The 72,089-nt window shown below is 45.6% G+C and overlaps 1 protein-coding gene across 1 annotated transcript; it reads left to right on the plus strand.

Moving 5' to 3' along the window:
- Nucleotides 1-2,831: 2,831 nt before the first annotated feature.
- On the plus strand, nt 2,832-53,000 carry LOC147460841 (purine-uracil permease NCS1-like). Its single transcript, XM_086508530.1, has 2 exons — nt 2,832-3,908; nt 52,132-53,000. The coding sequence occupies exons 1-2, from the start codon at nt 2,939-2,941 to the stop codon at nt 52,872-52,874; spliced, it is 1,713 nt and encodes a 570-aa protein (XP_086364656.1). The 5' UTR covers nt 2,832-2,938; the 3' UTR covers nt 52,875-53,000.
- Nucleotides 53,001-72,089: the final 19,089 nt, after the last annotated feature.

Raw genomic sequence — 72,089 nt, forward strand, 5'->3', positions numbered from 1 at the left:
ATTAGTGTATACTCTATGGCTTGAAGAGGCACAACTTAGAACATAGAAAAAGAGAGAGAGAGAGAGAGAGAGAGAGAGAGAGAGAGAGAGAGAGAGAGAGAGAGAGAGAGAGAGAGAGAGAGTTTAGTAGTGTTGTTGAGCACAAAGTGGATGGAGTCGAATGTAAACAAAATAATTAGCTCAATGCAAGTGGATGGGAATGAGAGGGAGAACCATGAAATCTCGCATATGAAAAAGTATGCTTGCATTGAGTGTGATTTATGGCACATCCGCTCTACATTCAGTTCTAGCAGAATGAAGATTCGAACAAATTGCGGCATATATTATTATTAAGGTTTTTAAAGCAACTTAAATCTATGTTTTAAGAATGCCAAAATTTGAAATAGAAATAAAAAAAATGGAAGCTACAGTTGTAGTAACCTGCCATCCATTGGTTGGACAACATTCTCTCTCTAGCCCTAAAAATGGAAGCTACCGTTGTAGTAACCTGCCATCCATTGGTTGGACGACATTCTCTCTCTAGCACTAAAAAGATCAAATTTGAGTCCAAACTTTTCTTAATTTTTCTCCCTTTTTTTTAGCATAATTCTCTTAAAATCCTCCTTTTGTCTCCTTTGGAAAAATTAAGCACAATCACTTTCTTGTTTCATAAATCTTCAATTGTGATCAACAAGCTCTTAACTTAAACAAATATTTTATGAAGCAAACTTGCTTTTTGAAGAGCACAGTTTGCTTTTTCGAAGGCAGTTTTGGAAACGCCTTACTAGCTTGCAAGGTTTTTTCACAAATTTTAAAAAATAAATGGTTACTTAGTTAGCGAGATGATCAACAATAGAATGGTAGTAAAGGAGGGACGGTAGACACTTTCAAAGCTTTGGTAGAGTGATTGTGTGTAGCATTCATTGTTGCAAGTGCAAGAAGAGGCAGAATAAGGGTGAAACATGCAAGATGGATTGGGAGAATGAGTTCTTGACATAAATGTGGTTGCCTTTTTGTGGAACATAGACATTTTGTTTCTCTATCAACAAAAGGCTAATGATATAGAAAGGGTAAATGAAAAATGGATCATTGCTCCACGAAGGAAGTATTCTTGTTTGATTTTTCACCAATCGTGGCACATATCTCAAGTTGACTATGGAATGTAAAACTACAAAAAATGAAACATCTACTACGACATAGTGAAGTGCTTTTTGAGGTTGTATTTCAAACATGTATAGGATCAATGTTCCACCAAGGGGTTCATGGAAAGCCATGAACTGTTTTTGCTAGCTATGACTATTGCAAGTGATGGTTGGTATTGTACAAGGGGATGAAGAGTTAGCAGGGTATGGGGTGGTTGTGAATGTAAACATGACTTAAAAGTGGGCATTCAAAATTGCAATGACTTCCCAACTTATCTATATATAGACCTCCTTAATTATATGTGCACCAACTAGTGGATGATTAGATTCCAATGAATATGGGATATTGATAACAAAGAAAATCTCTGAAAAAGATGTGCTAAAAGGTTTAACTCTTCAAGGGCATTCTTGGGCACTGTGATGGGATGTGGCACGCCTCATCATGGTGGTGGTTCCTAAGTTGTCATGTTTGGTGATCATCATGCACTCACTTACGTGTTTTGATGGATGGTGGTGGTCATTACAGTTGGCGGGAGGTGTTCCCTTCGTTTGGTATCATGCTCTCGGGTATGTTTTTTTTTTTTTGGGTTGGTTTGTTCATGGCAGATTCTATGTGCTTGATGGCTCCTTGAATGAATCTTCATTTATGTATGTTTTATGGCCTTATGACTAGAAGCTCTGTAATTGTAAGGGTGGGCTCCTTGTAAAAGCGTGATTGTGGTCCTGGTTGTAGCTCCTCTTGGCGCACGTATAATGTTTATGCTTAAAGTGAAATTGCATTTAAAAAAAAAAGTTAACTCTTGTAACTCTCTCTATTGTCATTGCATATTTTATTCAATCTTATCGAAGATTCCAATTTCCTCCCATCCCAACCTTGCCACTCAATTCTCTTACAAAAGGAGGAACATGGATTCAAACTCACACACCATACTTAAATAAACTTTAGGATAAATCCCGTAACCACTCGAGCAAGCATGTGGAGCTGTTACCACCACGAAGTCGTGCAGATAAAAAAAAAAGGCTTATCTCCTCGCACCCCCCCCACCGGCCCTCGTGCATGTCTCGTGCTGTAATTCTCAGTGGCCATCGCGACCCACCACTACTTCTGCTGCCTGCCATTGTGGTTGCTGCCCACGAGCATGAACGTGCCGCCTTTACCTTTTATTTTCTTTCCACCAAGGGTATCTCCCATTTATTCCTTGATTTTTCCTTTTTCTCCTAGCTGGTACTCCTACCTCCTTCTAATTGATTTTTTTTATAAAAGCCATTCAACTAGTTTTACAAGATTGCGGCCACTCACCCACACTCACATGTATCAAGGGTTGAACCAAAGTGGGTGCGCTTAAAGTCCTCACCTTTACCACTAAGCCAACTTCCTTTTGCAGTGAACATGTAAAATAGTCTTGGTTTTCAGCTTGTGTACATTGTTAGATAAAACCCGAGGTATAGTGTATTTTAACAAGTTAGAATCATAAAATCCCGGTTAGATTTTGAGCTTGCCTTGAAGAAAACCGACAAATTTATAGTGTAAATGCCGGCAAATGCTTCAAATTTCGACCTAAAAACCGTTAGTATTTCAAGTTTGCCCTTATTTTCTTCTCTTAGGAAAAATGTATTTTTCTAGCCCTGCAAGTTGTGTAAACACTTTCTATACTTTCTAAAGTGGACCTACATGATGCTGTGGTTGAGACTCCAACGTGTGACGGAATCTTGAATCTGGATCTAGCCTACCTTTCACTTCTTTAATTGCTGCAAAGATTCCATTGTTACCACCCTGTTTGTAGAATGTAGATGGTGGCTAATCACCACTAGGCCAAATGAGCAAAGCACATAATCTGTGGAATGCAAGCTGCTCCTCTCTGCTACTCTTCAAGGAGCGCAGTCCCTGCGAGTTGCAGCTCCCATGGCCTTCCTCGCTCTGCTATCGGAAGCAGCCTTTATTCCGAGTGCGAGGTCTATCACAAGAGTCCAGCTTTCAAATCACCCCGAGCGATGGACCTGCATCATCCTTCTCTTTGCTAACCGAAGTTGCCTCAGAACCCTCGCTGACAAGCCCTCCTGACCCCTCCCTAGCAAACAAAGACCTTCTCCCTACCAGTCTCTCTGAAAGGACATTCTCTGCATGGGACATCGTTAGCTTGTGGGTGGGCTTGGTTGTCGGCGTGCCCTCTTACTACCTCGCTGGCAGCCTCGTCGAGCTTGGCATGTCATGGTGGCAGGGCATCTTCACTGTGATGGCAGGCAACTTCTTGCTCTTTTTCCCTCTCATCTGGACGGGGCATGCAGGCATTAAGTATGGCATCCCATTTCCAGTCATGGCAAGGGCATCCTTTGGAATCCATGGTGCGCACATTGCGACGATCCTTAGAGCCCTTGTGGCATGTGGGTGGTTTGGCATTGAGACATGGATAGGTGGGCAAGGCATTTATGTCCTCTTGAATGCCCTTCTGGAAGGAAAATTAGCAGGCTCTTCCATCATGTTTATGGGGTCTGCGCTCTCAGAATGGGTGTGTTTCTTCTCATTTTGGCTGCTTCAAGTAGCCATTCTCTGGAATGGTGTAGATAGTATTCGACAGCTTGAGAAATATTGTGCTCCTGTGCTGATTATTATGTCGATTGCACTCTTGATGTGGGCATACTTGAAAGCTGGTGGGTTTGGGGCCATGTTGGCTGCCCCCTCTCAATTTGTTGTAGGAGGTGCCAGGCAAGGGCAGTTCTGGCAAGTTTTTTTTCCAGCTCTCACTGCCAATATTGGTTTTTGGGCCACCATAAGTTTGAACATGCCAGGTAAAGGCCTAGATCCATCACAATTACTTGAGTTTTTGTTTGTTTCTTGCCTTGATTTGCGTTTGTCACCTAATAGCTAGGAGGGCAGTGTGTCAGGTTGGATCTGTATTTCTGGCTGACTGGTAGGATCAAGCTCCTTACACTATCAGAGCATCTTTCCATTGTAGCCTGCCATATCATTAATGCAGTTTGTGGAAACTACTCATCACTGGGAGATCGCTTGTGCCTGGACCTATGTCTAGTGTGACGCCTAACGTGCATACAATGCACTACTTACCCTATAATTGCCAGTATTTCTCTCATTTCACCAAAGGAATTTTCATTTCATTACCATCCATCAATCTTTATTTGATGCCTACCTTTTTTTTTTGGATTTAAAATTATCATCATCAATGATTGAAGAAGGGAAATGTTGTAGCATCATGAAGGGTTCTCCTAAGATCCCTATACTTAATGATTCAGCTAGGGAAAAGGTGTCGTAGCATCACTATAGGAGACCTTTTCAGGCAACTAGAACCTTTTGGAGTATATGGGTTAGTTACGGCCACATTATGAATCCTTTGAAGGGTTAAGGAAGATCAGAAAGATTACTGTTTGCAGTGTATAGCCAACACGGACTTAGTTCATAACCCAAAATGTGTGTTTAAGTGTTACATTAGGCTCCTTTTATAGGAGAGAAAATGAACTCTAAGGAAGACTCAAAGATGATGTAACTGCCTCTTGCATCAAGCAGGCAGAGATGATTTTGACGCATTCTCTTAGGGATGCCTTTTGGCTCTTGCGATACACAAAGAGATGATATACTGTTCCCTTACACGTGACTCATGAACATAGGACGTGTTTGTCTGTTAGAGAGAGAGAGAGAGAGAGAGAGAGAGAGAGAGAGAGAGAGAGCAAGAGAGAGCACGAAACCTTTCAAAACCCTAAGGTTGCAAGCAACCCTAATTTGTGGAAACGTTCCTCAGGCCATTGCCACCCAGTGCAGCCCGTCGCCAACCCTTCTCATCGCCTTCTACTGCAAGCTTCATCGCCCAGCCTCAGCTTTGTCATTCTCGTCAGCCCTGTTGACGCTTGTGGCCGCAGCTCCACCCCTTCAGGGCTTGTCGCCTCCAAGGATGCCACGTCCCTGCTGGCCTTTGTTATGCCACATTTTTGCCTTGAGCTGCCCTTGCTTCCTCTCTAAACTTGCTCATCATCAGACTCAGCATTTTGAAGATCGTGGAGCTTTACACCCAGGACGCCCTGGTTTACGATGCTGAGGGTGGCTACTACCAATCTCCCTCGTTTACTATTGCTTGCAAGTTGCTCGCTACCTACTGGAGTTACTACCAACTGCAAATTGGTTTACTACCAAATTCCAATCTCCCTCATTTATTGTTGCTTGCTCGCTACCTACTCCAGTTACTGGGTAGCTTGGGTGACTTTTGCCCTGCAATGCATGCTCAGAGCATCAGGTTGTGTCGAAGGCCACTTTCGCGCAGTATAGAGGACACCACTTGGAGGGACTCCTTTCAAGCAAATAGCCTTGCATCGAGTATAGACACTCCTATCTAGAGATGGTATAGAATTGGCTCTTGAAGTCGATGAAGCAGGTCAACGTGGCACACAGACACATGTGCACATGACATCCCCTTTGCTTAAGGTGAGGTACTGGTACCGAACTCCATGCAAGCCATAAGATGATCTCGAATCTCCTTTCAAGCAAATAGCCTTGCATCGAGTACAAACTCTCCTATCTAGAGATGGGTACAAAATTGGCTCTCGAAGTCGATGAAGCAGGTCCACGTTGCACACAGAGCCATGTGCACGTGACATCCCCTTTGCTTAAGGTGAGGTACTGGTATCAAACTCCATGCAAGCCATAAGATGATCTTGCAATAATGGCCCTTCAAATGATGTCCTCCAAGGCCACTTTTGAGATAGAGGTTCTCCCTGTGATGTAAAAATGTCCAAAGGACATGGATGGTGATGATACATCTACTTGCAATCAATGCATTGTCCGTGGATCAACGATTCCCTTGTTGGTTACCGGCCAGCCTTGGCTGCCCCAACTCGGATGGTGTGAACCAACTGCAAATTAGATAGATGCTTGTAGAGCGAATGGCTGAATATGCAAACGTTGATGTCCACGAAGATTACCGGCGAGCTGATGCTATCCCTATGCGGGAAGATTAGCGAGAGCAATGCCGAATGGGAGATGAAGATGGATATGGACTTTGGAATGACCACGAACCATGGCAAGTCCTTTGTATGATGTCTCATGAAACCGCCGAATAACTCCCTAAAGATAGAGGCTCCTCTTGGGGCTTCAACTAGATTGCCGTATGATGGAAGCTCTAGATGAATCCTCGTATGTGCAACGGATGTGGCTGTGAAGGTAGGCTTACGATACCTGCGAACTCCCGCGGTGGTTGCCTCGGATTGGAACCCTTTGGCTTCATATTGATGGCCAAAGCTTGACTTTTGATCATACATCGCGCCATTTTCGTAAGCGACCTGTTTTCCTTTCAACAACGCCATTTTGCTGAGGTGTATACGGCACTGTAAATTGGTGTTTAATCCCACGACTAGCCAAAAATGCATTAAACTCATGAGACATATACTCCCCCCCTCGATTTGAACGGAGGGTGCCCATAGTACATTTAGAGACATTTTCAGCCATAACCAAAAATTGCTTGGAGAAATTGCTTAGCTTTAATTGAATACGCCCATGCAAGCCTGGAGTAATCATCAATGAAAGTTGGGAAATAAACATAACTGCCCAAGAACGGAGTTTTTATAGTCCCACAAACATTTTTAGAACCAAGGTGTACATCAATACCCTGCACAACATTCCAAACGCCCTTTGACACAAGACATGATGCATCATGTAAGCCCACATTAGGTCATTGTCCCCATCCAATTTATCCTCAGCAGCAAGCATCTTGAACACATCTATGTTGTCAACCATGGCAAATACCTGCACCTGATGTGAAAACTGCCCAAACAAAGGAGAAATGAAGCGGGACTACTGCGTGCTATATAGCACAACCCAGAGAAGACTTCTTCTGTAATGCAACTGTTATGCAGAAAATGGCGCTGACAAGAATTATACACAAAATGAAGAAATTGCATTTGCAGTGTTGCCTGTAGTGGAAATGGAGGCCGTAATGAGCCCGAATGGAAAATTTGAGCTGACCGAAATTGGAGAAAGTGAGCAGGCATGTGCTGGTGATGCTGGCGACTACGCCCGGGAGGACGCAACCTGCTCTGATACCAATTGTTGGAATTAGGGTTGCAGGGAAACACACACAGCTTGGAGAAGACGAAGAAGCTCAAGGCACACAACAAAGAGTAGTATTACTTAGTGTGCAATGGAAAGATGAGTTAGCCCTAGAGTGATGGGCGTATATACAATGCACGGGAGGGAAAACCTCCTAGTGAGGGAAAAAATGCCCCGGCGGTCCTAAGTGTGTTCACACACATCACTACCACATGTATATGGTAACATCACATGCGGTCCACACCATCCGCATCTTCTTAGCAATCTGTGCCACATTCGTTTTGGCTTGAGGCTATTATGTGTGCCACTTATGTAATTAAGAGGTGTCCTACGAAAGCTTTGCAGTCTATGACTCCTTATGAAGCATGGCATGATAAAAAGCCATCTATTGATCACATGCGCTTTTTTGGCTGTTTGACTTATGCTTTGGTGTCACAAACGCAGCGTAGAAAATTGGATGATAGGTTTTCAAATGCAATTTTTTTGGTTATAGTACTGAAAGTAAAGGTTATAGGTTGTACCATCCGCAAACAAAGCGTATCTTGGTTTCACGGGATGTTGTGTTTGTGGAAGATTCTGTTCGACCCTTGCTATCATGTACTATAGATAGTAATGTAAGCTCACATGACATTTATAACAGTTTGTTGCCTCTTTTCAGTGGTGGAAACTTGATTGTAAATTCAAATGAGGCAAATGTACTGCCTTTGGGGGTTTTTGAAAATGTTATAGATCAGCCTATTACTGATACAGATGTACATGATGTGGAAAGGGTTGAGAATGAGCAGCAGGCTAGAGGCATTCCAAAATGGTTGGTGCATACTTTGCGTGACAGTAAATTGGATGCACCTTTGTCTAGTCGTACTCGTTCAGGTTCTCACCATGCATCTTTTGCATCAGATTGTTATGCTTTGGCTATTTCTAGTCTATGTGATGTAGAGGAACCTATGTCTTTTGATGAAGCAGAGAATTCAGAAAATTGGATGTCCTCGTACTGGTAAGAAAAAGCTGACACTCATTTGGTTAAACGAGGCTTTTGTAACAGTTCAACGGATAGCACTTTGTATGTAAAGCGTGAGGGTGATGTACTTCTCATTGTTGTTCTATATGTGGATGATTTGCTGATCACTGGCCAAATGAGACACATATTAGTAAATTTAAGGCTGATTTGAATGCTACTTTCAAGACGAAAGATTGATTTGGGGCTGTTGCCTCATTACTTGAGCATACAGTTTAAGTAATGTGATGGTGGTATTGCCTTGTGTCAAACAAGTTACATAGAGACATTGCTATGTAAGTCTGGACTTGAGGATTGTAAACCTATTGCCACTCCCATGGAAACAGGTTTAAAATTGAGTCTTCATGATGCTGGTGATCCTGCCGATGTCACTCTTTACCAAACTGTTGTTGGATGCCTTATTTATCTATGCAATATAAGGCCGGATATTCAGTTTGTAGTCTCACAGGTCAACAGGTTTATGCATAGCCCAGGATCTAAGCATTGACAGACTGTCAAGAGGATTTTTTGCTACTTGAGTCACTTTGCATCTTGGGTTGTTTTATCCCAAGGGGGGATCATTACCTCCAGATTTACATGCCTTTTCGGACTTAGATTGGGTTGGTTGTTTTGACACGTGAGTGTCAACAAGTGGTTTTTGTTTCATGCTCAACAGTTCATGCATATCATGGTTGAGCAAGAAGCAACCTACTGTGGGCCACTTCCAGCTGTGAGGCTGAGTACTGGGCAGTCTTCACAACTACGGTTGAGTGTGTATGGCTCAGACGCCTTATGGTTCATTTGGGTGCTCTATAGGATAGTGTCAACATCATCTACACTGGCAGTTAGAGAGCATTGGTAGTTGCAAGGAACCGAGTTTTTCATGCTCGCATAAAGCATATTGAGGTGCATTACCACTATGTCAGGGAGAGACTCTCAGCAGGAGAGATCAGCTTGGCTTATGTGCCAACACAAGACAACCTTGCAGATCTATTCACAAAGGCATTGCCTCGTGAAAAGTTTGAAGCTTTCTGCAAAACTTTGGGCTTACTCCCCTTTGTGACTTGATCATGCACATGGGACACGACACTTCTTTATAAATTATGTGCCAGCTCTTGTTCACCCCATCACTCCTAGGAGGGATTTGTTACCATTATATGTCGTAATGATGTGTGTGAGCGCATTTAGGACCTTCAGGGAATTTTTTTCCTCGCTAGGAGATTTTTCTCCCCGTGCATTGTATCTACGCCCATCACTCTAGGGCTAACTCATCTTTCCATTACACACTAAGTAATACTACTCTTTGTTGTGTGCCTTGAGCTTCTTCGTCTTCTCCAAGCTGTGTGTTTCTCTACAACCCTAATTCCAACATGTGATGCCAAAGATGTGTACAGATCAATGACGATGCAATGCCTCTTTTGGAATGATGGAATTCTCTAAGCAGATGGAGAGATGGTTGTTCAAACAATGCCAAGACTCAAAAGCTAATAGGTTGATCTGGATGGCGCCTTCCTTTGTCATCATAGGCCGCTAACAAATGGTGATACTTGCAATCAACATCTTGTTTCTGTAACTATGTGAGTTTTTGTAGATAATTAATTTATCTGCTAGAAAATAATTATTTAAATAGTTGTGTGCACACCAGAATAGATTCAGTAGTTCTAGGGCCTTTAATGCGCCTAAATGTAGGCCAGAGCACCTCGGGGAGGCCCTAGCAGAAAATATCCTAAAGCCCTAGTGATTGGGAAATTGGGCCTTCAAAAAGTGGTAGATAGTAGCCTCAGAATTTAGGCTCAAAAAATTATGTGCTTTAGTGCGAGCACAGGAATAAGATGGGATTCTTAGAATAGTGATCCTAAGGCTGGGCGAATCTGGGCTTATCCTGAATTAATCCAAGTATATTTTTTAGTCGTATAGCGGACATGCAGACTTCACATTGTGAAGTTTTCATCCGAGTTACGACCAGTTGATATTGTGCTAATTCTTTCTATCTTTTGTGGTGCGTATGCCCGATCAACTACCTCATTTTTGTGCTAATTTTTTCGATTTAATGTTTCTTTAGTGCTAAGCTTCATTATGGCTGAGTCTGCCCTTGATCTCCGGAGTCATGACAGAAACTCAGTATGCTGAACTTTGTGTTGATGTATGCTCATGTGTGTGTGTGTGTGTGTGTGTGTGTGTGTGTGTGTGTGTGTTGTGTTTGGGAGCATATGTTAGTACCTAGTTCTACACCCACTATTGGGCACTGACGACGTTAGTGGGGATGTCGTGGTATTTCGTCAATACTATGCATAATGGAGCCGATGGTTATATTGTCTTGTGTGTGACTACCATGGGTCTATACCTTGCACTTTCCTTTAAGGGCAAATCTGGGCTTATCCTGAATTAATCCAGGTATATTTTTTAGTTGTATAGCGGACATGCAGACTTCACATTGTGAAGTTTTCATCCGAGTTACGACCAATTGATATTGTGCTAATTCTTTCTATCTTTTGTGGTGCGTATGCCCGATCAACTACCTCATTTTTGTGCTAATTTTTTCGATTTAATGCTTCTTTAGTGCTAAGCTTCATTATGGCTGAGTCTGCCCTTGATCTTCGGAGTCATGACAGAAACTCAGTATGCTGAACTTTGTGTTGATGTATGCTCATGTGTGTGTGTGTGTGCGTGTGTGTGTGTGTGTGGTGTGTGTTGTGTTTGGGAGCATATGTTAGTACCTAGCTCTACACCCACTATTGGGCACTGACGATGTTAAGTGGGGATGTCGTGGTATTTCGTCAATACTATGCATAATGGAGCTGATGGTTATATTGTCTTGTGTGTGACTACCATGGGTCTATACCTTGCACTTTCCTTTAAAGGGCGAATTTGGGCTTATCCTGAATTAATCCAGGTATATTTTTTAGTCGTATAGCGGACATGCAAACTTCACATTGTGAAGTTTTCATCCGAGTTACGACCAGTTGATATTGTGCTAATTCTTTCTATCTTTTGTGGTGCGTATGCCTGATCAACTACCTCATTTTTGTGCTAATTTTTTCGATTTAATGCTTCTTTAGTGCTAAGCTTCATTATGGCTGAGTCTGCCCTTGATCTTCAGAGTCATGACAGAAACTCAGTACGCTGAACTTTGTGTTGATGTATGCTCATGTGTGTGTGTGTGTGTGTGGTGTGTGTTGTGTTTAGTACCTAGTTCTACACCCACTATTGGGCACTGATGACGTTAGTGGGGATGTCGTGGTATTTCGTCAATACTATGCATAATGGAGCTGATGGTTATATTGTCTTGTGTGTGACTACCATGGGTCTATACCTTGCACTTTCCTTTAAGGGCGAATCTGGGCTTATCCTGAATTAATCCAGGTATAGTGATCCTAAGGCCGGGAATTATTTTTGATAAGGCCTTAGGTCAACTAATTAAACTAAGGTCAATTATTTGTGCCCAAACCAAATGGTCAGACAAGTGCGAACAGATGGTGCAAGAGCAGTGCCAGTACGACGTTGTGCCGGTGAGTAGCTAACATTTTCATAAGTAGAATTCATGTGTGCAGTTGTGAGTGAATTGCACATTTTATGAATGAATTGGTGAACTTTTAAAGTTAAAATTTGAATGGTTTTTAAGTTATAAGGTTAGTGTGCCAAGTGGCACACTTACCCATGCAAACTCTCTCTCTCTCTCTCTCTCTCTCTCTCTCTCTCTCTCTCATCCTCATCTTCTAGCGCCCCCTCTACCTGGAGTCTACTTAAGAGCAGCCCCTCCCCCTCATGGGAGGTTGGCAGTGCACCTACCCCCGCTATTGTGAGTATCCTCTACGCGATGGAGCTCTCCATTGAAGCTTGAGAGCAGCCCCTTGCGACGTATGTTGTAGCTTTGAGCTCCCATAGTCTAGAACAAGGGCTCTCACAACCATAGCCACTCTCTCTAGTAGTTTTATCGCGAAAAGTTGCAGCATACGCTCTCTTTCTCGAGTGTATTGGCTGTAACTCTGAATAAGCAGTGGAAATGGCCCCGAATATCATAGTACATTGTGCAATGACATATGTAGTGTAGCTCTGTCTCTGGTTCTAGCTGGCATAAGCGGCATATCCTGCTGTTCGTTGGTATCCCTTTGAATCTACGAGTTTCAATCTCTAGTTGATGTGATGATGTCTGTATCTGACCAATGGCACACCGCAAACCATGAGACATGTGTGTCTATGTAGCTGGGTCGAATCACAAACCCATCTCCTGTGACGTGGAGAAGATGCTCTCTATAGAAAGCCATCTTCGTGCCCAACTCCTGTGGTGGCTCTATCCATGTCCTCCTGGTATCCACAGTTGGCTCAGGTCCTGACGAATGAGTCTAGTAATCTCCACCCGTGTAAGAGACATCGAGGGTGTCTAAAGAGAGTACTGGAAAGGGGACAGCATGTCCATGGTGAAGTTGTGCATTTGAAACCATGATGTCATCTGTGCATACCAGCATAAAGTGTCTCCCTAAAAAGCTAACTGTCTGGAAGACTCAAGGGCCAGTCTAGCATATCTGTCTCTAGTAGTATCCCACAAGCTGTGCACAAAGGAGGCTGATCTGGTAAGCGCCTCAATCTCCATAGGAGGAGCAACTAGCTCTGCTCGAATGATAGCGTGGGGTACAGAGGCCTTGGCTCTGATCAATCGAGAGATCATAGATACCAAGGGCCTCTCCATATGTCTCCAACAATCCTGGCCTATATAAGGTCCCCATATATGCACCCCATACAACATAGCTGAGGCTACTAGAGTATCAAAGCGCCATAACTTTGTCCGAGGTTCCTGGAACTGAACCTGGGAACACATCCTCTCCAAACCTCCCAAGCCCGCATAAGCTCTAGTCAGTCTAGCCTTTGCTGCTCTCCCCAAAGAAAACCTTGGCTTAGTGAAGAAAACCCCAAGGTAAGTGTGCATTTGTGAAAGTGCGAAGCAGAAGGTACCGGTAGGTGCGCGTCGCGATGTAGTGCAGGATCGGGGCAAGAAGCAGGAGGCGGAGTGCAGCAGAGAGGATGCGCTAGGGATCGAAGCAAGGAGAGAGAGAGAGAGCTCACGTTTTTGGGGAAAACTCAATAAGTGAGTTTTGGGTTTCCCACTTTTTTTTTTTTTTCCGAGAAAAAGATCCTTCTATTAGTTAATGAAAACTGCCCATAGGGCTACATCCACCTTTGCAAGAGAGGGCTTGTCACAAACGGGAGCGCATAGCAATATAAAATATACTCGGATAAATAAAATTTATCACTTAATATTGAAGCCAGAGGATATAGAAACAAATAGATAGAAAGAGAGAGATAAAGTGAGAAGATCGACACAGTACTGGGGACCAGAAGATGGGATGGTCCCCCCCCCCCCCGTAATAGTATCTCTATTACTGAGGAGAAGTCTATACAAGCACTTGAACCGAACGTATTACCACGTTCGTTCTAGAATAAGACTTGATGGTTCCCGGAAGCCTCAGCTTCCGATTCCTAGGGCAAAACCCTATTCCAAGGAACTTCCGTTCCTTATTCCAATTCCTCGAGAATCAAGGTTCTCGCCTCTGGATCTCACCTTCCAGACTCAGGGCATGGCATCCCTGCAACTCTTTTCCAACTCTCTTTCCAGAGTCCTCTTCCCGCAGAACAACTCTGCTTTCCCGGACACGAAGTCCGTACTTGGGAATCCCAACTTCCGGATCACAACTTGAGAGACTACCTCTCTCCGATCCGTGGATCTACTTCCCAAACTCGGGTACGAAACCCTTGGGCTGATCTGGCTCTAGTTCCTCAGAGCGCTTTTCTCGTGTAGAGGCTAATACCTTCCTCTGCTCCTACTCCCTCGCTAAGAGGAAGTACACCTGCAAACAAATACTCAGAGTTCATAACATGAAAACCGTTACCTTCAAAGTCTCGACGCTCGAAACGCAACTCTGTTCTCGAAAAGCAATTCCCCGGAAGAGATCTCTCCATATAAAATCCTCTCTTCCAATCCTACACACAAAAGAGGTGTGTTCTCGGGTTCCTTCTCGCAAATCAGCCCCGTCTACGACGTTTATGGGCTGAAAACAGAGAAAAACAGCAACTTGTCGCGATGGAAACACGCTTCGTAGGCACTTCTTCGCGAGGGAACTCGCGCACTGGGTCTTGGCGACATCTGGTACACTTGGGGCAGCCATGGGCATCACCGGCAACGTCTTCTTTACGGCTGGAATCTACAGCAACATCTCCTCCTTGCAAAGATTGGTCCTCCCCTCTGAGTGAGGGCATGTGATGCTTTTATAGCTCCTAGCCACGGGCACGAATAGCTGCTCGCATAGAGATCGCGGCCGTGTTTTTTTTTTTTTTTTCTTTTTCATTTTTGTTTTCGCTGTTCTGCTAGAAAAATAGAAAGAGAAAACGCTGGCTGATCTGTTGCCTTATTTATCAGATGGCTGCCCACTTATTAAGTGGGCGACCGGCGTATTTTAAAAATAGTCTGAACTTGCCCAAAACTCAATAAAACCTTTTAAGTTAAAAACAATGCTTTCATAGCACTTCCCAGGCGTCCTTGGATGCAATCCCATGCACAGTTGCAATGCAGACATAGACTTCCTCGCGAGAAAGCATCTGCTTTCCCGAAAGGCAATCCCGCTTTCTCAAAAAGCATCTGTTTTTCCTCAAAGTTTCCTCTGAACCCATCTTCATTCAAGTGCTTGCTTTTTCCTTGTGCATAATTCTAACACAACTCGGAATTTCCTCCCGACTATGGATATTCCCTTTCCGATGCACCCGTCACCCACCTTGTGATGCATCAGGAATACCCATCACCTAGTCACTTCCTACGGAACTTACGGTACAATCTCCTTCGCGATGCTCTATGTCACCCATCGTATGACGCATCAGAGATGTCCGTTCCCGGATGGTCGGATACTTCTTCTCGATGCTCCCTATCACCCATCCGATGTGACGCATCAGAAGTACCCGTTCCTGGTGGCCTTACAAATATTCCCATTCACAATGCTCCCGTCATTACTTTGAACGACGCACTAGGAATACTTTGTACTCGGATGTCTCCAGTGAGAAAAACCCTCACTTAAAATTCCAATAATTCATTTAGAATTATTTTTCCTTGGTGTTCCAAGCGAGAAAACCCTCTCACTTATAAATCCAATAATTCATTTAGAATTATTTTCTTGTCAAATAAAGCCAGTTTAGCAACAGAGCTACAACAAGCATGATGGGGAGACTCTCCCAATGAAAAAACAGCATATATACAATGAGGCTAAATCAAGAGATGGTAGGAGGGAAGAGCCACACAGGTGGACAGTAGTGCCATCTGAGCACCCCCTGGACTATGGTGTAGAAAGGCCCAGGGCGCCAGAGTCGAAGGAAAGGCTCGTGGCGCTCCCGCATGCGGTCAGAGCTACCCTGTAGTCCCTCAAGCTGTCCTCTGAGAGTATGGATCAGCTCTAGCCAAAAGTCACGAACAGTCTCTGCTGGTGGCACAAGGCGAGCCTCAAAGATGCGAAAACAGCGGGCCCGCCAGATGAACCAAAGTGTCAGGCCACTGATGAGCTCCCAAAACTCCTCTCTCACTGCACCACTCCTGTGGAGTAAGCTCTGTAGCAGGCTGGAGTGTAGGTCGCCCCCCCTGCATCACTATCATCTTGCTGGTGGAAGATAGCTCAAATTGAAGTGCCGGGCCCGTGAGGGTGGACCAAGCCGCTGTCCCCCAAGTGTACTGTCGAGTTGTGGAGAGGGCAGGCATCAGCCGAAAAACTCGTAGCCACACCTGCTGGGCCGAGGGACAGTCCCAAAGACAATGACGCTGACTCTCCACCAACTGGTCACAGGCTGCACATGCGGCCGAGAGACCACTATGCACAAGCCAGCTCCCTACTGCTGTGGCTCTGTGTGCAACCAACCACTGAAACAAAGTGACACGCCTCGGCTGTCTGGAGTCCCACAGCCTCTGCCAAAAGGCTGCCAAGAACTCGACTGTGAGGCCCTCCTCCTGCCAATGACGTGCTGCAGCGGGGCGGGCCTCTCTCTGTGCTGCAAGTATATGACGTCCAAGCCGAACAGTGTACTGAAAGAAGGGGACTGGGCGGTCTGCAGAAGAGAAGGGGTCCCTCCATAGCCACTCACCAGGATCCCACTATACTCGTGCCAGTGGACAACACTCCCAAGCCCATAGCCTCCAGTGTCCAGTCTCAAGAGCTGTTGGGTCAGGGTCTATGACGCAAGTCCTCCCACAGATGCCCACAATTCGGATCCTTTGGAAACAGCACTCTGCTACCTGCGGGGCCTCTACTGCAACTCGTTGTAATCGTCCCCCACCCTGAAGCTCGAAGAAGAGGGCTGGGACAGTCTCTGAGCAGGCCCTGATTGAAATGAGAACCTCTAGTCGTGTGAAGGCTCCCATCCATCGGGGTGCTACTGGCTCGAGAGGCGTGAGCCACTCAGCTGGAAATGACTCTAAGATGTCCTGACACATGCTCTGTACCCCTCTCATGCCCTGTAGCTGGAAACCCTGCACCTCCTCTGACAAACCTGTGAACTCTAGCCAGTCACCTAGAGAGTGCGCTGGACCTACTGCCATGGGACCCCAAGAAACATGAGGCCGACTCCCAACCAAGTGGCCTCTCTGAGTGCTAACAATGGGGTTCCAGACGATGGGCTACCGTAGGCGCTCCTCCGTGCACATCGGCTGTCTCTGCTCTAGGCCACGCCGTAAGAGCTCCCAAGATCGAAGCAAGCTCACAGTGAAGCGGTCCTCCAGTCTCCTGCTCAAACCAACTCGGCGCAACTCTATAAAGATCCATCTGGTCAAAGGTTGCCAAGGGCCTCCTGACTGAGGCACCCTGGCACGAAGCCTCTGCAGCAAGAGCTCCTTCTAGGGCTCCTCGCTTGGAAGAAGTCCTCAGACGACGAACTTCCCAAGAAGGGCTCTGCTCTGCTGTGCTGGATCAATGATCCCAAGCCCTCCCTGAGAACGAGGAAGAGTGATGACCGACCAAGCCACCTTGGCTCGGGCAATCTGAGTGTCACGACTTGACCAAAGGAAGTTCCTGATCAGCCTCTCTACCTGGCTGATACAAGAACTCGAGAAGATCCAGCAAGAAGTGATGTACCACATAGTCGCCAACAACGCCTGGTTGGCAACTACTACTCTACTAGCCAACGAAAGTCGTGCTAAGCTCCAATGTAGCAGCTTTCTCCTGATGGACAGGAGAAGAGGAGCAATCTGCTGCTCGGGGGACAAGTCCAAACCAACCTTACAACCCAAGTACCGAACTTCAGTCCCTAGGGGAATCCACCTGAAACCCTCTCCTGGCATCCAATCTGGCACAGGAGCACTGCCAACCGAGAAAGCCACTGTCTTTCTCCAGTTGATCAGTGCGCCCGATGCACAGCAGAAGGTCTCCAAAGCCTGTTCACATCTGTGTAGATTGGCCTCCTGGCCCTCGAAGTACAAGGCTGAGTCGTTGGCAAACTCAGCGTCCAGAAGCTCATCTCCCCGTATAGGGAGTGCTAAGCCCCTCAAACCAAGCTGCTCTGACACCAAAAATCTGCTCATCGCCTCTGCACAGAATAAAAAGAGAAAGGGGGCAAGAGGACAACCCTGTCTGACTGATCGTGTGAGCATGAAGCGCTCACCTCTACCTCCTGCCAAAAGCACCTGACTGTGAGCCTGACTGTACAAAACTGACACCCCTCTGATCCAAGCATCTGAGAAGCCCATCCTACGTAGAGTGCCCTCTAGAAAGTCCGAGTCAACTCTGTCGTATGCCTTCTCAAAATCTAGAAGAAGAATCACAAGGTCCTCCCCACGGAGCCGTGCCAAGGCAGAGAAGCCTCCCAGAAAGTGAAGATGTTGTCAAGGATACTGCGTTCCTTGACAAAACCTGTCTGAGTCCCATGTATAAGGCTCTCCAAAAGTGGCTGAATCCTCAAACTCAGAGCCTTGGCAAGAATTTTGTAGGCTGAGTTGAGGATGGTGATGGGGCGTCACTGTCGAATCTCATCCAAGGAGCCACCCTCCTTTGGAATGAGGTAAGCCCTCACTCATACTATCCGGCATCACTCCTATGTGCAGAATGTACTGAAAGGCACTACAAAGATCTGGGCCAAGCAGGTCCCAGTGCTCCAAGAAGAAGCTGGGAGTCAGCCCATCCTCACCTGGACAGCTACCACGAGGGAGGGCCCTAAGAGCCGTGTGCAGCTCCTCAACCTGAAGAGGCATCTCTAGCCTCTGGCGCATCTCCTCAGTCACAAGACAAGGCATCTGTGCCCAAAACTGCTCCCTACATGCATCTTGCCGCTTTGACTGGGGCTCAGCCGATAGTAACTCATGGTAAAAGTCAGTAGCAACTGCACGCATATCCTCGGGCTCACAAACAACTGACCCATCGGGTCTCCTCAACTGATTGACCTTGGCATGCGAGTGCCGAGGTCCCACTGTCTCAAAAAAAGCACCAGTCACTCTGACACCCACCTGAGTCCACTGAGATGCCTGTCGGTGAAAGGCAAACTCATGACGCCTCTCCTCTGTGCAAGCAAGCTCCTGTCGAGCCTACTGTAACTGCTCCTCTAACCATGGACTGTCTGGATGCTGCTCCTGCATCCTTTGTAGTGAAGCAATGCCTCGTCGCAGACGCTGCTCCTCCTCTCTCGCTGCAGCCCGTCGAGCCAGAGACTCCTGGAGAAAAAAGTGGCTAAGCTGAGCTAGGCCTAAGGCCACTCTGTCTGCAGGTAGAGCCTGGCTGTCCATGCCCTCTGTCCAGAGAGCCTCTACCCTCTCTCTGAGTGCTGAGTCCAACAAGACCCGCTCTGGGATGCGAAGCATCGTGCTCCCACTCCTCTGCCTGTCTGCCACTGTGAGGATCACTGGTGCATGGTCCGAGAAGGATGTCCTTGCCAGGATGCCCATAAGTCACTGCTGTAGAAGCGATCTATCCGCGATAGATTCACTCCTCCCACTCTGCGGTCCGATCTAGAGAAGGCAAGACTCTCTGGAGGCCTCACAAAGCCAGAGTGCTGCCATGTATCGGAGACCCTCAAAGTCATACACAACCTCTTCCAAGCTGCTAACTCGACTCCATGCACAATAGCATGGCTGCCTCCAATCCTGTCAGAAGGGTCCTCCAACATGTTGAAGTCCCCTCCTACACACCAATGGTCAGCCTGTGGCAAAGACTCAACAATCTGTGACCAAAACTCTGCACGAGCACTCACCACATTTGGCGCATAGATGTTTAGGAAGCCCACAAGGCCACCCTAAACCTGCATAGTAATCCACTGAGCCCTGCCTGGCACAATAATCCCTTTGCCCACAATGGCCTGTTGCAATGAGTCCGCAATAGTCATACATACCCCACCCTGGATGCCTCCAGGTCCAAAAGCAGCTGACCAAAAGGTATCATATCGTCCACGCAAAATCTGACCACATCGTCAAATGCGGCTCTCAAACAGATGGTGCTCCTGAAGCATAAGGAGATCAATCTCTCCTCCCACAAGGCAACGCTGAAGCTCCTGACACAATCGGCCCCGCTATCGCTGAAACTGGGGCCCACCTAGTCCCTGCACATTCCACGAGACGATCCTCATGGGGAGCGAGAGAGAATAGATGCTGCCGCAGCAGCAAGACGGGCTATCTTCGAGGCTGGCTTGGATGGGGAGTTATCCGCATCCGAGCGTCCTCTAGATAGGCGAGACTGCAGTGAGTGCCTAGCCCAAGCCCAAGCAGAGAGAGCCGTGCGTAAAGCAACCTCCTCTGTCAAGGAGTCCTCATGAATGTATACATAGCAAGGCAAACACTGCGTATCAGCAAAAAAGTACACCACAATGTACCTACATCTTGTTGAGTCTGGGGGTGTCACCGCAAACTTGGCCAGTGGCCACAAAGTCTGCAGCAAATCTGTAACTCCAAGTTCTCCCATGTGGTGAGAGAACTCGAGAACCTGTGTATGCAACCATCCCACCACTGAGTCGAGGGACCACTCTGTCTCGGTCCTACCACAGAGGGGGAAGGAGAAACCAACTGCTGAGTCCAAGGCCTCTGTCCCCCTAGCGGCGAGGAACAAAGCATGGACCCTGAAGCAGGCTGCCTCGTGGTCTGCTGTAGAATAGCCGAGAAAGCAAGTGAACCCGTAGTCGATGAAATCCCAGAGGTGTCGGAGGTCAATGCTTGTCAGACCACGAGGGATAGCTGCAAGGGAAGATGTCTGAATCTGCAGAGGGGGCCGCAAGAAGGGATGACCCTCTCTCGCTAGGCGACTCGTGGCAAAGGCGCTGCCAAGAGATCTCCTAGCCGCCGGCGAGGGACCAGTCTCCCGAGTCGACTGTGGAACTGGAGCAGAAGGGGGGGGGGGAGGGGGGGGGGGCGGAGGGGAGGAAAAGCGGGGTGGGGCGACAGAGGTAGATGAGCGAGGTGGGGAGTGGACGGGAGTAGAGGGCGGGGGGGAGGATGAGGAGGAGGGGAACTCTGAAGGGAGGACGGCTGGCGAGGGTGAAGCGGAGGTGAGGCTGGCGTAGGGGGCTCCTCCTGCTCATTAGGACCAAAGCGGTTCCCCGTGGGAACCCACTGCTGTTGAGTAGGCACCTGAGGGCCACTCTGCGTGCCAGGCTGTCGCTGTGGTCCCTGGCGTCGACGGCCTCCTCCGTTGGAGCCCCAGGCTCAGAGGGTGGCTCTGAATCTGTGTGTTGTGCCGCTGGCTGTGGCTGCGGCCCAGCCTTGCCAGGCTGGGGCTGAGGCTGAGGTGCAGGTCGTGGCCTCCTCCGGGGACAGGCCTTCGCTAGGTGGCCCATCTATCTGCAAATGAAGCACTGGTTCTGGAGACCCGAGTACTCCACACTCTGTCTAAACCAACCCCCACTCACCCGAGGCAGAAGGATGACCTTCAGGAGCGTGTGGGTATCTTTGACCAAAACTCGAATTGAGGGGATGCCAGCCGCCTTGGCAGCTACTGATGCTGCCGTACGAGGTGACTCTAGGACAGTCCCGATGGCGGAGCCAATCCTGGAGAGAAGTGGTAGGTACTCCCTCCGTAAACTCGGAAAGCAGACTGAGATGGGGATGTCTGCCTCGTCTACTAGCACATCTGAAGTCGGATCAAAACCATGCCGCCACTGTCGAAAGTGGGTGCGTGATGCTCGGATGGCTAGTGGACTCATAGCTATGACCTTGGAAGCCATCTCGAAGGTCTCGAACTCGATCTGGTAGTACCCCCGTCCGAGAATCTGGACATCCAAGATCTTGCCCACCTCTGCGAGAAGGCGGGCCTGGAGAAGGTCTCGCAGCTCTCCTCTGCTAGGACGGGTGCCAAGAATTTTGCAAATGACCGAAGTCGCCTGCAAACGCTCAACCTCAGCGGCTAGGCTCGCTTGCTTTGTCGGTGATAGAGCAAGTCGAATGGTGGGCTCAGCGGGGTTGGGCGAGGGGGCTTCGGATGAGTCCCTCTGTGGCGGAGCTGGAGCCTCCATCTGTGTCTACTGCTGTGGCGAAGAAGCGGACGGTGAAGAGACTCTGCAATCGAGCACGCCGAGCACTGTCCGAAGAAACAGTGTTGCAGAGCCAAGTGCAGGAACCTTCAGGAATGACGAGGATGGGGGGGGAGGGGGGGGGGGGGATGGCGGCGCGAGAAGGGGGCAGCGGACGGGCTGGGGAGCAGCGCGAGGTGAGGGCAGCGGGCTGCTGCGCGCAAGGGCAGGCGGGGCGGGGCGGGCTGGGCTGATGCACGCGGGCGGGCGGGCTGGGCTGGGCAGATGCGCGCAAGGGCAGGCGGGGGACGGGAGGTAGCAAGGGGGGGGGCAGCAATGGCGCAGCCGGGGGGGGGCAGCAGTAGCGAGCGCTTCGTAGTGGTTCAGGTGCGATTATGTGTTCATGTGAAGGTTGTAAATTATGTTCGCTAATTTCACACATTACATCTGTACAACCTAGGCGTTGCCCTAACTACTCTTGCGTTGGCACATGATAGTTTAGGGTACTGTCCCAATATTCCTGCCATCCATCCATATTGCAATGTGGTTTTCCCACTTTTATTATAAGTGACTTTAAAAAAATGTGTCCAGGTTCAATATGAACCTGGACAAAGGATAAAATGTACAATTAAGGTTATTAAGGCCTTTAACCCAACAACCTCCCACTTAAAGGCATAAATGACGTCTTTAAGTTAACCAACTCCCACCAGCTGTATGCAATGCTCATGTTGAGCCTTAGCAAGACTCTTGGTGAGAACATCTATAGGGTTATCTTGTGTATGGATCTTAGTCAAGGTGACTAGACCATCCTCCAATACCTGTCGTATGAAGTGGTACCGCACATCTATGTGTTTGGTACGCGCATGAAACATGGCATTTTTGGCTAAATAGACAACACTCTGGCTATCACAACCCAACACGGGTGTATGAGCAGGCATGCCAAGTTCTTTTGCAAGTTTGCCCAACCAAATGGCCTCTTTTGAAGCCTCCGTGGCTGAAATATATTGTTAGGTGCAGCGGAATGAATGTTGTATTTTCTCAAGATTAGTGATCTTTATTTGCTCAAGGTTCCTTTTAGTTCTTAGGGAAGGAGAGAGCCTTTCGTCTTATGGAGAATGCTATGATCACAAAGAAAGTGAGTGGATATTGTGCGTGCAAGTGAATGAGACTGAGAGAAGGAGAGAAGAGAGATACGACACCCGAGAGGTTGTAAAACCCTCCTCCGAAGGCCCCACTCTCGTCAGCGAGAGTGGTCTACTTATGATTGCACAAAGTGGTACAATGCGAATGCAATGGACTGATGCAACTTGGACCATGCCGATGACGACGACAGTGATGACGACGACGACTTGATGGTTGAAATCTGGGTTCTTCTAATTGCTGAATTTCATGGCTGTTTCGGTGGCTGAAAATGACTGTTTTGGCTGTGTTTCCATGGCTAAAGATGAGTGAACTTCTACAACCAATTTGGGGCGGTTCTGCTGCGATTCGTTTGCTGAAAAACCTGCGTTTTTCAAGGCTGAAATCTGCGTTTTTGTACTGCTGTTGCTGCGTTTTTGTAAGGCTGAAAAACTCTGGTTGATGATGCTGGAAAATCGCTGATCTGCAGCAGTTGCCTAGCGTTAGTAAAAACGCTGATTGGGGGCAGGTGGTTGGTGAGCAAAACGCCAAGGATGGGGCTGATCTGTAGGGGAAACAAACGCCAGAAAGGGGGAACTTGATGGCGATGGCTGATGCTGAGAAAACGCCAAGGGAAGGTGAGAGGTGGCAATCCAAAAGTGCTAGGGTGCTGAGGGGGTACTGCTGAGAAGTTGCTTGTTGAGCGGGAAGCTCCTGCTGCCTCTTCTGTCAGAAAGTGCTAACTTGGGTTTGCTTATATATTAACTTAGCAAAATTGCCCTATCTACTTTTGTTGGAAAGTCACTTAAAAATAATAAGTGAAAATAACCAAAAATAGGAAAATAGGCTAAATGTACTGCAAAATTCCCCTGACTGAATCTGATGGATTCTGAAGGGAATACTGATGATCATGCTATGTGCAACCGGAGGATATGCATCCACACTCAGTGACTGGGCATGCACGGTCTACGAATAGACTCACAAAAGTGCCAGATCACTTCTAAATCTAGACTGACTGGACTGACTGAACCCTGATCATGTTGTAGCTTGTCCACGGACACATAGGGTTGGATGTGTCATGTGACATTCCCTCCTTTTCAAAGTGAGGTACTGGTACTGAACTGTATGGCGTCGAGGGAGATCGCCAAGAACATCCGGAATCCTAGAAGGGACTCTTCGCCGGCCCACTCTGATGTGTGGGTCGTGCGGTACTTGAACTTCATAAAGGTCTGCAATGCTTGCTTCTTTGGGCCGCGCCGAAAGCGACACAAAGTCTTCTGTGGCTCCTTCTTTGCTTCAACTTCGTCTAGAGACCTGCTTCTTTCGTCTTCAAGAATCTCCATGGCTGAAAATTCCTAAAACCACTTCCAACACAAAACCATGAACATACCTATTCCATGTAAAGTGAGTGGAAAAAATATTGTCTTCTCTAAAGACTGTGTATGCAATGTAGATGAACATAGAGATGGAGTGACAACCCATTTATCAAACACATGCAAACAATGAGATTGAATCTTTCTCTTATGATCGAGAGCAATCAACTGTGGCAATTCACAACGGAAATGCATGCTCGGTGCTCATACTTTCATGTGCTCGTTCGGAAACTATGTCATGCCAAGGAAGAGACATGGAATGTGATCTCCTGACATACATACTTTTCAGCTTTTCATGAAAAATCCGCATACATTCGTGCTCATCCATGAAAGAAACGTGCTCAACATACAATATGTCATGCCTAGGAAAAGGGATCACATAATGATGTTGACTAAAATACAGGAAACCGTCACGAATGAAACACTCGAACAATGCGTGCGTATCAATCATGCGAACACATAATACTTCCTGTGAGGGTTCTTTGGACCAAGGCTCGAGAGCCACGATCGCTTCTTCTTGAATGATTGAATCGTCTTGTGGGGGTTCTTTGGACCTCGACTCGAAAGCCAAGATCGGTTCTTCGTGATTGATCGAATCTACAACAAGGTTAGCTCCGCTAGAAAAAGCATCAACTAACACATTATCCTTGTGAACAATCACATCATCATCATGCAACTCATCATGCTTATCATTGTCATTCAAATCATCATGCTTTTCACAATCATGTAAATCCTGTGTATCATGCTTTGGAGAAGAAGAGATTGAGAGAATCTCCTTATCCCGAATCCATTCAACCTTATCCTGCATATTAGCAATGAGAGATGGAGAAGGAGCAATGTCCTCTCCATGAATGACAATAGGAGAATCACTGTCGGCATTGAGAGTTGTAGTGTTAGCCGCAAATTTCATGAGAGCATCATTATCACGAAACCATCGAATGTCCAAAATCATATCACATCCTGAGAGAGGAGAAACAACAAATCTTTGAGTGAAGGCAGTCTGTTGAATTGCAAACAACACATCAAGGCACTCCTCCGTGATGAGAGCGTCCATACCAGGACGAAAGCCAGAGACCTCGATAGGAGATCTCAGACTAACTTCGAGGCGGGCTCTCTCAACAAGAGAGGAACTGATCACATCATGCATACTACCTGGGTCAAACAATATGACAAAACGGTGCCCCGACGTACGACCATAACATTTAATGAGAGAATCATCAATGGGAGGGTCCTGAGAAACTGTGGGCACAATCGTGTTATCATTCATTGCATTGACAGATGTAGTGGGTGTTGTGGGTTCTTTAGATTCATTCGATTCAAGCTCAGGACATGTTCTTTTTATGTGACCTTTAATGTGACAATGAAAACAACGACTTTCCTTAGAATAAGTGCTTTGTTCTTCCGACGTGATGTATGCTCCTACAATTCCTTGTGCTACCTTTTCATATGGAGTAAGCTTAGGTTTAGCAATTGTCTTAGCCTTACCCTTAGATTCATTGGAAGAATTCTTTGATGAGAGATTGTTGGAAGATTGGTTAGAAGAGTTATCATTCTTACCGTTCTGAGGGTTCTGAGAAGTCTGCGAGGTACTTGTTCTCCTTAGGCTTTCCCTTGTTGTGCTTCATCTCCTGTGCGAGAGCAATCACTACTGCCTTGTTGAGATCGATTGGGTCGAGTACCTCTATATCGTACTTGATATACTCATTCAATCCAAAGAGAAAAGCCTCCTTGCGCTCATCATCCGATTTTCGTAATTGAGTACCTAGCTGCAAAACATGATTAGAAAAAGACATGACTGGCATACCATTTTGCTTGAGAGAGCGCCAATCGTCCTTCAATCGTGTGAGGTACTGAGGTGGCATAAACCGCGCCTTGAGCTTGTCTTGGAAATCAGCCCAACTAAAAGAGAGGGGCGTGAAATCGTCGGCTGCCTCTAGGTGCGCGGCTAGCTGTGCCTCTTGCCATGCGTGGTACCAATTGATGGCATCACCGGCAAGGTACATAGCTGCCGTCAAAACTTTGCTATTTCCTGTCTTCTTGGTTGTCGCAAAATAAGCATTAAATTGATGCAACCAAGAATGAATAACCGTAGCATCCATCTTACCGTCATACTTACTGAAAGTCAACTTCTCTGTGACAGGATATTTGGAATCCGCCTCGTGGCTTGCACCACTTGACGAACTCCCACGATCTTTGGGTGGTTCGGTCTTTGAGGCTAGGACTTGTGCAAACAATTCTTGAGTGCGTAGCTCTTGTCGAGCTTCACGCTCGGCCACCAAGGCCGCGGCTCGTGCTGCCGCTTCCTCCTTCCTTAGTTCTTTTCTTGCGTCGCGCTCGCGTTCTAAAGCAAGGCGCTTGTCTTCTTGTTGTGCGGCATGTCTTGCATTTCTGTCGTCGCGCTCGCGGTCCTTGGCTTCTTGGTCTGCGGCCATTCTTGCAATTCTGTCGTCGCGCTCACGGTCCCTAGCTCCTTGTTGTTTTGCTTTGCTGGCAAGTTGTGCCAATGCAACTCGATTCGTTTCTTGTTGTTGTGCCATCATGTCCAACATCGACTTGACCATCATCTCCATAGAAGTGAGTGCAACTCGTGGCGTAGATGGCAAAGGGGGAGGGTCGAAAAAGTCTCCTGGTGGGGAAAAATCTTCGCCGCCTCTCTCATACTCATCACCTGTATGCGAAGTATCCATTCCGCTTCGGGTGATGACCATGAACTATGATCTTTGGTTCTTAAGTTCACGAGGAACTTGGGTTCTTGAGGGTCTTGGTTCTTGGGTTCTTGGGTTCTTGAGGTTCTTGAGGTTTTCTTTCGCTTGCAAATCGCGTTGAGAAGGATCTTCTCTTCACCCGAGTTCTATTCTTTTTTGTGGGCGCACCCCTTGGCGGCCTTGCGCTCACACCAAGGTTGCTTTTTCCCACCTCACGTCGATTGGCCGGCCGCTAAGTGCACGGTCCGCTCTCAATGAGTGAAAAGAGACACAAGGGGAGGCTGGACAAGCCCTTCTTTCTTGGGATTCCTGTCACTCTTCAACAAAACACGATTAGGAATCGACACGCCCAAGCGAGCTTGGGTTCGTGCGACCGCAACAAGCAAAAAAAATTCTTGTGGTTCTTTCCTTGAGTAATGCAGAACACTGCCAAAGCTCTGATACCAATGTTAGGTGCAACGGAACGAATGTTGTATTTTCTCAAGATTAGTGATCTTTATTTGCTCAAGGTTCCTTTTAGTTCTTAGGGAAGGAGAGAGCCTTCCGTCTTATGGAAAATGCTATGATCACGAACAAAGTGAGTGGATATTGTGCGTGCAAGTGAATGAGACTGAGAGAAGGAGAGAAGAGAGATATGACACCCGAGAGGTTGTAAAACCCTTCTCCGAAGGCCCCACTCTCGTCAGCGAGAGTGGTCTACTTATGATTGCACAAAGTGGTACAATGCGAATGCAATGGACTGATGCAACTTGGACTATGCCGATGACGACGACGTTGATGACGACAACAACTTGATGGCTGAAATCTGGGATCTTCTAATTGCTGAATTTCATGGCTGTTTCGGTGGCTGAAAATGACTGTTTTGGCTGCGTTTCCATGGCTAAAGATGGGGGAACTTCTGCAACCAATTTGGGGCGGTTCTGCTGCGATTCGTCTGTTGAAAAACCTGCAATTTTCAAGGCTGAAATCTGCATTTTTGTACTACTGTTTCTGCGTTTTGTAAGGCTTAAAAACGCTGGTTGATGATGCTGGAAAATCGCTGATCTGCAGCAGTTGCCTAGCGTTAGTAAAAACGTTGATTGGGGCCAGGTGGTTGGTGAGCAAAACACCAAGGATGGGGCTGATTTGTAGGGGAAACAAACGCCAGAAAGGGGGAACTTGATGGCGATGGCTGATGCTGAGAAAACGCCAAGGGAAGGTGAGAGGTGGCGATCCAAAAGTGCTAGGGTGTTGAGGGGATACTACTGAGAAGTTGCCTGTTGAGCGGGAAGCTCTGTTGCCTCTTTTGCCAGAAAGTGCTAACTTGGGTTTGCTTGTATATTAACTTAGCAAAATTACCCTACCTACTTTTGTTGGAAAGTCACTTAAAAATAATAAGTGAAAATAACCAAAAATAGGAAAATAGGCTAAATGCACTGGAAAATTCTTCTTACTGAATCTGATGGATTCTGAAGGGAATACTGATGATTATGCTGTGTGTAACCAAAGGATATGCATCTACACTGACTGTGCATGCACGGTCTACGAATAGACTCACAAAAGTGCCAGATCACTTCTAAATCTAGACTGACTGGATTGACTGAACCCTGATCATGTTGTAGCTTGTCCACGGACACATAGGGTTGGATGTGTCACGTGACATATATTCAGTCTCAGTAGTACTCAATGCCACAATTTTCTGTAACCTAGAACATTAAGAGACTGCACCACCAGCCATGGCAGATACATATCCATTGGTAGATTTCCTGGCATCCATGTCACCTGCCATGTCTGCATCACAATATCCCTGCAACTTTAAGTCACTTTTATTGTGTACCTTTCAAATATCTCAGAATGCATTTGAGAGCTTCCCAATGCGCTTTGCCAGGATTCGACATGTATCGACTAACAACTCCCACTGCATAAGCAATGTCGGGACGAGTGGCAACCATAGCATACATAAGAGAACCACAAGCTGATGCATAAGGGATTCCCTTCGTTGCTTTCAATGCCAACTCATCCTTTGGGCAATCTGCTTTGCTAAGCTTAGTGTATGGAGGTAAAGGTACCCCAAGAGACTTAGCATCATCCATATTAAATCTGTCAAGTACTTTTGCAATGTACCTTTCTTGAGATAAAAATAACAATTTCAGCTCTCTATCTCGTTTAATACGCATGCCCAAAATATGCTTTGCATCACCCAAATCCTTCATAGCAAATGCTGAATTTAGCTTACGTTTCAAAGCATCAAGACTAGTCTTATGTTTCCCGGCAAGCAGCATGTCATCAACATAGAGAACAAGTATGATGGGACTACCATCTCCATCCCTTTTCGTATACAAACAATGATCTGCATGGCTGCATTTAAATCCTTGAGACAACATAAAAGTGTCAAACTTCTTATACCACTGTCGTGATAATTGTTTCAAACCATAGAGAGCCCTTTTCAGTTTGCATACAAGTTCCTCGCGTGTAGGAACTACAAAACATTCAGGTTGTTTCATGTATATGTCCTCTTCAATGTCACCATGCAAAAACGCTGTCTTTACATCCATTTGATTCAATTCCAAATCAAGCACCGCAACGAGAGCAAAAAGGACACAAAAAGTTGTAAGCTTTACAGTAGGAGAAAAGATTACTTGAAAATGGCACAACATCCCAAGTATCATTTGCATACAAGGATTTCATTTCCTCTTGCATCGCAAGCTCCCACTTACTGCTTGACTCATATGATTTGGCTTCTTTATATCTAAGAGGTTCACCCTCATCTGTCAACATTACATGATCCAAAGAGGGGTTAAATCTCTGCGGTTGCCTTCTCAAACGAGTTGACCTACGTACCCAATGATCTACATTCTTAGGAAATTCAGCAGATACATACTCTCTTCCATTATCAGATCTGAGACATTTAAGCTTAGTACTCTTTTGCGTAGTGACAAAAGCATGAAATTTCTTAAAAGCATTAAAAGTCTCACTGTTACTTTTCAAGAAATGCACCCATCCTTTCCTAATACAGTCATCAATGAATGTAACAAAATACAATGCACCACTGAAAGACTTAACAGGCATAGTGCATACATCGGAGTGAATAAGATGAAGAGGATTAGCTTTGCGAGAGACACCAGAGTAATAAGAAGATTTCTTTTGCTTTCCATAAAGACAATTGTTACAAAAATCCAAGTTTTTGCCTTTTACATCAATCCTCTTCAAAGAGGAAAGCACATCAATACCCTTTTGGCTCATATGGCCAAGTTTCTTATGCCACAATTCCGTGTGAAGCAACTTTAGAAACTTGCCAGGCAAAGCTTTGCATCGAAGATAGTACAAAGTACCTCTTTTAGACCCTTTTGCAACAAGCATAGAGCCCTTAAGCAACTTCCATGAACCCTCAACAAAGATGGCAGTATAACCATGTGCATCTAACTGGCCAACAGATAGCAAACTTTTCTTAATTCCTGGTACAAACCTGACATCATTCAACACAAGCTCTTGACCATTGTTAAGAGCCAAATGCATAGTACCCATTCCCTCAATATTGCAAGCAAAATTATCACCAAGGTACAACTTGCCATAATTGCCTACAGCATATGTAGCAAAACACTCCAAAGATGGAGTCACATGGAATAAAGCACCAGAATCCACTATCCAAGACTGGGATAAGCCATCATTAGCACTAAGTAATGCATCAATGACATCTTTCTTCGAGATAAGCATGTCTTCTGCATTAGTTATCACCAAATCTGAGAGGCATGAAGCCGCAACCAAAATTTCATCAACGTCTGACAACTCCTCAATGACCACACTAGAGGATACATTTGCTTTCTCAGCATCCCTTGAGGAATCACCTGTTGATTTTTCCCCTTTCTTCTCGTCTTCTTTCTTCTTCTTATCTTGCGTTTCTTTCTTCCTTTCCTGCTCTTTCTTGCAATACCTACAATCGGGTTTCTTGTGACCCTTTCTATCACATTGATAACAAGTGACATCCTTATCCTTTGTCTGCTCTTACTTCTATTTTGAGTCATGTTTCCCGCATCACGCTTTTGATTTCTACCTCTTGCATTGTAGGCAGAACTGCCACCTTCCCCACTAGACTTGCGTCTAATCTCTTCATTGAGAATAGACCCTCTCACACCGTCATACGTGAGGATGGGACTGTTGCTCAAGGAGACAACCAAGATTTCCCAAGTATCTGGCAATGTCATAAGCAAGAAAATAGCTTTTAGCTTATCATCGAATTGTTGAAGCCCATTGTCTTGCAACTGACTCAACACACCTGTAAAAGCACTCAAATGCTCAGAAGTTGACTTCGAGTCAGCAAGCTGCATATTCACCAACTTTCGCATCAAATGCACCCAGTTCACAGGCGTGGTGTTTTCATAATTGGACTTTAGCTTTTGCTATATTGCATAAGCAGAGTCCAAACGCTTGATGTCCGTCAAAATGTCATCATTGATAGCCAATTTGATGTAGGCCATAGCCTTCTTATTCAACCTGGCCTACTCTTCGTCAGACAAACCTGGCGGTTTATTCTCTTCCAATGCATCTTCACAATTTTAAAAAAAAAAGGATACCTTGCATGCGTTCTTGCCAGAGGTCGAAGCCTTGACCATTGAACTGTTTGATTTCCATCAAACTTTTAGTGTCAGATGCGGAAGAGGAAGAAGCCATTTGAATTCAACCACAAGTGTGTATACAAGAGAGATGCAATAGGCTGAAATTTCAGCAAATAGGAGCAACCACAAGACTTTGCATACGATAGACCACAATTTCTTTACATGAGACTGTCCAAATCTGAAATTTCAGCTGTAAAGTGTCATTTCAAACACCTGTACTCAGCTTTTCACTCAATTTGTCGCGACAAACATTAATACATGTGATCCCACAACTTTGGTACACCTGCGTATTGCTGTTTTGACCTAAAAACAGCCTGTTTTGGACAGTTTTGGCAGTTTTGGCGACCTTTTCGACTACGGAAGCAAGGGGCTTCACGATGGAAGCGAAATTGAACGCGTCAGAGCAATTTTAACTCACTGTCCAGCAGACTGCGTAGGAATGTTTTGAACCCTAAGGCTCTGATACCATTTGAAAGCGCGAAGCAGAAGGTACTGGTAGATGTGCGTCGCGATGTAGTGCAAGATTGGGGCAAGAAGCAGGAGGCGGAGTGCAGCAGAGAGAAAGCGCTAGCGATTGAAACAGGGAGAGAGAGAGAGCTCACGTTTCTGGGGAAAACTCAATATAGTGAGTTTTGGGTTTTCCCACTTTTATTATAAGTGACTTTAAAAAAATGTGTCCAGGTTCAATATGAACATGGACAAAGTGTAAAAATGTACAGAAAGGGGTTATTTAGGCCTTTAACCCAACATCCTCTGGGTGCAGTATATACTGACGTACTGGGGGGGAAGTAGCGTATGGCAATGTATAGAAATCGTCCTGTGTCAGCTCTCAGCCTCACCCACATGTATCTAGCATGATAATCTCTCTGTACAATATGTAGTAGTGGTTGTAACTCCTCCCTAAATAGCACTGCTACTCCTCTTGAACCTCTACTCCCATGCTCAAATATCGCGACTGTCCTGTGGGTTGTCTCCCATCTATATTCCACCACATGTGCCATAAGCTGTCTAGGGGCCTGGTGAGTCTTTGAGAAGAAAAAAATGTTCACGTCTCTGAAAGTGTCTTCAAAGGCACCAACGTCCAACCTCATAGATCCATTACAATTCCAAGTAGCCATCTTCAGTACGGTCCCATATCCATTTTTTGGCCTCCTCTACTTTCTTTTATGTTGTGGAGATGATTGCAGCCCATGACTTTTTCTTCTCATCTTCCTTGATAACCCGTATTTCTTTTCTCATGGTATTCAATTCTTCCATCATGGATGGCTGAATTTCGCCTTCTTCGCGAGAAATCCTTTCGCATAGGTTTTTCTCCTCTTTCCATTCCTCCATCTTTTGAAGAAAGGTTGTCTCCATCTCTTTCTTCCACTCCTTCACTTCCAACTTCAAGTGTTGATATCCGCTTGTTGATGATTGAGAACTTCATGTTGAGAGGGAGGCGGGCTATAGCCACTGGGGAGGCTAGTCAATGGGTAGCCCAATGGAGGGAGACTATGAGAGAGAGAGAGAGAGAGAGAGAGAGAGAGAGAGAGAGAGAGAGAGAGAAAACAACCAAAATAATACATGAAACTCTAAAGAGCAGCAGGAAACGTGAAATCCTAAAAAATAGAGAAAATCAGCTTCGAAACTTTAAAAAACATATTTGAAACCCTAAAAATCAGTGGCGAAACCCTAAAAAATGGCAAAAAAAAAATTGAAACCCTAAAAAACAGCAAGAAATAGTGACGAATCCCTAAAAACAGGAAAAAACAGTGGCAAAACCCTAAAAAACAGGAAAACAAGTTTCGAAACCCTAAAAACAGTGAGAGAGTCCAAACCCATGGGGGGGAGAGAGAGAGAGAGAGAGAGAGAGAGAGAGAGAGAGAGAGAGAGATGAAATGAAATGTTATATTAAACGTCTTCAAAAGGCCAAAATGACCTATGAGACAAAATTGATACAATCCTTGTGGATCTAATCCAACGTCTGGGTACAAAAATAAATTGAAGTAAAGTGACAAAGTAAAACTAAAAGACTCAAATCGTCAGCCTGAAAATCATCATCATCATCCATGCCGAGGATGCCCGACATCGAGCGTTGTCCGAGAAAGTATTGCATCGGTCGTTGAAGAGCTTCATCAATGTCCGCCTTTGTAAATAATCGTACTGGGCGTCTTCCATGTAGTGCTAGAATAGGCATGATTCTTTGGTGGAGCCTCCGTCGATGTCGTGGTCGTCCTCGTAGACGTGGGTGTCTAGCTCTCCCGAGCTCAGTGGCTCTGTCCACTAATATACCTCTGGTAGAAGTGGGCTCTTAAGTCTACTGCGAAGCATGCTCATCCGGTTGCTGAGTCCCTGCTTTATAGAACTTGGTGATCTCCCTCTGTGAATGTCTCCTACTACTTAGTCTCCCCAAGAGACTTTCCCTATGTCTGTGCAGCTCTAGCAAAAACAACCCGAGGCATCTATGATCCTGATATCTAATAACTCTAGCTAATAGTCCAAAGCCCTCTCTGAATAGACACTGAAAGCGGCCTCGTATCTCGTAGTATACCGGACAATGACAAATGTGATGTAACTCTGTCTCTGGCTCTATATGACATAACTGGCATATCCTGGCTTATGTTGGTACTCTCCTAAATCTGTCAGTCTCAATCTCTAGCTGAAGCGATGATGTGCGCATCTGACCAATAGCACATCGTATCCCATAGGATAAATGAGTGTCCATAAAGGCCGGTGTGATCACATATCCATCCTCTGTTAGTTGGAGGTATAGTTACCCCAAATGGGAACGGGGAACGGGGAGGGAGGGGCGGAACGGGAACGGGGCCCGAACGGTCGACTAAAGTAAGGCTTGAATTTCCTCCATTCAGCTTAGTCCCAAATCAACTCCTAAACAACCCGAAAAACTGCCTGTCCTCAAATTATCCCATATATGTCCCCCAAACAACCCTAAATCTGCCCCCAAATGCCTACTTTTTCCCGTTTCCCCCCCCCCCCGGCCCGTGTTCCGGGACACCGGTACGGAACAGACTCAGTTTCGGGAACGACACACGTCCGGAACGCCATTTCAGAACATTTGGGCTGCGTTCCGCCTATTCCTTGTTACCTCGGTTGGAGGAGATGCTCTCTATAGAAAGCCATCTTCGTGCCCAACTCTTACACCGGTTGTATCCATGTGCTTCTGGTATCTAGTTGAATCAAATCCTGACGCATAAGTCTAGTGGTCTCCATCCATGTGAGAGAAAGGGAAGGTGCATCCAAGGAGTATTGGAATGGAGGCAATCTATCCATGCTGAAGCTGTGTGACAGAAACCATGATGCCATCTGCGCATACCAACATGCTGTGTCCCCTTATAGCGCTAGTTGTCGGGATGACTCAAGTCCTTGCCGAGCATATCTGTCTCTGGGAAGGTCCTATAAATTATGCATGAAGGAGACTGATTTAGTAAGGGCCTCAACTATAAGAGGAGGGGCAGCTAGCTCAGCCCGAATAATCTCATGTGGTGGCACTGAGGCCTTAGCCCGAATCATCCAAGAGATCATAGAGACTACAAGCCTCTCCATACATCTCCATCACGTGCTACCAGATCCACCCTAGTGGTCCACTGAGGGCCCCCAAATCTGAACCCCATAGAGCATAGCTGAAGCCACTAAAATGTTAAGAGAGCCACAACTTTGTTCGAGGTTCCTGAAACTAAACCTACGAACAGATCTTCTCCAAACCTCCCAAGGCTGCATAAGCTCTCGTCAATATAGTCTCTGCTGCTCTTCTCAATGAAAATGCCAGGCCATTGAAGACTACCTGAAACCGGCCCATGGGGCGGTAGGGTTTGGCTTTCACCCAAAATTCTTTACTTTAGATACACACAGAGAGCACTTTGCAAAGGTAACCTGCGACGGGAATTAACACTTAAGCACATACACGGCTCGAGAGCTAGAATGCTCCGAGCGGACGTTGACAACCTATAGGCCCCAAAATTGGTGCCCCTTTCGGTATTTCTTTATACTTTAAGAGGGTAGATTACAAAGAAGAGTCCCGGGAATTCTTTAGCTGTATCTAGCTAGATACCACTTGTTTTGGCAAAATTTCGGCAGCATAACAACCCTAAAACTTGCCCGAAACCAATTCCCCTTCTAGAACTCACTTCCACTGGCACAAACCCTCTGATTCCTGCCCAAAAACAGTAAATTCAGCTTGCTGTATTTACTGGTTTTTGCCCTATTTTCAGCCCTAAACAGTCCCTGAACTGCCCTTTAGCAGTGGGGCACTATTCCCAAGGGTTTTGGCGTCCGTAAGGCTGAAAAACAGTCAAAATACAGAACAGAACCAGCGCGTACAGTGAGGTTATCACCCTCACCGGTGCCTGCTTTTGGAGCAGCAGTTAGCTACTCCTGTTCCTGCTCATAGAGGCTCTTGCCTCGGCAAAACGCATGTAGCCACACAAGTGTACATGAGTTAAATGAAGAGCCCTCTTGTGGCGCATCACATTACTACACGTAGGGAAGAGAGAGAGGAGTGTAGAGTGTGCAGGACATCACTTCTTGCACTACACTGTACATGAGAGGGAAAGTTAGCACACAATAGCTCTTAACATGTGGCAGTGGCAAAATGAGGCCTCTCAGCTACAAAAATCAGCGCCACTTCTTCTTGCATGAGGAAAGTTGTCACAAATGCGGGCACCACGTGCCAATAGAAAAGAATAGACTGAACAGACTTTTAGCACTTCAATAACAACTGAACTGAAAGAGAGAGACGACACGCGACACGGAGTGGCGGAATTCCACCCCAGAGAGTATTGGCCCCAAACCTTGGCGCCCCTTTCGGTATTTCTTTATATTGCATCATCAAAGTACAAGCCGGTACTCCAAACTCTGCACCTTCTCCAGGAAGCATGCCAGAGAATGAGCCCTAGCCTCATATTTAAAGGCCCTTGGCCTGAAAAGCAGTTATAGTAAAAAGCCTTTAAAACTCAAAAGCTTCTGGTCCAAAAAGCATTTTACATGAAAAACTTTCAAACTCAAAAGCTTATGGCCCAAAAAGCAATGCCAAAAGCTGCCAGCGTAATTTACGGAAATCCGTACAGCCTGCCACCTCATCATGTGAGCGCAATTTTCGGAATTTGTTTGTTGCCTTAGGGTTAGGGTTAGGGTTTCTGGCAGAAATTAGGGTTTGCAGGTTTTAGGGTTAGGGTTTTCAGAATTAGGGTTTCTGGCAGAAATTAGGGTTTGCAGGTTTTAGGGTTAGGGTTTCCAGAATTAGGGTTTCAGCAATTAGGGTTTCTGGAAGAAATTAGGGTTAGGGTTTTTCTGCACTCGGGCAACCACGTCATCACTCTGTGACACTTCCTCTGTTGCTTGTTCTTCTTAGGGTTTAGGCCCCTCGGCCGGTAGCTCCGTTCTTTAGTAGGTCGACACGTCAGCAATTTGTCACATCTCCCCTTCTTGAAAGAGAGTAATCGTCCGCGATTACAGCATATCTGCAAAACAACTCAAGTTAGTTCAAAAAATTCCGAGGGTCATTCCGAGGGACAATCAATTTGCTCTTTTTATTAAGGAGTTAGCTTCTCTTTTCTGCTCTTTTGATCAAGGAGTTAGCTGCTCCTATCGGCTGTTTTGATCAAGGAGTTAGCTTCTCCTTTCGTCCAGATCGGAACTCTTGATATTCCGGCGTAGTAAAATTAGCCATCACACCCAGACCGTATTGATCTTCCTCGGGTGTCTTGATGCACTAAAATTCCATACCCAGGCAATCTCATCCAATTAGGAATATTCAATGGTTGGCACATCACAATGCAACACAAATGCTCACATATGCATGTTACAAGACATAGAAACATAAAGCCGCCGATGAACACTCCTCCCGCATAACCTAACAAGGTCCGGGCCGGGAGATATTCAACGACTCCCTCATCACTCCTCCCGCATAACCTAAAAAGGTCCGGGCCGGGAGATATAGAGGCCTTTTACAACCAAACGCCCCCCAGACCGCAGCCTGCGTCGTTTGGAGGTGCTGAGAGTAACCACTGCTCAGACTTCTTAATACTCCTCCCGCATAACCATCCAGGTCCGGGCCGGGAGTCACAACAACAATTATTTTACAAGCATACAACCAAACGCTCCCCAGGCATCGGCCTGCGTCGTTCAGAGGTTTTCAAACATACAACGAAACGCTCCCCAGGCATCGGCCTGCGTCGTTCCGAGGTTCAAACAATACCAGAACAGTATTTCTCACTTCTCCACCCAGGAGTAAAATCACCAATCATTGAAACCAGTATCAAACCAGAGTCAAACAATTCAAATCGGCACCAAAACAAGTTCAAAACAGATACCATCCATTTCAAACAAATTCCAAACAGGATCACCAAACAAGCTCAAACAGAACTCAAACTTAAAAAGCAATCTCGACATCAATCGAGCTCGAAAAGTCGACTGACTTTCCATCCTGAAACCTGCACCAAAAATTAGGGTTAGGTTCATTCTATAAGGTCATAGCCGAGCACAGCATGGTCCATCAGCTCTTGGACAAACAGTGTTTCTTTGGCGGCGATAGTAGTCCCAAGATAGCAATCGCACTCGGTCTCCAAGTTCATCTACTCGTGAAGAGACATCTACTGGGAGATGTCGAGAAACTTCAAGTTATAATCTGCTAGGGTTTCCATGGCAAGCATTTCAGGATACCCCACTCTGCCAAAAGTTGCACTCCGAAGGAAGATGTCAGAAACCATATAACTTCGGGCAAAAAATTTCTTGAAAGCTTGCCAAGTACTTGGAGTATGCTGCTTGGTAGCTGTAGACGTCAACATCTGCATGGCACTGCTTCTGAAAAAAAACAGTGACTTGAAACAAATCTGGATCCTTCTCTTGCAAGTGATCTTAATTGGCTTATGCCCTGTAAGACACTGCGGTGAAGACGGGATCGCGCCCGATGCGCGATGAAGTAAGGGTGGGGGTGGCTAATAAGTCCGGTTTGGAGGGCGAAGATACCTCGAATCAAATTCCAATAGCTTTGTCTGCTCTTTTGTAGGACCGGTATGCTTTTAGAAAAGCACACACCTGATGCTCTGATACCACGGTCACAAACGTGGGCACCACGTGCCAATAGAAAAGAACAGACTGAACAGACTTTTAGCACTTCAATAACAACTGAACTGAAAGAGAGAGACGACACGCGACACGGAGTGGCGGAATTCCACCTTAGAGAGTATTGGCCCCAAACCTTGGCGCCCCTTTCGGTATTTCTTTATATTGCATCATCAAAGTACAAGCCGGTACTCCAAACTCTGCACCTTCTCCAGGAAGCATGCCAGAGAATGAGCCCTAGCCTCATATTTAAAGGCCCTTGGCCTAAAAAGCAGTTATAGTAAAAAGCCTTTAAAACTCAAAAGCTTCTGGTCCAAAAAGCAGTTTACATGAAAAACTTTCAAACTCAAAAGCTTATGGCCCAAAAAGCACTGCCAAAAGCTGCCAGCGTAATTTACGGAAATCCGTACAGCCTGCCACCTCATCATGTCAGCGCAATTTTCGGAATTTGTTTGTTGCCTTAGGGTTAGGGTTAGGGTTTCTGGCAGAAATTAGGGTTTGCAGGTTTTAGGGTTAGGGTTTTCAGAATTAGGGTTTCTGGCAGAAATTAGGGTTTGCAGGTTTTAGGGTTAGGGTTTCCAGAATTAGGGTTTCAGCAATTAGGGTTTCTGGAAGAAATAAGGGTTAGGGTTTTTCTGCACTCGGGCAACCACGTCATCACTCTGTGACACTTCCTCTGTTGCTTGTTCTTCTTAGGGTTTAGGCCCCTCGGCCGGTAGCTCCGTTCTTTAGTAGGTCGACACGTCAGCAATTTGTCACAAAAGTCCACCATTTTGTGCCACTTGGCGCGTTTACAAGCAATTTCCCGTTTCGGAATTGCCGCTTAAAAATCTCCCGACTGGTTGCCCAATTGACTTTGTGCCAGAGTTGTAAAATGTTCCCCTTGTCATTCCAGAGGTAATGACGCAAACAGATTTCATGGCCCAAAATAGCAGTTCCCTAATTTTTAGGAGATGCTTCCATTGGGCTCCCATTGGTCTTCTGACCGTCAATCCCCATTGGGACCGCATCCAAAAATGCAATGTGGCCCAATTGTCGGGTATTTTCCTTTGGTGACCCCACCCTGGCTTTATGCCTTTATTGAGTTCACTTCTTAGTATCCACCAACTTGCTAAGTGCGACGGGGGGACCTACACGATCTTGAACCAAGCGTAGACATCCCCGTTCACATTGGCCATGCAATGTCTGACCATTTGCAACTTCAAAAAGAGGGTCTTAAAAATAAAACAAAAATCATTGGAAAGAAACCAACAACTAAGGTTAGCAGTTGCCACGTCCTCATGACATAGTTAACAGCTGCCACGTTCTCGTGACATACCCCCCTCTTGAAATGGCAAACGTCCTCGATTGCATACCATAAATACACGCCACTGATGATCTTGTGTTGTTAGCACTCTTTTATCATCGCATGTATCTGCAAGAAAGGTCGTAACACATAGATACAAATGACTTGATGAGACCTTCATACTTTTGTCATTTCCATCTATTACACTGAATTCATATGTACATTTGATGTGCTAGCTCTATCACTACCCCTCCTTTGGACACGTTGGGTTGGGGCATAAGTAGGTTGTAACCCAAAGGTTTCAAGGTAAAGCTGCAATACATTTGGTGACTCTGACAGTTCATGCTCTTCCAGCCACTTTGCATCCATAGATGGATAGTTCTTGAACTTCACCAAGTAGCGTCTTGCAACCTATCCTTTAACTTTTCTGTCCTTATGTGCCAAAACTTGCTCAGGTACCAGGATCTCATCAAGTTCCTTAACTTTTGGCTGATCCTCATCTGGCATATCTTCTGGCACATCACCCACGAAGGGTCTTAGCAGACTCACATGGAATGCATTATGAATCTTCCACGCATCGGGCAATTTCAGCCTGTAAGCCACATCGCTGATCTTGTGAAGCACTTGAAAAGGCCCATAGTAACGCATTTTGAGCTTAGGAAACAACTGTTCCTTGCCCTTCATCTTCTTTAACCTTGCCTTTTCGAACCTTAACAGAACCCAATCACCAGGTGATAACAACAATTCACGACAGTGACGATCAACAGCCTTTTTCTGTTTTGCCTGAGTCTTCTCTAAGGCAACTTTAATTTTCTTATACATTTCATCCATGTTTTCAACATATCAATCTGCCTCAAAGATCTTGTCCTTTTTATGCAACATGGGAGGAACTTTTTTGCCGCCTTCAACAATCTCAAAAGGTGCTTTGCCAGTCGACGAATGCATCGTATTATTGTACGCATACTCAAGCATAGGCAAATACTGTTCCCACTTGTCTTCATTATCTGACATAGCATTTCAACAGATCTAAGACATTAGAATTAGCCTCTTCTGATTGTCCATCAGTTTGTGGATGAAACGAAGACGAGAACTTGAACGTAGTGCCCATGTTCTCAAACAATTCTCTCCAGAACAAACTGGTCATGCGAGGTCACATCACTGACAATCGATTGTGGTATATCATGGTACTTAAAACACATTGTACATGAACAAGCGTGCCATCTGATCTGATTTTATCTTCTTCCTAACAGGGATAAAATGGGCCTGCTTGCTGAACCTGCAAATAATGGTTCATATACCATCATTCCCTGTTGGCGTTCTTGGAAGATCAAAGATAAAGTCCATAGCAATGCTTTCCCATGGCTTATCCGGAATCGGTAGTGGTTGTAACAACCCTGGTGCCTTTTGTTTGTCAAACTTGACCTTTTGGCAAATCAGGCATGCTCGCACAAAGGCATCCACATCTCTCCTCATGGTAGGCCAATAGAAGAATGTCTCTACCGCTTTAACTGTCGCATCAATACAACGATGCCCTGCATACGGTGGGACATGACTCTCTTCCATGACCGCAATGGCCTAGTGACACAAAGTCTGCCATGCATCATCATAAAATCATCTCTAAGGAGGTAGTGCTCATGATGTTGCCCCTCTTGTAACTGTTCAAAGATCCTTGCAAAATCTTCATAAGTAGTATACTGTTCCTTCATGTCATCCAGCTCATGATGATAAGGAATTGACACAGCTGAAATATATGGCTTTCTTGATAACGCATTAGCCACAACATTCTTCTTGCCTTCCACATGCATAATCTGGAAGTGGAACATAGAAAGAATGTTTGCCCATCGCATATGCTTTCAGATAACTTTGACTGTGTCAAGAAGTATCGCAAGGTCTGATGGTCTGTCTGGAAAACAAAATCAGCACCTAAAAGGTAGTGCTTTCAACTAGAAAGCGCATGAATCACGACCAAGAGCTCTTTCTCATAGGCTTGCATAGTCTTCTCCGGCCCTTGCAAAATTCGGCTTTCATAAGCTACTACCCGTCCATCTTGCATTAGCACTGCTTTGATGCTACTGCCACACGCGTCACACTGGACCACAAATGACTTCCTGAGATCTGGCAAAACAATTACTGGATCTGAAGTCAACTTTTCCTTTAAAAGACTAAAAGCTGAAATCTCTTTTTAGGTCCATCTGAAAGTGACCTCTTTCTTTTGCAAAGCGTCAAGAGATGATGCTATCTCTACAAAATTCCTGATAAACCTTCTAGAGTAGGAACACAATCTCAAGAAGCTTCTGACATTGTGCACAGTCTTCAAGTCTGGCCATGTTTTAATAGCTTCGACCTTTGCCGGATCCATTCTATGTTGCCAAGAAAGTGGATCACTTCCAGTGTTAGGTGCAGCGGAATGAATGTTGTATTTTCTCAAGATTAGTGATCTTTATTGCTCAAGGTTCCTTTTAGTTCTTAGGGAAAGAGAGAGCTTTCCGTCTTATAGAGAGTGCTGTGATCACGAACAAAGTGAGTGGATCTTGTGCGTGCAAGTGAATGAGATTGAGAGAAGGAGAGAAAAAGTTACGACACCAAGAGGTTGTAAAACCCTCCTCCGAAGGCCCCACTCTCGTCGGCGAGAGTGGTCTAACTTGATTGCACGAAAGAGTACAATGCGGATGCAAAGGACTGATGCTATTGGACTATGCCGATGACGACGACGATGGTGATGACGACGGCTTCGTGGCTGAAACTGGGACTGGTTATGGGCTGATCTGGACCACCTGTTGTCTGCTGTCCACAAAGGATTAGAGGCTGAATATTCGGTGACTTTTAAGGGCTGAAATTCCCTGTTTTCTGCTGAGGTTTTAAGGCTGAATAAAACGCTGCTTCTAGGGTTTTCAGGCGGCGTTTTTGGGGACTGCCACCGGCTGGAAAACGCTGCTGAGGATGCTATGTTTTCCAAGGTCTTGATTGATGTAAAAACGCTGAAAATCTGCTGTTGGAAGGCTGGTCCTGGCTGCGTTTTGGTGATTGGAAACGCTGCTGATTTTTCAAGGCAAGGCTAGCGATGGAAGGACCTATCTGCTGCTGCCCGCTGATGGTGAGAAACCTCCAAGCTTGATGGTGATTGTCTAGCGTGAGTGTTTCTGAAAAACGCTGTTGAGAGCAGGAATAAACGCCAGGTCTATTGTCTTGCTGGCGATGATGGCTAGATGGGGAAAATGCCAGATGGTGGAGGAAGCAAGCTGTGGACAAAACGTTGGCTGATGGGGTGTGGCCTCGCCAAGGGTAGGAGAGGTTCTTGCTGAGAGAGGGAGGGAACACCTGCTGCTTGGGGAAGCCTGTTGTGCTCTCTGTTCATCTGCCAATTAGTGCTAACTTGGGTTTGCTTATAAATTAACTTACCCAATTTGCCTTACTAACTACCCAACAAAAGTCACTTAATAAATAAGTGAAAAATGTCAAAAATAGGGAATAATGGGATAAAGTCATCTGAAAAATCCCCAAACTGACTTTGATGGAATTTGATGGAAATGCTTATGCTTATGCAAGGTGCAACCAGAGGATATGCATCTACACCGAGTGACTGGGCATGCACGGTCTACGAATAGATTCACAAAAGTGCCAGATCACTTCTAATCTAACTTGACTGGACTTGACGGAAACCCTGCTATGGTGTAGCTTGTCCACGGACACATAGGGTTGGGATGTGTCACGTGGTATCTCCTCCTTTTTAAATCGAGGTACTGGTACCAAGCTGCATGGCTTCCTTGTAGTCTGCCAAAAACTCTGGATAATCCTTGAAGAACTCTTCGTCTACCCACACTGCTTCATGGGTTCCTCGATCTTTGAACTTCAAAAAATACTGTCGGACTTGTTTCTTCGAACCGTGGCGAAACGGATGCAACAAAACTTGCTCCGGCTCCATGACCTCTGCTTCATCGATGATCTCCGGCTCTTCTTCTTCCGAAACGTCCTTTGGAGGTGTTTCCTGAAACACTTTCAAACAAGAAACATGGAAAACGTTGTGCATTGACCATGAGTTAGGCAACTTTAATTTCATTGAAACCTCATTAATCTTTTTGATGAGTGGAAATGGACGATACATACGAAAAGATAATTTAGGACATTTCTTTCCAACTTGCTTAAGACGCTGTTTCATAATCCGTAGATACACCCAATCTCCTTCCTTGATCGAGACCTTCTGATGATGGTTGTTAGCCTGTCGAGAATAAGATTCCTGAGCGTTGCTTAGCCGAAGCTTCACACTCTCAGAAATCTCATCCAATGATTGACTCTCAGCATTGGCATCAGGCATTTGACTGACCGATCGAGTCAAGAATGACAGGAATCGGCGGCCAAAAGCTGCCTCATACGGAGTTCGACCAATAGCAGAAGAGAAGGAATCATTGAGAATAGCCTGTACCAATGGGAGATAGAGCTCCCATTGAGACTGCTGATCATGAACATAAGACTTCAACACATCAAAAGCTAATTGATTATAAATTTCCGTTTGACCATCTGACTGTGGATGAAAAGCGAATGAAAAATTCAACTTTGTGCCAAAATTTTCAAAGAGTGCACGCCAAAAGTTGGACGTAAACTTAACATCCCTATCTGAAACAATGGACTTTGGCAAACCACAGAGGGGGTACCAATGCTTGATGAACAATCGTGCAACATCTTGTGCAGTAACTGTGGCCTTACAAGGAATCAACATGCAGAATTTGCTGAAACGATTAACAATAGTTAAACATTGAGTGTTCCTTGAATGCTGACTTGGTGGTAAGTTAGTCACAAAATCCATAGAGATATCCTGGAAAGGTCCCTCGGGAATAGGCAGCGGGATCAAGAGGCCTTGCTGCTTACCTCGAGGAGCTTTCACTTTTTGACAAATAGTGCAATGTGTGACATAACTAAACACATCTTTTCGCATTTTAGGCCAATAGAAAAATCGTTCAATCTTTTCCAATGTTGTGTTCATACCCCTGTGCCCACCCGTAAGAGAGTCATGTGCATCATGCAATATGGATGGCCTGAGAGAGGGCAACACACATAGACGCTGACGAAAAAATAACAATCCATCACGAATGAGATAGTTGCTGGGCCCTTGGGAAGCAAGAGCCTGCAACCAATACTTACCAAACTTCGAATCTGCATAATACTGATTCTTCATGCTGTCGAAAGACTCACCCTGTATAGAAAATGTGGTTCTTGACTCAAGAGCCAAAATCTATCCTTTGCGACTCAACGCATCTGCAACACGGTTAGCTTTTCCAAGCACATACTCAATCAAACCTCCAAACTGCTCAAAAAATTGTGACCACCGCGCTTGGCGATCACTCCAATGTGCACTAGGCATGGACTGCAACCACTTGAGGGCTTGATGATCTGTGCGCATTGTAAACTCTCTACCATACAAAAAATGCTTCCAATGCTTAAGAGAGTGAATGACAGACAAAAGTTCTTTATCATAAACTGAATAATTCTTTTCCGCACTATTGAGCTTCCGGCTAAGGAAAGCTACTTGGCGACCATGCTGCTGGAGCACAGCGCCTATGGCGACATTGCTCGCATCCATCCATACCTCAAAGAGATCATCCCAAGAGGCAAGGATAAGACACGGGGCTTCTGTCACCGCAACCTTGAGAGCTGCAAAAGCCTCAAAATGGCTGCCTCAGGCAAGTCTACGCGCTGACGGCGAGTCTTTACCCCTTTCAAAACATCAGTCATAGGTGCAGCAATGCGTGCAAAATTCTCTATGTGCGAACTATATGCTTGACATAACCCAAGAAAAGAACGCACATCATATGCAGTTTTGGGAAAATCCCACTTACGAACCTGTTCCACCTTCGCGGGGTCTAGCTTGACGCCATCTGCAGAAATGATATAACCCAGATAAGTGACTTCAATAAGAAAAAATTCAGACTTCTTAGCTGCAACGTACAACTGACACTCATCCAAACGAGTTAGTACCCTTTCAACATCTCTTTCATGTTGTTCCAACGATGCAGAAAAAATGAGAATATCATCTAAAAAGATGAACACACATACACCTACCATGTCGCCGAAACGACCTACCATGAGACGATTGAATGTACCCACGGCTCCTGTCAATTCAAAAGGCATAACAATATACTCCCATTGCCCTCGCTCGGTGCGAAGGCGGTCTTGAAAATGTCGCCTTTGAATACCCGTACCTGATGGTATTCACTTTTGAGATCGACCTTGCTGAAAACCTTTGCCCCATTGAGCCTATCGATGATATACTCAATGCGAGGCATCGAAAACTTGTTCTTGACTGTCATCTTGTTTAATGCCCTGTAATCAACACACAAACAAGACGAACCATCCGTCTTGCGAACGAACAAAATAGGGGCAGCAAAAGGACTTACACTAGGACGTATGCCACCAACTCCGTGAGTTGTCGCTCTAACTCTTCCTCTTGTGACTTGTTCAAACGGTAGGAAGCCTTCCTGACCGGCTGTTCTCCCTCCATAAGCTCGATGCGATGGTCCTCCGGCCGCTCCGGTGGGAGACGAGGTGGAAGATCATCCTGCAAAAAGAGATGTTTAAATTTCATAAACAACTCCGAATACTTACCTGGAGCCTGAATGCTCTGGGAAACTGGGGCAGCATATATGAATGCCGCTTGTGCTCCTCGTCGTAACTCACGCTTTACTTGAATATGTGAGATGAGAGGCAAAGAATGCAAGCCCTCCTCAGCACGAATGGTGAGGGGGGAATCAGATTTGGCATGTAAAATGAGAGTGTTAGCTTCCAAATCAATGAGAGCGTTGAGTTCACGAAACCATTTTATGCCCAAAATCATATCACATCCTGAGAGAGGAGACACGAGAAATTTCCTACGAAAAGAAGCTTGCTGAATGGTAAACATCACATCAAGGCACTCCTTCGTGATGAGAGAGTCCATACTAGGAGCGAAGACAGAAACCTCGAGAGGAGATTTCTGACTAACCTCTAGGCGAGCTCTCTCAACAAGAGGGGGACTAATCACATCGTGCATGCTACCGGGATCAAACAATATGATGAAACGCTGTCCTTTTACATGACCATAACACTTCAAGAGAAATTCATCAATGTGTGTGTCAGAGTCAGGAGAAGATGCTGGTTGTGTTGTGACAGAGTTTGTGGTAGTTGTGGGTGCCTTTGGTTCTTTAGGTGGGACTGTCTTAGGACAGTTTTTCTTAATGTGACCCTTAATGTGACATTGAAAATATCTACCTTCTTTAGCATAAATCACTTGGTCTTCCGCCGTGATGTATCCTCCTATAATTCCTTGAGAAGCTTTTTCATCAGGGGTTAGCTTAGGTTTTGCAGGAGTTTTAGCTTTACCCTTAGATTCATTGTGAGAGTTCTTTTCCGAGGAATTAGAGGAAGAAGGGCTAGAAGAATTACCATTCTTACCGTTCTTGCCGTTCTGTGTGTTCTAAGAATTCTGAGATGTCCCTTGAGAAGACTTGTTCTCCTTAGGCTTTCCCTTGTTGTGCTTCATCTCTTGGGCGAGAGCGATTGCGATCGCCTTGTTGAGATCCGCGGGGTCAAAGACTTCAACATCAAACTTGATGTATTCGTCTAACCCAAAGTGAAAAGCCTCTTTGCGCTCATCATCGGACTTGCTTAGTTGAGTGCCTAACTGCAAAACACAGTTAGAAAAAGACATGACTGGTATACCATGTTGCTTGAGATTATGCCAATCCTCTTTCAAGCGTGCAAGATACTGAGGTGGCATTAACCGCGCCTTGAGCTTGTCTTGGAAATCAGCCCAACTAAAAGAGGGGGGCGTGAAATTGTCGGCTGCCTCTAGGTGCGCGGCTGCTGTGTCTCTTGCCATGCATGGTACCAATTGATGGCATCACCGGCAAGGTATATAGCTGCCGTCAAAACTTTGCTATTTTCTGTTTTCTTAGTTGTCGCAAAATAATCATTAAATTGATGCAACCAAGAATGAATAACTGTAGCATCCATCTTACCGTCATACTTACTGAAAGTCAACTTTTCTGTGACTGGATGATTGGAATCCGCGTTGTGGCTTGCGCCACTTTACGAACTCCCGCGATCTTTGGGTGGATCGGTCTTCGAGGCTAGGACTTGGGCAATAAATTCTTGATTGCGAAGCTCCCTTTGAGCTTCACGCTCGGTCTCCATAGCCAATCTATGCGCAGCACGATCGGCCTCCAATGCTGCGTTTCTTACTGTGGCTTCTTCCTTCCTTAGTTCTTTTCTTTCTTTTCTTGCGTTGCGCTCGCGTTCCAAAACAAGGCGCTTGTCTTCCTGTCGATCCATCATGGCTATCATTTGCTTCATCATTGCCTCCATAGGGTCTGGCGTGGATGGCGAAGGGGGAGGGTTGGAAAAACCTCCTGGTGGGGAGAATCCTTCGTCGCCTCTCTCAAGCTCATCACCTGAAGGCAAAGTATCCATGCCGCTTCGGGTGACGACCATGCACTATGATCTTGGGGTCTTAAGCTCGCGAGGAACTTGGTTCTTGAGGGTCTTGAGGTTCTTGAGGTTCTTGATTCGTGAGAATCTTGGGTTCTTGAGGTTCTTGAGGGTTTCTTTCGCTTGCAAATCGCGTTGGAGAAGGATCTTCTCTTCACCCGAGTTCTACTCCTTTCTGCGGGCGCACCCCTTGGCGGCCTTACGCTCACACCAAGGTTGCTTTTTCCCACCTCACGTCGATTGGCCGGCCGCTAAGTGCACGGTCCGCTCTCAATGAGTGAAAAGAGACACAAGGGGAGGCTGGACAAGCCCTTTTTTCTTGGGATTCCTGTCACTCTTCAACAAAACATGATTAGGAATCGCCACGCCCAAGTAAACTTGGGTTCGTGCGACCGCAACAAGCAAAAAAAATTCTTGTGGTTCTTCCCTTGAGTAATGCAGAACACTTCCAAAGCTCTGATACCAATGTTAGGTGCAGCGGAATGAATGTTGTATTTTCTCAAGATTAGTGATCTTTATTGCTCAAGGTTCCTTATAGTTCTTAGGGAAAGAGAGAGCTTTCCGTCTTATAGAGAGTGTTGTGATCACGAACAAAGTGAGTGGATCTTGTGCGTGCAAGTGAATGAGATTGAGAGAAGGAGAGAAAAAGTTACGACACCGAGAGGTTGTAAAACCCTCCTCCGAAGGCCCCACTCTCGTCGGCGAGAGTGGTCTAACTTGATTGCACGAAAGAGTACAATGCGGATGCAAAGGACTGATGCTATTGGACTATGCCGATGACGACGACGATGGTGATGACGACGGCTTCGTGGCTGAAACTGGGACTGGTTATGGGCTGATCTGGACCACCTGTTGTCTGCTGTCCACAAAGGATTAGAGGCTGAATATTCGGTGACTTTTAAGGGCTGAAATTCCCTGTTTTCTGCTGAGGTTTTAAGGCTGAATAAAACGCTGCTTCTAGGGTTTTCAGGCGGCGTTTTTGGGGACTGCCACCGGCTGGAAAACGCTGCTGAGGATGCTATGTTTTCCAAGGTCTTGATTGATGTAAAAACGCTGAAAATCTGCTGTTGGAAGGCTGGTCCTGGCTGCGTTTTGGTGATTGGAAACGCTGCTGATTTTTCAAGGCAAGGCTAGCGATGGAAGGACCTATCTGCTGCTGCCCGCTGATGGTGAGAAACCTCCAAGCTTGATGGTGATTGTCTAGCGTGAGTGTTTCTGAAAAACGCTGTTGAGAGCAGGAATAAACGCCAGGTCTATTGTCTTGCTGGCGATGATGGCTAGATGGGGAAAATGCCAGATGGTGGAGGAAGCAAGCTGTGGACAAAACGTTGGCTGATGGGGTGTGGCCTCGCCAAGGGCAGGAGAGGTTCTTGCTGAGAGAGGGAGGGAACACCTGCTGCTTGGGGAAGCCTGTTGTGCTCTCTGTTCATCTGCCAATTAGTGCTAACTTGGGTTTGCTTATAAATTAACTTACCCAATTTGCCCTACTAACTACCCAACAAAAGTCACTTAATAAATAAGTGAAAAATGTCAAAAATAGGGAATAATGGGATAAAGTCATCTGAAAAATCCCCAAACTGACTCTGATGGAATCTGATGGAAATGCTTATGCTTATGCAAGGTGCAACCAGAGGATATGCATCTACACTAAGTGACTGGGCATGCACGGTCTACGAATAGACTCACAAAAGTGCCAGATCACTTCTAATCTAACTTGACGGAAACCTTGCTATCGTGTAGCTTGTCCACGGACACATAGGGTTGGGATGTGTCATGTGACATCCAGGAAGAATTCACTTTTCTTAGGATTGACAAGTAGCTTGTGATTGCGCAGCTCTTCGAACACAATGGTCAAGCGACGCTTATATGCTCCTCTTCATTCTTCGAATAGACTATCATGTCATCGAAGAACGTCCCAACAAACTGTTGATGCGAGCGGAAAATCCGGTCCATCATTCTGTTGAATGTGGCAGGAGAATTTGCTAGCCCAAATGGCATCACTAGAAACTCATAAAGACCATATGTTGTTCTAAACGCAGTCTTGTGCACAGCCTCTGGCGTTATACGAATCTGATGGTACCCACTCTTAAGGTCTATCTTGCTGAAAATTGCAGCACCCTCTAAACGATCGAGAATATCATCAATCCTAGGAATAGGAAACCTATTCTTGATGGTATTCTTATTCAATGCACGGTAACGAATACACATGCGCCATGAGCCATCCTTCTTTTGCACTAGGAGCACTGGGGAGCAAAAGGGTGAAGAACTAGGCTGAATCAGCCCCTTCTATAATAACTCCTCAACCTGGCCCATAATCTCTTACTGTTGCGCCGCGCTAACCCTGTAGGGAGGTGTATTTGGTGGGCTACACCCTGGCACCAAATCTATCCGATGATCCTCAGGTCTCTCTGGCGATAATTGCGACGGCAATGAATCAGAAAAACAGTCACTAAACTCTTGCAAAAATACTGACCTTTCTTTATCCAACGCAGATAAAGTTGACTGACAATTATCTGAGACATCACGTGCAAAAATCAAGTACACAGAAAGATGATTCTTTGTTACAGAAGTGTTAGCCGAAGCAGATATAATAGGGACAGGCTCCCCTTTGAGCTTTACATCCAAAACATGAGTTTTGCCCCTATGCTGAAGGGTGATCGTCTTGCCGAAGGCATCCAGCACGCCATGTACTCTGAACATCCATGGAATTCCAAGTAGCATATCGCACCCTTCCAATGGCATGATATAAAATTCTTCCGTCTCTACATATGACTGAATATGCAGACGTCGCTTTCCAATAATGGGAGTAACATACTCTTGAGTAGCCAGGACATGCCAACCCTGCCTCTGCTGTGTACCCCATCTCTTCAGCTCTGATGCCCAGCTTCATAGCTAACTCTGGTGAGATAAAGTTTGCTTTGGCACCTGGATCAAAGAAGATGAGTGCCGTCTGATCTCTAACTTTACCCCATGCTCTACATAACTCGCTGGCATCTGTACTGGGCTTGTTATCCACCATATCTGACACCAAACCTGCCGTGGGTTTAGGCTTCTTGCCTTTCTGGTCCTCTTTATCATCTGAGTCAGCTAGTCTTTTCCTTTATGGACAATTGGTAGCAAAGTGACCAGGCTGCTCACATATAAAGCATTTGTTTTCAGCCGTTAGGACCTTCTTTTTCGAGCGACTTACGCACAAAAGGCTTCCTTTTCTGTTTCTTTGCCTGCGCTTCAAAAGTCCCGGCCGAATCCTTGTCTTTGGTGGCCTTTTCTGACCCTTGTGACGCTTTAGGAGCCGTTTTTACAAAGGGCTTCTTCGCTGAATTTTTCTTTTGCTGCCCTCCTTTCTCGTTGCTCAGAAACCCACTGTCCTCTCCTTTCAACAAGGCAAGACTAGTGTTAGCAACTTCCATGAGCAGGGTGAGGGTAGCCACTCTGTTCTTGGTACATTAGTCCTTAAGCCCTTTAGGCAGCCCACAATAGTACTTCTCAAATCAACAACTGGGTACTGGAGAATACTCAGCTCATGCTAACTTTGTAGGGTTTGGTGCTGTAAAAAAGCCCTTTAGACTCAAAGTATTTGCATTGAATGCACCAGCTTGGGAGCTTGACTAGGATAGATGGGGCAATCCCTATGGGATCAGCCAATTTTTTTTCGATATTTTCCCCCATTATGCAACAGAAATCTGATGGTTGAGACTGTTTAGTGCAGCACATTACATTCAATCAAGTGTTATGAAATTTGACCATCACAAGATCAAATCAAAAGAGTCACGATTTTTCTGTCAATGTGGTTACAGTAAAATAGACTGAGGCGTCTTTACTTTTAACGTTAAGTTTCATCCTGGAATCTGTTCTCAGCATATCCGATTTTCCTCATCTTGTGTGTTTGAGCTGTGGGTTTCTCATGCTTTTAACTGTGGTTTATATACAGACTTCACAAGATATGCTAGACGTCAAGCAGACCAAGTGGTTGGTCACATCGGTCTTCCGATTTTCATGGGCTTGTTTACGTTTTTGGGATTGGCCGTGACCTCATCTTCCGAGGTTATCTTTGGTCGTGTTATATCAAATCCGATGGAATTGTTGGGACAAATTGGCGGAGTCGTACCTATCATAACATCCTTTATTGGTCTCACATTGGCCACACTCACCACAAATATAGCTGCCAATGTCATGGCACCCGCAAATGCCCTCGTCAACTTGAATCCCTCTCTCTTTTCTTTCAGGAGTGGAGCACTTCTCACTGCTGTACTAGGGATCGTCTTCGGGCCATGGCAATTCATAAAAAGCAGTGAAAGCTTTATCAGCACATGGTTGGTGGGATATTCTGCTCTTCTTGGACCGTTAAGTGGCATAATTCTTGTTGATTACCATATCATTCGGAAGCGTCATCTCGATCTCGATTCTTTATACACAACAGAGCCTACTGGAATGTATTGGTATACAAATGGGTACAATTTAATTGCCATAGCCGCTTTATTATTGGCGGTGGCTCCTTGTATCCCTGGTTTTCTCTACACAGTAGGTTTCTTAAAGAAGGTCCCAAGCATTCTTTTAGCTGTGTATGACAATGCATGGATGTTTGGTTTCTTGGCAGCTGGATTTATGTACTGGCTTATGTTTCTGCTTTTCAACTTTGGCCAAGGACAATCAAGCACCGCAAAAGCTGATTGATTTCCCCTTGTGGGTTTTGCTAGCTTTGGGTCAAAATTAGAAGATTGTAACATTGTATCAATTTGAAACATAAAAGTACATTGTAAATCAATTCAAATGGTTGATTGAGATGTCAACTTGTCCATCCGTTACAATGAGTTGCATTGTGTGCGCGCGCGCACGTGTGTGTGTGTGTCTGTGGTGGGGGGGAGGGGGAGAGAGAGAAATGAAATGAAAGGTTATATTAACGTCTTCAAAAGGCCATAGTGGTGGATCTGATACAAAGTCAGAGAGAGAGAGAGAGAGAGAGAGAGAGAGAGAGAGAGAGAGAGAGAGAGAGAGAGAGAGAGAGAGAGAGAGAGAGAGAGAGAGAGAGAGAGAGAGAGAGAGCTTGAGCTTTTATGCAGAGAACATGATTTTGGTATCTCTCACTTCAGATCACTTTGCAAGTCTCTTTAATACTACTGACCATGTGTGTCGTTTTTTGATGGTTCCTTTCTCAGAGATTGAGATGTTGGATTTAGTGGCTATGATGATCTTGCTTCATGTCCTGGCGACTGTGATCTCTTGCGATAATTCTTTCTAGAGTTCTGGGACAGCTGCATTGCAATGCCTTTGTTGGCCGTTGTTGAGCAGTTCAGAGTATGTATTGGGGTCCTTGGTCTCATTACATGAGTACATAGACGAGCTTGGCCAAGGTTCACCTCTGCATCATGAATGCCACTAGCCCATTCTGTATAAACCATTGGCAAGACAGGGGACTCTCTGGCTTCCAATTGGGCACCTTGGATTAGGCCTTGGATTATCTTCTTCATCTAGCTCCCTGTTCTTTAGAGTCTCCAGCATTACTGATGAGTCTGTCTGAATGCTGACAGGGTGAAGTTACTTCGAGATGTGCTTTTGGTCGCCTCCCTCACCAAGAACCTACTGTCAATCGAACCCATGACAGAGAGAGTCTTCAGAGTGGATTGTGAAGGCAAACAATGCCTTCTCAAAGACTTAAAGAACTAGTACAAGGCGGTAGCAAAAGAGAAGAAGCATGGACATTTCTTTCAGCTAAATGAATTACTACCTTCACTACTTTCAGCCATACATGAGGACAAATCAGCTCCTCTTTCTCCTACAGAGCTACAACATAAAAGGTATGGACACTTTATTGTGCTTGTTTCACTGATAACTCTCTAGGTAGAGTTTTTCCTCATAAAATCCAAGCTTGCAGTGTTTGACATGGCATAAGAAGGTTGCAAGCAACAATGCGCAATAGAAAAGACAAGCAACTTTGCAATTGCTTTTTGATTGAAGCAATGTCAACATTGTTAAAATTATATGGAGCAACATCCTAAGAGGTCACCCATCCTAGTATTATTCTTGCAACTACATGTTTAGCTACAAGGTTCTCACAAAGGTTATTTGCCATCTAGACCCCAAAACCTTAAGGGGTTAGGGACCTCTACTCTAGCCCAGTTTATGCAAGCCTTAGCGTTAGGTAACATTGAAGTATGGGACAAAACTCATCATCAATCTTGGCCTCCTAGCTACAAGGGGTCCTACTTTACCGTTATATCTACAATGGTTCACTTGGATACATTATGATGCTCTTGGATCCATCGTTTGTGAGCTACTCGGGGTTGCACCGTGTAGGTTTGCAAAGTGCAATCAAGTCGTTAAAAACCAATTAGTACATTTATTGTGTATAATTTCTCTGATATGTGGCGTCAATATGTAAAGCTCTTCCTAGCTTAGGCGACAACTCCTTGTTGACCTGCAGTCTCGTCCTTGCCATGGAAAATGGGATGGCAATAGTGTGTGCTTGAGGTGAAATCTCTTGACTTGATGCTACACATACTTGAATGCTAGAAAATAGAAAAAAAGTTCAATGAAAGTGATTGTATGACGTGAGACTGCTTTGCTTGCTATTTCACAATCTGAAGAATGGTGATTAATCCAAAGCTTGATATTCTGGTCTCATCCAAAATAAATTGGACATCTCTTGTCCGCAATTGGTCCTTGTAGCAGGCTACAGTGTCACTTTCACAGGACAATTAGTACAGTTTGGACTTTACAGTTGGTCTTTGGTTGGTCGGTTCACACTGGACGGACTCGTTGGGCAGTGACACGGTGATACGGTGGTCTAGTGGACATCGTGGCCAGGTCACCACCACCACTCAGTGGAGATAGACTTAGGTGCTGTCATTTATGAGCCGTTGGTGGCTCTTTATGGTTGTATATATGAGTAGTAGCAATTTGGTCACCAGCATCTTTCACGTAGTCGTCTAGAGTGAGTCTATACACAGAGTACGTCTTCACCATCCCTGCACATCTGAGCCTCGACACCCCATTGTACCTGAGAGTCCTGGGCTGGAGCTAAGTGTGCTGCCACGCTAGGGTCTGTATCAATTCTTTGAGATAGTCGAGTCATTTGTTGTGGTCTATTGTTGCTGTTGTGTCTCTGTGAGCTCAGTTGTTGTCTATTGTTTCCCTTCTTTTCAGTCTGTTTGAGTGAGATTATCACGCACATTGCATTGAGGACCACCCATTGTAGAGAGCACGACACATTCCGCGCTACAGGTGCTCTCATTTTGGCGATCACGGTGGGACATCAACTGACATCTCACTCTGTGAGGTACAAATCTTGAAGCTAGTTGGGTCTATCTAGCTTCGCCTCCCTTGCCTTGCACTGTTCTCCTCTGGCTTGGTCCAATTGGTCTAGTCCTCCTTTGCCCAACTCATCTCTCGCCCTGGTCCAACCAGCCCTAGTCATCTCTCGCCTTGGTCCAACCAGCCCTCGTTCTAGTCTAGTCCTTCTGGTCTAGTCCTCCTCGACCTGGTCTAGTCCTCCTCCATCCTGGTCTAGTCACTAGCCTGGTCTAGTAGAGTCTAGACCAGTCTTCAGCCAGATCAAGGTTTTCTTGCCCAAAGGTTGGTTGGATTGGTGGTCACTGCATGACACATACAAGGCGGTCAGTCGAGCGTCAAAGTGCACTACTGAACCCTCTGAAGTACTATAACAGAAGACGACCTTTGGTACCTAGTAGAAGTCCATCAACCTCATCACCTATACCTCCACATACATCACCCATTCCTTCATCCGGTTCCACATCTTCCAGATCACCTTCTCCAATAAAGCTCTCTCCTATTCTGCTACAGCAGGCTACTGAGCAATAGGCACAGCAAGGGGCCATGGAGCCGTTGGCTAGCGTTTTGGCTAAGGTAAACATCAAGTTCCCTACATTCAAAGGACTCTCTTCAGAAGATGCTGACGACCATGCAAGGAGGTTTGTATCTCTCTGTAGGGGTCGTGGTCTTAACAGGGAAGATGCTTATTTGGTACTGTTTCCATCCAACTTGGATGGCTTAGCAGACAAATGGTACAGCCAGTTTGCAGAGAACCATTTTGCAACCTGGGCAGCCTTAAGGCAACAGTTCTGTGCAGCTTTCAGGCCCGGTGACTACTAGGAGAAGGTGTTGGATGAGTTAGCCAACATGGTGCTCCAGCTGGAGGAGACTTTTGCAGAGCTTATGACTAAGACCAAGTCTCTGGTTGCCAAGCTTCCTCAACAACCCGGTGAATTCATGGTTAAGAAGTGGGTGGAGAAGGCGCTTCCCAAAACTTCTCAACAAAAACTCCGAGAGAGTCTCCGACCCGACGCCACTTTGGAGGAGTTCATCGCAGCTGCTACTAGGATAGAGGGGACTAGGAAGTTGTTCAACAACTCCCCTCACATAGAGACCCCCTCTGTGTTTTCGGAAAGTCCTGCTGATCCATTGACTTCTTTACGTAGAGAACTTGAAGCCCTAAAACTACAACGCGCTCTTCAAGAGGAGAAAAATATCTCTCTTCGCCAGGAGAAACCCCCACATCTTGAGGCTTTGGATCAAATCAAGAGAGAGCTAGAAGAGCTTCGGTCTCAACAGGAGACTAAGGCTATGGTATGGTGCAACTCGTGTTGCTCTCTAGGACATCCTCCACAGGACTGTCCCCTTCGGGCTTATTGCCACTTCTGCGAGAAGTCTGTGCATGAGGACAAGGATTGCTACTATATCAAGGGATTATGGAAGATACAACAAATTCTAGGTCCTTCTCTCCAACAAGGGCTAGCACCTACATCAAACATGGTGTCACCATATAGCCATCAGAACCCGATGCCACCGCTACTGACAACACCTCCTATGCAAGGTATGCACAACAACTTTACATCCCCCAGCTTTTATCATGCTAGTACTCCTTCAGTTCCCTAAAGCTTCTACATGTCAGCATCCAATCTAATGCAGCAAGGGCCGAGACCACCTCGCCCCTCAAATAGGCCAATTTTGTGCTATAGGTGCGGGGAGTATGGACACTATCAGAGCAAATGTCCCTTACCAGAAGGGTCCCCTCCTTGCTGACATTGCCCTGAAGCTAAGGATCAATATAGTAAGGATTGCCCAAAACAACGAGCGTCCACATCTACAAGCACAAGCCAGAACCAAGAGTAGTTTACATTTCCAAAGCTTAACCTCATCACAGTAAGCTCCATTCCACAGGCACCGCCTTCCACTCTTGTAGTTGCCTCTCAAGAAGGGTTGAAGCAAGTGGAAGAGCCGGCTGGTGTGCTCACACGGACACAGAGAGCTGCTCTTGGCCTAGCCTCCTTGGCGAATCTTTCTATCTCCTGTCACACAAATGAGTCAAACTCCATTAGTACATGACAAACCAGCAGGTAGTGTCAAGAGCCAACCTACCTCGCTTCTATCAAATATTGATGGTGCTTTCATCGAAGCAGTAGAGGACTTGCAGAAGCTTAAGATACCAGAGCAAGATCTAATCAAAGGAAACAAGCCCACAACAGAGTCTATCTTGAAAAACACTTTTCAGCAAGTGTCAGTGTACGACATGCTTCGACTTGATGCAAATTTTAGAAGTGACGCCCTTTCCATCATTCAGTCTGTGTACCCTGGTGCAGGGCCTAGTGGCGGGCACCTACCTGTGCAACCCTTGGAGTCCTACATGATTTCATATCCAGCTGCTCCCCTCACGTCATAGTGGATGGTGGATCTGGGATCAATATGATGCGAGAATTTACTATGTTGGCCTTAGGTCTGCAGCCTACCCGCCCTGCTCCATTCACTGTTACATTGGCAGACCAAGGGACAGTCTACCTGTGGGCATAGTAGAGAAGGTGCCTCTGATGGTACAAGACTTCACATTTAGCTTGGATTTTGTGGTGGTCAGTCTTCCTCAGGTGAAGGGAGGATTTTCTTTGGTGATTGGTAGACCATGGTTGCGGCATACTAAGGCACTTTATGATTGGGGAAACGACGCCATGTGGATACATACTCCTGGCTCCCACATGCAACCAATTCGGCTCGAAGGAGGTATGCATCCAGTGGTTCATCACAGCTCATTGTCAGTACAGTCCAACCCCGACCCTGAGCAGCCCATCCCACTTGACGGGTCTGACGAAGACCTGCTGCAGTGGTTGGAAGCTATCGCCTCGATGCCATGCTATGTGGTCTCTATTAAAAACTCACATGTGCCGGTAACACTCTCTCTCCCAACTCCTCAGACGGACACAAATGTCCTAAGTCCTACACCAGACAGTAGTCCTACAGCAGACAGTGGACCAGTCGAAGAAGTAAGTGGGTCAACCCCAAATTCTCATGATTCAGATGATCCTCCTATGGAAGCCCTCGGCCTCGGGGAACCTATAACACATCACCGAAGGGGGAAAAAATCTCCTCTGCATGAAGTCGCCAATGATTCCTCCCTTCCTCTAACATCTCCCAAGTCGGACGCTCCGTCCACTCAAAAGCACTCTGTTATGTCTGTGTTTGAAGATTTACCCTTCGATGAGCTTCCACCAGGATGGTTACAACAAGAGTATGCAGAGTTTCCAATCGATCAAACGCCAACATATTATGTCTCGAAGCTCCAAGAGACAGCTCATTTCTCAACTTTTGAAGTACCCTCCACAGTTACACCTCCTGATCCGGTCCAAAAAGTCAACCTAGGCGACCCTGACAACCCTCAGCACGTCCTCTTAGCAGCTTGGTTATGGGAGCATCCCGCATTACTTGATCAGGTTGTTTCTTTCATACACTCTTTTAAGGATGTTTTTTCTTGGTCCTACAAGGATTTGGAAGGGATCCCACCAAAATTGGGTCTCCACACTATCCCTCTAGTTGAAGGGGCTAGGCCTGTCATAGACCGAGCTTACAAGCTCAACCCAAAGTATGCAGAGGCTGTCAAGTTAGAGCTCGAAAAAATGCAAGAGGCAGGGATCATTTTACTGGTGGAGCACTCTAAGTGGTTATCACCCATGGTGATAGCGCCCAAGGAGCAGTCCAATAAAATCCGTGTGTGCGTAGATTACCGCGCTCTGAACAAGGTAACTATCCCAGATGGTTTCCCCACACCTTTCACTGAGTGTGTGCTCGAAGATGTAGCAAGGCGTATATTGTACAGTTTTATGGATGGGTTCAGTGGATACAATCAGTTGGGCATCCATCCAGGTGATCAGCTTAAAACGGCCTTTGTGACTCCCTGGGATATTTTTATCTACACTAGGATGTCGTTTGGGTTGAAAAACGCTCCACCTTCCTTCAATCGACCAGTATATCTTATATTTTGTCCTTTACTTACGGGTCATCTTTGCATCTTCATGGACGATTTTTCGGCTTTCTCAGGTGCCTAATGTTCAATCCCAGCGGAAAATCTAGAGGAGCACCTCGCTCAGCTCTCTGCTCTCTTCCTCAGGTGCAGAGAGACACGGCTAAAACTCAATCTTAACAAATGTCACTATTTGGTCACTGAGGGTACACTTCTAGGCCATGTGGTGTCTAGGTTTAACACCTGACCTAGAGAAGATCGTGGCAATCTTGAAGTTACCACCTCCCATCAACCCGAAAGGTGTTCAGAGCTTTGTAGGCCACACACGATATCATCGTAGGTTCATACGAATGTATGCACAGGTGGCTCAACCATTGACCCGGCTCACTAGTGCTACAGTACCCTTTAAATGGTCAAAACCTAAGGCTGAAGCATTTGAATACCTCAAAAAGCGCCTCACTGAAGCACCTATTTTAGTGGCTCCAGATTGGTCTCTCCCTTTTCATGTGCATACGGATGCCAGTCAACTGGCTGTGGGGGCTGTGCTGACTCAGCCTAGTAAAGAGTACAACCTAGATCGCCGTGTTCACTATGCAAGTCGCCTGCTCACCAAAGCAGAGCGCAACTATAGCACCACAGTAAGGGAAGGTTTGGCTATGGTGTATTCTTTACAAAAGTTTCGTCATTACTTGTTAGGGGTTCACTTCACTATCATCACAAATCATCATGCGCTACGCTATCTTCTGAATAAACCCCAAGTTGTAGGAAGAGTCTGGAGATGGCTACTGATTTTCCAGGAGTTCGACTTCGAAGTAGTTCTTAGTCCAGGCAAGCGGCACGTCATGGCCGACCATCTCTCTCACATACACAGAGGTGAGCCCAATACTGGGGTTGATGATGATTTTCCCGATAGTCATCTTTTTAAGGTGGACACAACCCCAGAATGGTATAGAGATGTGTTACATCTGCTCTCTACTGGCCTATATCCTAAGAATGCTTCTCCCTTGCAAAAAAGAAGACTCTTGCTGAAGTATAGACCATTCTCTTTGATTGGCGGACAACTCTACAAGTCTGGGCCAGATGGTGTGCTGCGCAGGTGCGTCTCTCCTCATGAAGTAGACCACATTCTGGAGGATGCACACAATGGTCCTACAGGTGGCCACTACCCTGGTCACATCACGGCGCAAAAAATCTTACAGACAGGCTTATGGTGGCCCTATATATTTAGAGATGCTATTGCTCATGTCAAGATTTGTGATGTCTGTCAGCGATGTGCGCCCAAGCCTAGCAAGCAATCAAACCGCCCTCTGCAGGTATCTATGGCGTGGTTGCCCTTTGAGAGATGGGGCTTGGACTTTGTTGGTCCAGTTACTCCATCTGCTCAACCAGGCAATTGTAAGTATCTCTTGGTAGCAACAAATTATGCAACAAAATGGGCCGAAGTGGTGGCTACCATCGACCGTACAACCGCCACTGTCGCAAAATTTTTGTATGAAAATATTTTTTGCAGGTTCGGGTGCCCTCTGGAAGTCACGAGTGATCGAGGTAGTCATTTTGTCAACGACCTGATCTCCACACTCCTCACGAATTACAAGATTTTTCATCGCAAGTCTTGCTCTTACTATCCTAGAGCAAATGGGCAGGCTGAAAGCACTAACAAAGTGCTAATCGTGCTTCTCAAGAAAGCTTGTCACCTGCATCCAACATCTTGGGCTCAGGCTATCCTCGGCATAGTTTGGGCTTATCGCACCTCCTACAAGGCAACCACTAACTACACCCCATTCCAGCTAGCTTTCGGCCTAGAAGCAATTGCACCATATGAGTTCAACTCAGGTTCAACAAGAGTGGAAGTGTTCGTGTCACAGCGGGGATTGCTTCAGCAAACTTGAAAGCAGGAGGTTAGCTTCACATGCTCTCCAAGCTGAGAAACTTCGTCGCAAAGCGTGGCATGATCGCCATCTCCGAAAGCCAAAAATAACACAGGGTTCCCTGGCTACTCTATCAAGCTAAGTATCTGAAGAAAGCTAAGAAGCTGGGCCTAGCCTGGCAAGGGCCATTCATGGTACAAGAGATTTTGCCACAGGGGGCTGTCCAGTTAGTCACTCTGGCAGAGGCGTTCCTTTGCCACTAGTAAATGGATCAAGAATAAAGTGCTATCACTCACTTGCCTGACTCTTTAGAATCTGGTTATGTTATAACTCCCACCTACCCCGTCCTCAGTGTCCCGTTCTCAATCCTCGGCTCTCTCCGGCTTTTCATTTTCCCTGTTCTCAAATTTGCCTTATGTCAAGTTCGCATCTCAGTTGTAATCCGTGTTGTTAAAATTCTCCTTGTTTTACTGCATGCATCAAATTGCTTCTCATCTCATGTCATCTCATTGATATAATTCGGGTTGGATTACAGTTACGATCCAGCTTTTTCTTTTTAATTTGTTGAATCCACTCATAGATAGGATAATCATCTTCCTCCTGTTTCTGAATCCGTGTCTATCTGTATCCCGGGGTATCTCTATCTCTAGTCCTTACAGGTTACAGCTCTCTCTCTATTGCCCTCTCTCTCTGTCCCCATGGATTTCTTCAAAATGTTCGAGGTACAACTCTAGTCGGATAGAATATAGACTTTTCTTGATATTGTTCCTAGCACTACTCTGGTCTGGTGCATCTCTATTTGTCTGTCCCGTATCTCTCTCACACGTGCTCACACACACTAATGTCGCTTCTCACACAAACATAGTTCCAAAACAAAGCTCCTGCTCCGCAATATCCTTCCTCTATGTTTCCACTCCTCTTTGTACACTATGTCTCTATCCATGTGGAAGTCATCATTGGCCATTAATTCTTCAATATCTACACTCTCTCTCTCTCTCTCTCTCTCTCTCTCTCTCTCTCTCTCTCTCTCTCTCTCTCTCTCTCTCTCTCTCTCTACCTTCTTTGAATTGTTGTTACTGCCGTTGTATCACAAGGCATCTTTGGAGATCAGAAGCTGAAGCTTCTGCTGCAACTGCAACTGCGGGCACGCTAGTGCCTGCTGCCTACCTACCTAGAAAGTTTCCTTTTGTTGTTGCCGCTTTCTGCTTCGGTTATTAAGTGGGGCCGGAGCTCAGTACCGAACTCTTTCTGTTGATCAGCCTCTGGGAATTGCTTGCTTTCTGCTTGTTTTTCCTCTCGCCTCTAGCCGAACCAACTTCCCCTTGCCCCTACCCCTAAAATAACCCACCGCCCTAACCAACCCCTCCCCCTCGCCCCTACATACTTTTCCCTCGCCCCTACCCTCCCCTCACACCCCCTCGCCCCTACCCACCCTCTCCCCTTGCCCCTACCCTCCCCTTAAACCCTCGCCCCTACCCTCTGTCACAATTGGGAGCGCATAACAATATAAAATATACTCGGATAAATAGAATTTATCACTTAATATTGAAGCCAAAGGATATAGAGAGAAATAAATAGAGAGAGAGAGAGAGAGAGAGAGAGAGAGAGAGAGAGAGAGAGAGAGAGAGAGAGAGAGAGAGAGAGAGAAGATCAACACTGTACTGGGGACCAGAAGATGGGCTGGTCCCCCCCCCGTAATAGTATCTTTATTACTAAGGAGAAGTCTATACAAGCACTTGAACCGAACGTATTACCACGTTCGTTCTAGAATAAGATTTGATGGTTCCCGGAAGCCTCGGCTTCCGATTCTTAGGGCAAAACCCTATTCCAAGGAACTTCCGTTCCTTATTCCAAATCCTTGAGAACTAAGGTCCTCGCCTCTGGATCTCACCTTCCAGACTCAGGGCATGACATCCCTGCAACTCTCTTTTCCAACTCCGTTTCCAGAGTCCTCTTCCCGCAGAACAACTCTGCTTTCCCGGACACGAAGTCTTTACTTAAGAATCCCAACTTCCGGATCACAAGTTAAGAGACTACCTCTCTCCGATCCGTGGATCTACTTCCCAAACTCGGGTACGAAACCCTTGGGCTGATCTGGCTCTAGTTCCTTAGAGCGCTTTTCTCGTGCAGAGGAGCGCTCATGCCTTCCTCTGCTCCTACTCCCTCACGAAGAGGAAGTACACCTGCAATCAAATACTCAGAGATCATAACATGAAAATCGTTACCTTCAAACTCTCGACGCTCGAAACGCAACTCGGTTCTCGAAAAACAATTCCCCGGAAGAGATCTCTACATAGAAAATCCTTTTTTTCCAATCCTACACACAAAAGAGGTGTGTTCTCGGGTTCCTTCTCGTAAATCAGCCCTGTCTACGACGTTTATGGGCTGAAAACAGAGAAAAACAGCAGCTTGCCGCGATGGAAACCCGCTCTGTAGGCAGTTCCTCACGAGGGAACTCGCGCACTGGGTCTTGGCGAGGGTACACTTTGGGACAGTCATGGGCATCACCGGCAAACGTCTTCTTTGCGGGTGAACTCTGCAACAGCATCTTCTTCTTGAGAAAAACTGATCCTCCCTCAGTGAGGGCATGTGATGCTTTTATAGTTCCCAGCCACGGGCACGAATAGCTGCTCACGTAGAGATTGCGGCCATTTTTTTTCATTCTTTTTTCGCCAGAAAAAGAGAGAGAGAGAGAAAACGCTGGCTGATCTGTGGCCGTATTTATCAGATGGCCGCCCACTTATTAAATGGGCGGCCGGCATATTTTAAAAATAGTCTGAATCTGCCTAAAAACTCAATAAAACCTTATAAGTTAAAAACAATGCTTTCACAGCACTTCCCAGGCGTCCCTGTATGCAATCACACCCACAGTTGCAATGCAGACATAGAGTTCGTCGCGGGAAAGCATCTGCCTTCCCGAAAAGCAATCCCGCTTTCTCAGAAAGCATCTATTTTTCCTCAAAGTTTCCTCTGAACCCATCTTCATTCAAGTGCTTGCTTTTTCCTTGTGCGCAATTCTAACACAGTTCGGAATTTCCTCGACTATGGATATCCCCTTTCCGATGCACCTGTCACCCACCTTGTGACGTATCAGGAATACCCATCACCTAGTCCTTTGCTACCGAACTTACGGTACAATCTCCTTCGCGATGCTCTATGTCACCCATCCCATGACGCATCAGAGATGTCCATTCCCGGATGGTCGGATACTTCTTTCCGATGCTTTCTGTCACCCATCCGATGTGACGCATCAGAAGTACCCGTTCCTGGTGGCCTTACAGATATTCCCGTTCTCATTGCTCCCGTCATTACTTTGAATGACGCACTAGGAATACTCTGTACTCGGATGTCTCCAGTGAGAATGTTGGGTTAAAGGCCTAAATAACCCCTTTTTTGTACATTTTTATACTTTGTCCAGGTTCATATTGAACCTCGACACATTTTTTAAAGGTCACTTATAATAAAAGTGGGAAAACCCAAAACTCACTTATTGAGTTTTCCCGAAAAACGTGAGTCTCTCTCTCTCCCTCTTCGTTCTGCTAGCGCTTCCCTTCTGCAGCACAGTGCCTCCGCTTTAAGCCTCAAGGCCTGCACATCTTCGCGTGCTCTATCACTTGCACACACCGCCGCGCGCTCATCAACTGGTATCAGAGCCAGATTAGGGTTTCAAAAGCTTTGCGCAGGTGACTGGACAGCAAGCAAAAGGCTTCTCTCGCGTCAAATTTCCGCTTTCATCGCGAAGCCCTTTGCTTCCGGTGTCACCTAAGGTGATTAGGGTTCCCAAAACAGCCTAAAACAGGCTGAAATTAGGTCAAAACAGGTAAAAACCAAAAAATTACAGGTCAAAAGAGCAACACGCAGGTGTTCTAAATCGATTCCCGTGAGTGCCCCTTGCTTTTCCCACTCAAAACAGGTCCATTTGATGCAGATTGATGCGCCAAAACAGTAAATTTGCAGAAAATTCAGAATTGGACTGTTTTTATGTACACAAATTGAGGTTTATGTACGCCTTTTGTGGGTTTATGCAAGTACGCATTGGGGATACTTGGTAATTGCTGAAATTTTCAACACATTGTATGCAACGTGCGGTACATTGTGATCACTGAAAATTTTCAGATTTTGTGTAGACACTTTCTACTGCATTTTTATCCCTGCAAATGGCCTCTACTTCCTCGGTTGTCTGATGCCAAGAGCTTGATGGAAATCAAACGATTTGACGGTACAGGTTTCGACCTATGGCAGGATAGGATGAATGGGATTTTGTTCCTCAAGGATTGTGAGGACGCCCTTTTGGCTGTAAAGCCTGAGGATATGCCGGATGAGGATTGGGCCAAGCTCACCAGAGGGCAAAGGCCTACATCAAAATGGCTATGACCGATGACATTCTGGTGGACATAAAGGGCTTGGACAGTGCACATGCAATTTGGCATAAGTTGAAGGCCACTTATGAGAATGCCACCCCTATGAATCAGGTGCATTTGATGCGCAAACTGGTGAATATGATGCTTGACGAAGCCAAGTCGGCTTCTGAGCACTTAAGTGCTTTTACCAGTGTTATCGGTCAGCTACAGGATACTGGGCTTCAACCTTTTGATGACAAGTTGAAAGCCATATTTTTGTTGATGACTTTGCCAGACTGTTGGGAAACGCTTGTGGTTTCTTTGAGTAATAGCCCCAACCTCACATATGATGGAGTGCGAGGTTCCATCTTAAATGAGGAAATTAGACGCAAGTCTAGTGGTGGGGAAGGTGGCAATTCTGCTTACAATGCGAGAGGCAGAAGTCAGAAGCAAAATACAGGTACCAAAACTCAAAACAGGAGCAAAAGCAAGTCTAGGGATAAGGATGTGACTTGTTATCAGTGTGGCAGAAAAGGCCATAAGAAGCCAGATTGCAGGTATTTCAAGAAAGAGCAGGAAAGAAAGAAGGAATCTCAGGAGAAGAAGAAGACAGAGGATAAGAAAGGGGAAAAATCAGTAGGTACCTCCTCCAAGGATTCGGAGACTGTCAATGTATCCTTTAGTGTGGTTATCACAGAGTTATCCGACAGTGAGGAGATCTTGGTTGCAGCTTCATGTCCCTCAGATTTTGTTGTAGCAAATGCAGAAGACATGCTTATCTCACATAGAGATGTCATTGATGCATTGCTAAGTGCAAATGATGGCCTTACACAGTCTTGGATAGTAGATTCGGGTGCCTCATTTCATGTGACTCCATCTGTGGAGTGTTTTTCTTCTTATCATGCAGGCAAGTATGGCAAGGTTTACCTTGGGGATAACCATACTTGTGACATTGAAGGAATGGGCACTGTGCGCTTGGCATTAAACAATGGCAAAGAGTTTATGCTTAAAGATGTAAGGTATGTACCAGGCATCAAGAAGAGTCTATTGTCTGTCGGCTAGATGGATGCACAAGGTTATACAACCATTTTTGCTAGGGGTTCATGGAAGTTGCTTAAGGGATCAATGCTCATTGTCAAGGGATGCAAGAGTGGTACATTGTACTATTTACATGGCAAAGCTTTGCCTGGCAAGTTTCTTGCAGTGGCCGAAGTTGCTTCTCATTTGGAGTTGTGGCACAAAAGACTTGGCCATATGAGCCAGAAGGGACTTGATGTGCTCTCCTCTTTGAAGAGGGTTGATGTAAAGGGTACCAAGTTAGATTTTTGTAATGACTCTTTGTATGGTAAACAAAAGAAGTCTTCTTATTATTCTGGTGTCTCGCGCAAAGCTAATGCTCTTGATTTAATTCACTCCGATGTATGTTAAATGACTGTTAAGTCTTTTGGTGGTGCATCATACTTTGTTACATTCATTGATGATTGCACTAGGAAAGGCTGGGCATATTTGTTAAAGAATAAGAGTGAGACATTTAATGCATTTAAGAGGTTCCATGCTTTTGTGACCACGCAAAAGGGTAGTAAGCTTAAATGTCTGAGATCTGACAATGGGGGGGAGTACACGTCTGCTGAATTTCAGTGTTATTGCGAAGAATATGGGATTAAAAGGGAGTTGACAGCTCCTTATAATCCATCTTCTAATGGTGTGGCTGAGAGGTATAACTGTACTTTATGTGAGAGAGTGCGTTGCATGTTGTCCACGGCTAATCTCCCTCATGGGTTTTGGGGAGAGGCTTTGAAAACTGCAGTTCATGTATGCAATCGCTCTCCTAACAGTACGCTAAAAAATGATATTCGAGAGGAGGTTTGGTCTGGCAAACCTGCCTCTTATGATCATTTGAGAGTGTTTGGCTGCGAGGCTTTTGTCCATGTTCATAATGACTTGAGGACAAAGCTAGATGCCAAGTCCATCCAAGGACTCTTCCTAGGTTATGGGGAAGAGGGTGAAATGGGCTACAGGATATGGTTGCCTCAGTTTAAGAGGGTTGTACGCAGCCGAGATGTAGTGTTCAATGAGGCTAAATTGCTGAAAAATGCTACATCTTATGAAATTGACAAGAAATCGGTCAAATTTCAGCCTCTCTTGCCACCTATTGATGTTGAAAAAGAGCCTTAGGATGCATTACCGCCTGAAATTGATAATCAGCCGGTTAACCTTGAGCCAGAAGAGGTAGGACATGATTTAGATGCTCCAAATGAGGATGGACAGCCACCTGTCATGGCTGAAAATGATTTTCAGCAGCATGAGCATGCTGAAAATGAGTTGCCTCCTAATGTAGAACCTGTGCCTGAGAATGTAGATCATTGGGTACGCAGGTCTACTCGTGTCAGAAGGTTGATACAGCGCTTTGACCCCTCTTTGCATCATGTTATGTTGACAGATGAGGGAGAGCCTCTTACATATAAAGAGGCAAAATCGTGTGAGTTAAGCAGTAAGTGGGAGCTTGCGATGCAAGCGGAAATCAAATCTTTGCATGCAAACAATACTTAGGTCAAATGTGTTGATGGAAAGCCTAAGTATAAAGCAAGGTTAGTTGCCAAAGGGTATGCACAGAAAGAGAGGATTGACTTTCAAGAGATCTTTTCTCCTGTTGTAAAGCTTACGACATTGCGTGTCCTTTTTGCTCTCGCTGCAGTGCTTGACTTAGAATTGAATCAAATGGATGTAAAAACAGCTTTTCTTCATGGTGACATTGATGAAGATATCTACATGAAGCAACCTGAGGGTTTTGTAGTTCCTGATAGAAAGGAACTTGTATGCAAACTAAGAAGGGCACTGTATGGTTTGAGGCAGTCATCACGTCAGTGGTACAAAAATTTTATGCTGTCTCAAGGCTTTAAACGCAGCCATTCAGACCATTGTTTGTATACAAAGAAGGATAATGATGGAAGTCCTATAATCCTTATGCTATATGTAGATGATATGTTGATTGCTGGGAAGCATGAGTCTACCATTGATGCTCTTAAATATCAGCTGAATTCAACTTTTGCAATGAAAGATTTAGGTGATGCTGAGCACATCTTGGGCATGAGAATCAAGAGAGATAGAAAGCTGAAATTGCTCTTCTTATCTCAAGAAAAGTACTTGACATGTTTAACATGGCTGAAGCTAAGTCACTTGGAGTACCTTTACCTCTACACACAAAACTTAGCAAAGCCGATTGCCCAAAGGATGACGTGGCAGTGAATGCTATGAAGGGAATCCCTTATGCATCAACTTGTGGTTCTCTTATGTATGCTATGGTTTCCACTCGTCCTGACATTGCCCATGCGGTGGGAGTTGTTAGTAGATACATGTCCAATCCCGGCAAAGCACATTGGGAAGCTGTGAAAGGCATTGTGAGATACTTATCAGATACACAATCTAGGTGTATATCCTATGGCAAAAGTGACCTGAAGTTGCAGGGCTATTGTGATGCAGATATGGCAGGTGACTTGGATACCAGGAAGTCCACTAGTGGCTATGTGTTTGCTATTGTTGGTGGTGCTGTCTCTTGGTGTTCACGACTGCAGAAAATTGTGGCATTGAGTACTACTGAGGCTGAATATATTTCAGCCACTAAGGCTTCTAAAGAGGCCATATGGTTGGGCAGACTTGTCAAAGAGCTTGGTATGCCTGCTAGTACTCCTGTCTTGGGATGTGATAGCCAAAGTGCTGTCTATTTGGCCAAGAATGCCATGTTTCATGCACGGACAAAGCACATTGATGTGTGATACCACTTCATACGACAGGTATTGGAGGATGGTCTAGTCACCTTGACTAAGATTCACACACAGAATAACCCTGCAGATGTTCTCACCAAGAGTCTTGCTAAGGCTCAACATGAGCATTGCATACAGCTGGTGGGAGTTGGTTAACTTAAAGGCATCATTTATGCCTTTAAGTGGGAGGTTGTCGGGTTAAAGGCCTAAATAACCCCTTTTTTGTACATTTTTAAACGTGAGTCTCTCTCTCCCCCTCTTCGTTCTGCTAGCGCTTCCCTTCTGCAGCACAGTGCCTCCGCTTTAAGCCTTAAGGCCTGCACATCTTCGCGTGCTCTATCACTTGCACACACCGCTGCGCGCTCATCAGAGAAAAACCCTATTCCAATAATTCATTTAGAATTATTTTTCATGTTGTTCCAAGCGAAAAAACCCTCTCACTTATAAATCCAATAATTCATTTAGAATTATTTTTCTGTCAAATAAAGCCAATTTAGCAACATCCCTCTCACTTATAAACAGTTGTCCCTAACTGTAGAGGTCCAACTGAACTGCCGAGGAGAAATCGGAAAAATTCCAAATCTCGCTCAATGGTGAGTTGAGCTGGTCCTTTCTCAGAAGAGAACCTAAAAAATAAATTAAACAAAAATTCAATAATTCAATACTTACCTTACCGGTTCATGTCCTTCCTCTAGTACCTCGAGGCTATCCTTCACCATTCATTAAACTTACGAGCCATGTAAGAACTCGTCTGTTAACTCACTTCCACCTTCTCAATCCCGAGGAGAAGAATCCTCCTAGAAATCAATCTAGGTATCTATCCTTGGGCATAATCCTGCGTTGTTAGTCCAGAGGGTATTAAACCTCTTGTGTCCTCCCACATAGAGAATGTCGAGAGCATTAAGCTCATGTGAATCTTCCTGTGGCAGACAAAGTGTGCGACCTTACCAACGTAAGTTCTTATTCCGGGCCTTTGCTTTGGATAGGCCAATTGTTATGATCCAAAGTTTCCTTATCCGAGACTGTGTTAACTTGATTCCGTCTGCTCAAATTCGAAAAGAAAATCAATCTAGGTATCTGTCCTTGCGCATAATCCTGCGCTGTTAGTCCAGAGGGTATTAAACCTCTTGTGTCCTCCCACATAAGGAATGCCCAAGTCATAGAGCATTAAGCTCGATGTCTTTCTTTCACAATTTGCGATCACCTTAAAGAAGGTTCTTGTTTCGGGCCATCGCTCAACGTAGGCGGACGGTTCCAATCCAAAGATTCCTTGTGCACGGCGGCACTTCCTTCCAATCGTTTCCTCTTGCGAGTTATTACCACCAGTAGTGTTTTCCAGACGCCCATTAGAGTCTCTTCCTTACAGACTCATAAAAAATGATTCGCCTTGCGAGCATCAATGACGCCTTGCAAAATCTCAGGCAGATAGGATTCTAGTCATAGCATTTCTGAACCTACGTTCAAACCCGGTTCACAATAGAGGGAACCCTCTTTGATTCTCAGGGATGTTCTCCCATATGTAATTCTTACCATTTTGAAACGGTTGGCGAACTATATTCTTACGAACATAATAGTTCGAATTTATTTCAGCAGCGTGTAAATGCTACTTGATCTGCTCATGGAGAAACATATACCGCAACCAAAAGTTGCTACTGTAATGGTAAAAGCACATAGCGTACTCAATGATCAATGACCATCAGAAAACATCTTTTCCGTAGAGCAACTCAAATTCCTTCTACCGAACACATCTCAAATAGAGATTGTCGTGTCGAAATATCCTTGCGCGCAAAAAGGCGCTCAAGAGAGTATAACAAACTCTCGTCCAGTTCCTTGGCATAGGTCTGCATCTTCGTGTGTTATCCATGTACTCAAAAGTATACATAATTCTTAAGTTGTGTTAGAGTTTCAATGAACCTGGAAAATTACCTTCCCTTCGTAAGATCCTTACAACAAAGACGCTCAACTTGACGATCCCTTGGCTCGATCTTAGAGCAAAAGCCGCTCATCAAATAATTTGGGATTTCAATCCTTGGATTCCTTGAGCACAGGCCGTAGTCGTCGCTTGTTCCTTCCCTCGTAAAGAGAGTGTTCATTTACTTGTGCGAAAAGCACTACCATGTCTTCCCTGACCGGGTAGGGGGTGTTGGTTCATAAGCTTAGTGAAAGCTTTTCTTGGTTGAAAGCTCGGAATGGTTCCTTCCTTTCTGCCGTCCTACCCGCAATAGCGGGTAATTTGTTGGTGAACTACCGGATACGAGATCAATAGTTGACCTCCGGATGGTTGAGCAAACCAATTCATCTCAGAAAACAATGTTTCAAATTGATCCTACTCTCAGCCTCATCCACACCATCTCGTGTGCATTTAATCAAATTCTATTTACCTCTTTACAGTTGCGGGCAAAAAGATTCAGAGCTCAGGTACAATATGTGCAATCTAGCTTTCAATGCTTTGCATCTCCCATGTTGGCCTGGGTCATTAACATAAATGTTAGTCCTATGGACGTGGATGCGGATATGCGTCATAAAAGCTCTAAGGCAAAAGGGAAAGATATTGAACAGACAATGGATCTCCCTGGGAAGCCAAAGAAAAAGAGAGCAAAGGTATCTTTAGTATCATTGCCGTTTCGGAAAGCAAGCAGCTTCGAGTGAAGCAACCTGTTCGATGTTCCTCGCATTCT

This window comes from Adiantum capillus-veneris, chromosome 3 (assembly GCF_014529385.1).
Source record: "Adiantum capillus-veneris isolate H3 chromosome 3, ASM1452938v2, whole genome shotgun sequence".
NCBI classification, from domain to species: domain Eukaryota; kingdom Viridiplantae; phylum Streptophyta; class Polypodiopsida; order Polypodiales; family Pteridaceae; genus Adiantum; species Adiantum capillus-veneris.

What these genes read in the sequence shown, in the direction of transcription:
- LOC147460841 (XM_086508530.1), top strand. Translation starts at nt 2,939, where the DNA reads ATGAGCAAAGCACATAATCTGTGGAATGCAAGCTGCTCCTCTCTGCTA. An exon ending in CATAAGTTTGAACATGCCAG is followed by an intron (nt 3,909 to 52,131) that starts GTAAAGGCCTAG and finishes GTTTATATACAG; the next exon opens with ACTTCACAAGATATGCTAGA.